General features: G+C 44.9%; 1 protein-coding gene and 1 long non-coding RNA gene across 4 annotated transcripts; one reads left to right on the forward strand and one right to left on the reverse strand.

Moving 5' to 3' along the window:
* Positions 1–618: 618 nt before the first annotated feature.
* LOC106898644 (potassium channel subfamily K member 16-like) lies at positions 619–11883 on the forward strand. Of its 3 annotated transcripts, XM_014959983.1 has the most exons (6): positions 619–923; positions 1005–1344; positions 3252–3372; positions 5400–5566; positions 7133–7301; positions 10788–11882. In XM_014959983.1, exons 2-6 carry the CDS (start codon positions 1150–1152, stop codon positions 11144–11146), a joined length of 1011 nt encoding a protein of 336 aa, XP_014815469.1. In that variant the 5' UTR covers positions 619–923; positions 1005–1149; the 3' UTR covers positions 11147–11882. The 3 variants fall into 3 exon arrangements, with proteins under 3 accessions (XP_014815469.1, XP_014815470.1, XP_014815467.1); XM_014959984.1 differs by having other exon boundaries at positions 619–1344; positions 7136–7301; positions 10788–11883; XM_014959981.1 differs by having other exon boundaries at positions 619–1344.
* Positions 11351–41340, reverse strand: LOC106898645. Its single transcript, XR_001413950.1, has 3 exons — positions 37836–41340; positions 33450–33522; positions 11351–11483 (listed from the first exon to the last, which is right to left on the reverse strand). It is a non-coding gene; the product is annotated as an uncharacterized LOC106898645 (long non-coding RNA).
* Between the last annotated feature and the right edge of the window lie 30602 nt (positions 41341–71942).

Raw genomic sequence — 71942 nt, forward strand, 5'->3', positions numbered from 1 at the left:
ACATTTAAAGGTATAGTTTACGAAAAGTCCAGGGCGCAAACTCAGGGAGGAGTGGTTGCACCTTGGAGGCGGGTAGCCTTTGGGATGGAGGTGTGTTTTGGTATTAAAATGACATTATAATGGCCAAAGTTCACACGAAGGACAGCATTTTGTCAAAATCTGATGGACTCTTGGCCCAGGGCGGTAATTGTGCAGCTTATCAGCTCCATGGTACCCTCCAGCTCCCATCTGCCACACTGTTATCACAGAGGTTGGCCACAGAGTCTTCTCTCTGTCCCACCCTCGTGCAGCTTCATAAGCAATTATCCAGGGAACACTGTGCAATGGCCCTCTATACCAGCGGCAGCTGTACTCCATCCTGGAAGCAAAACTTCCATTTCTAGAAGCAAAACTGTTTTTTTTAATCCATCTAATTGTGCACCCAGTGACACTGCAATGTCCTCTCTTGAATACACTGGACAGGACATGTTGGCAGAAGAACCCGTCCAGGACTGGAACATACATGACCTGCAGCCATTTTTTTCTCTATGTCCAAGGTCTTGCTGTGATCTGCTCTGGCAGTGCCGGGCTGTGTGACTCTGCCCTGCACTGCAAGGGCACAGCAGAGCCGCCCGGCTGCATTGCTCTGGAGCTGCCTCTGAGCACCGGACAAGAAGGGGTTATCGGGGCTCGCCCTGGAGTACAGTTCTCAGAGTTACCAGGAGGCAGAGGAGGAAAATGATGTTTTTACAAGCAAACTCCCCTGTGGGCTCTTTGCAGGCTATCCTCACCTGTCCCCAGAGCCTCTTGATCAGGAGATGGCCACCTGCCAGCTCCTCACATCCTGACCCACTTTTCCTGAGAACTGAGCAAGGCAGAGTTTCACAAACAAGAGGAAATCCCTAAACAGCATGCAGCCCAGAGAGTGGAAAGATTTTCTTGGGGTTTGTTTTTTTTTTTTTGTGGTGGGGGGGGTGGGTTTGTTTGGGTTTTTTTTCCAACTTCCCCATTAATGTATTTGACAGCTCACTGTCCCTGTCAGCGCTGGATCCCAGAGGAAACCGGAGCTGGGAGGGCTCCTTCTGCCTGGGGGAGGCTTCCAAGGAGCACAAGGGATTTACCAATCGCCACCTTTCACTCCCCATCCCCTGTTGTGTCCCACCAAAGGCCATGTGCAGTGGCAAGCTGCAGACGGGCTTGCTGGTGGCCGGCTACTTTGTCTACCTGCTTGTGGGTGCTGCTGTGTTCCAGGTGCTGGAGAGAACCGCCGAGAAGCAGGAGAAAATGGCTGCTGCCCAGATGAAAGAGGCTTTTCTGCAGAACTTCACTCACCTCACGGTGGCGGAGATGGAGCAGTTTATGAAGGTAGGTGCCAGCCCTGCGGAAGCCCTTTGTCCCTCCTGTTTGCCCATCAGATGTTGTTTCCTACTCAAGCCTTGCTGCTCGGGGTAGCTTCCACTGCATTCCTACTCATGTGGTCATTTGGATGATTTTAGCAAACCCCTAGCCTGCTCTCTCTGGTCTGAGCACGCAGGTCATGCTGGTGGTAAATACAGCTTGTGTAGCTTGGCAGAACCTTGCATGTTAGCTATTCACAGTCCCCATCCCCTGGTGTCCTGAATCTTCGGGGTTTTGCCTCCTTTTGGTTTGGCTTTGGGTGGGAGCTGTGCCCATCCACAGTGGGTGGCATGGCAGGAGAAAGAAGGGGGTTTGTAATGGAGGGGTGTGGTGGCTGCTTACAACAGTGTCACAGGTGGCACTGAAATTACCTGTTGGGTGAAAAAAAGAAACTCAAATCACTACAAGGAGGGTGGCATAGTCAGGGTTTACTCTTTAAAGTCGCTGCAGAAGTGAAAGAGATAGCCTGGCCAAGGGCAAGGTGTTTCTGGTCACAGCAGAGGAAGCTGAGGATGTGCAAATAGCCTTGCTGTAAGCATTTCCTCATGGGAAATTAACAGAGCTTTTAGGATAAGGAAAGGAGGGGAAAGCTGGTATGTCTAGTAACGCAGCCAGCAACTCAGCCCCTGGGTCACATATGCATGTACCCTCTTCACTCTGGACTTCTTTTTGTGGGTAAGAGAGGACAAAAAAAAAAAAAAGAGACACTTTTCAAGACAATGAAACTTTGTGCAAGGACTTTGGAATGATTTCTGTTAGCCTTGATTTTCTGGGATACCAGCAAAAAAGATAGTGAGGGAGGAAGCAGGGGGAAGACTTTTCTGGTGCAGTTGATTCCAGTTCATGTTTTGCCTCTGGCAGGGCTCAGCCCTGGGTTTTATCTAGACTGTTTCTGTACAAACCAGCCTGCCTTCCAGATGTCCAGTCCAATGTTCTCTGTTTGCTAAAGGCAGGGACAGCTGGATGGTGTTTGGGTTTTTTTTTTTATTATTATTTTTAACTTTAACCCCCGCCCCGTACTTAAAACCAAGGAAGAAGGGAAGAGGAAGAATCTGAAAATGCATAACATGATAGATGATAGGGTTGGAGGGGCTTGGGAGAAAAATCTAGTCAGATCCCCCGTGGCAGGGCAGTCTCAACCCAAACCAAACCATCTCTGACAGATGTTCATCAAACCCCACCTCAAAGACCGTATTGTAAATAGGTGTGTTCATGCATGCAGTTTGGAGAAGAGTGTATATAGCAGGCTGAATTCTGATTGTGGTCTCTCCAAGAGTAATGCTTTGCAAATCAATGGACCTTCTCTGAATTTCAAATCTTTGAGACTAATCACAATGCAGCCTTAAAATGAAAATCTCTGTTTATGTCACGTGTACCTTGCTCTAACTCATTGATGCCCTCCTGGGAGAGATCAGAGTAACTACTCTGTACACTGCATACAGCTGGGTAATTAGATCATGGATCCACCACTGCCATCTCAAGGGCAAACTCAAACCCAGCAACCAGCCACCCCATCACTTAAGCCAATAGGCCGTCTTAATCTGCCACATCCTGTCATCTATAGGATAATTTTTTCTGAAGTACTTAGCCTAAAAGAATTGAGGTCCTTGATCATGCTAAAAGAAACACGTTCTCCTAACATCCACCAGATTAGTCAGTATAAACAGGACAAAACACTATAAAAACACTCAAAACCCCTGGCTGGCTGCTCCCCAGCCTGGAGGTAAAGGTGTGAATAGTGTCAGGGTATTGCTGAGGACAAGAGAATAGTATTTACAGAAAAGGAGCAGTAGTTGGCTAAACCTGTAGTGTTCTTGCAGCAAGCAGTTGAGAAAAGCAGCCATGTTGATATAAAACTTTGCTTTCCCTTCCAGAACCTGACTGAAGCCATTCAGAATGGAGTATACCCTGTTGGAAATGAATCACAGATTGAAGACAGCAATTGGGATTTCAGTAACTCCTTCTTCTTTGCAGGCACGGTTGTCTCCACAATAGGTAGGTCTAACGCTTTCCGTGTATGTGTGTTCGTGTGTGTGTGGTGTTATTATGTCTGGTTATTAGAACCTGAATGGATAATACTTTCAATTAGAAAAACTCCAGCCCTGCATTGTCATGGATCGTAAGCAGCAACAGACTCGGTCCTGAGACCTCATGGCTGCACAGCTCTTTGTGCGTTATTTTGGCTTGTGAAATACCAGTGACCTTTGACATTATTTCCCGCTCGTTTCTTCTTTTTCAGCTATCTGTTAAAATGTTCCCTCTGCTGCCAGTTGTGGGTGGGAGATAAACTTCACTTTTCTGATCTTATTCTAGGGTCAAATAGGCTTTAAATCCAAGAGTGCTGTAAAGCATAAAAGAATGTTAGGAAATAACTGAATTCTGCTGGGGCATGGACACTGTGTCAATAACTTGTGTTAAGCTTTTAGTGCACATATTGAATTAGTAATATGCTCGGAGGGAAATAGATGGGAAGGAGGCAAAGTAAATGCTGAGACTTCCACACTGCTGCTTCAAGCTGTTCTGACCTTTTCCTGAAGGGCGTGCCCCTGCCTCTCCCTTTTTCTCAAGTATGCATCCCAAAAAGTGCAGGCCTGCCAAATTTAAATATAAAACCCACACTGTTAGCTGCTGCTTCACATTCTTATGCTGTAAAAGTCAAATCTATGATTTTGCAGAGTGAAGCTGGGGCCTTGCTCCCACTACACCCTCAGGACAGCTGCTCTGCTGATCTGTGAGCGTGACATGTCACAAGGGCCCCAGTGGAAGGTGTGTAGATGTTACATGAACCCTTGTGGAGACCTCCTGCTGCAGAAGAAAGAAAGGCTTCTGACCCATCACATGAACAACAAATGTTCCATGACATTCACATATCAATAAAGCTTCCCTAGTTTGTCAGCACTCTGCTACTGGACAATCCATTCCTTGCCACCACCTGTATTACTGTATTTTTTCATTACAGCATTTCTCTGCCAAACAAATCAGTTGCTTCCAGTCAAATTTGTTTCCCTAGTGAGGCAGACAGGCTGTCCCAGGAAAAGTGCAACTTTGCCTGTTTCTTTGCACCTCTGCCACATAGGTCTGTTGTGAAAGTACATCAGATACTTCCACTCATCTTCACCAGGTTTTGTGATGAAAATGGAATATTTCTGCAACAAGAAAGACAGCTCAAGCATGTGGAGGCCTAGTAGTCAATAAATCACTCAGCTGTTTTATTTGTCTTTTCCCCCAAAGAAAACATCGCATTTTCCAAGTAATGGATGCCTTGAGATGAACTGTGCTTGGGAAAGTGCCTTTTCTCAGGGTCACTGATAAAGTAAGGACATACACAAAATACAGGACTCTTGCACTCAGGGATGTACCTCATGGAATCTAAGAGGAACAAAGTCTCCAGTCCATTAAAGGACATGTTTGGAGTTCTACAACCGTTGTTCCACTACTTAGATACATCCTCTTTTAGTTGGACTTTAAGACAGATATCTCCCTGATATAAATAAATGACCCACCAGTAAGATCTGGACTAATTAGCATTGTCTATTCTAATGCACACTTCACTGCCTCTAGGACTGGAGCCAGTATCTGGACATACCAACCATTTAGCCAGTTAGAGGTCACTAACACACAGGCAGATTGGCAAGAAGCTAGAGATGGCTATATGTGATTCTGACAGAGCAAACAGCCTGGGACTCCAGCCTTGATGTCTTCCAGGTCCCCAGACTTCTGGTTTCTGTCTTCCCATGTATTTGTCACAGGACAGAGCACGTTTTCCATAACTGCTTTTAGATTGTGCTTTCATTCCTACTAAGGCTGGATTGGGAGCACACAGTGCTCTCTGCATTTCCCAAAACATGCAGCATGAATCACTTAATCTGCTTACTGCCTTTTTCAGAGAAAAAAGAGTGCATGTGGACTGAGAAGTACTATACGCATCTTTTGGCGTCAAAGGCAGGCCATATTTGTGTAGGTGTGAAAGTGGACTGCTCCAGTTCTCTGGAATATCTCGTCTGAACCATCTTTTTTCATAGGCTATGGCACACTACGTCCTAAAACTGCTGGGGGCCAGATCTTCTGTGTCTTCTTTGCTCTATTTGGAATCCCTCTGAATATTGTTTTTCTGCACCGTGTCGGTAAGATGCTCTCACTGCTGTGTAAAAAGCTGGGGAAATTTCTTCATGAAAAAGGAATGAGAAAGGTACTTGGTTTTACTTACTCAGGCATGTTTATATGGTCATTTCTAGGTTTTTTTCTCAAGATATATGCTGGCATTATCTTCTGTTACTGTTGTTCTAATGCTTTATTAGACATTGTGCTAAGAGAGGGAAAGAGACATTCTTCATTTGCAGAACTAAACAGACAAGGCAACCATAGAGGAGATATTCAGAGAAAGGGATAAATTTTGTTTACCAATCTAAACAGCAGACATCCAGCCCCCTTCAGCAATCGACAGAGTGGGCGCTTCATCCCACTTCCTAGACACTTATCTCTGGAGCTAACACTCTAGGGAAGTACCTGTCACCCTTTATAACCAGTAAAGAGAGAGATCATTAAGCATCTTGAGGCAGCAAAAAGCAGGTGAGTTTCAAAAGCTGTAAAAAGCAGGTGAGCTGTAGGGAGTTTCAATAGATATTGACTCAATGACTAGTGTGTCACCCCTCCTCGTTCATTAAGAAGTCCTTTAATCCCTCTCCTCCCTTGACTTGGACAGAAAGGAAAATTCAGACTGACGTTGTCCATTTGAGCCCAGCTGTTGAAAGATGAGGAGGCACCTGTAAAGGCATAGAGACAGGATGTGTCTTGCCTGGTTATGCCCCAAGTTATTTTCAGTTCTTCCTCTTCTTTCACCACTATTGAGGAAGTCAAAATAGCTTTTCTGTGTCTCCTACTGTAATCCTCTTTCAGGACAAGGTATGAATGCTACAGAAAACCCTGTTCAAATTGCTAAATTTCTCCTCATGTCTGCTGAACTGAAATAGAACTTAAGGCTTGATCGGATATATACTCAAGCACATGCATAATCCATGAAAAATTATCAGACAGTTACCATTGTTTTCCAGACAATCTGGATGTATAAAATTTTATACATAAACTATATGTGTGTCTGGCTGATAAATCTTAATATGTAGCAAGTCTTTTTCTCCAGTGAAGGCTTCTTCATGACTGCTGGGAAGTAGGATGGTTCAAAAGTCACTGTCCGGGCACTTCTTCATCAGGAGGTCATTTGTTAGATGTCTTCTTGTAGTAAAGTATCCACTGGGTAGGAGTCAAGTTTGGCACTGATGCAATGAGAAATAAAGTCAACAGTCAGGACTCTTGAAGATAGTACTGTCAGAAATGCTGTAAATATTTTTTTAAAGTCTGTTCTCCCAGGCAAATTGGAACATTCTTAGGTGCCATACTTGAATACCTAAAAATTAAAAGTGAAGTTGTCTTGTGAGAAGTGGAAACAGTCTGACTCCTGTAAAAGTCATTGGATAGGAATTCCTCCTATACTCATGGTCATTGGAAGTTGATACAACCAGATAAAAGACTACATCTCCCCAGGGCTGCTATGGACTTTCAACATCCATAATACATAGCTTTCTCCTGTTTCAGAGCAAGGCTAGGGAACCTTCAGAGGAAGAGCACTTAGTACAACTCCTTCAGTTCCTGTGGTCCTAGTGGGTATTCCTGGATAGCCACCCATTCTGCATAGCCATCATCATGTATGGCCTGCTAGTGTGTCAAATCATGATTATAATTGAATTGGTTTCTTTTTCAGAAGAAGATCAAATTTCTGACCCTTTTGTTCTTCCTGGCAACGGGGATCCTAGTTTTTCTGTGCTTGCCATCAGTCTTCTTCCAGATAACGGAGGGCTGGTCCTACAGTGAAGGAATTTACTTTGCATTTATCACCCTCAGCACCATTGGCTTTGGAGACTATGTAGTAGGTAAGGTTGATTTCAGAGAGGAGACACAGCAAAGCACTAGATTTATGACTGTAATTACCATGGGTTGACTGTATAGGCCACCAACGTACTGTAGAGAAAAATCTTGTCTGAGTCTTTGACTAGTCTTTGCCTTGTATGTTTTTGGGGGAAATACTCATTTCTCTAGGATTGCATGTGCTGACAAAAGCACAAAGTTGTCTAAATATAATGAAATGTGGTGCTTTGGGGTGAAAAGAAGCCAAGTATTTTGGGGAGGGAAGCAGAAGTGTAGGGGGAGAATTCAAGGAGCCTAGGAATTTGCATATAACAGAAGGGAGCAATTTGTGACAGTCACACAAAATAAGGCATGTATTCCTGCTTTAGCCATCTAAGACTTATGTTTCAAAGTGTAAAGAAATAAGTGGTCATGTTTCAGAAGACGTGGGTTTACACAACAGACTGAGAGATGGAAATCCCACTCATGGGAAAATGGGGAGATCTACTCACTCTATGAGAAGTGGGGCTTAAACATGTATGTCACTGTGAAAGTGGCCTTCTTTAGTCTCCTGTGCATCACTGGAGGCTCTATGGTGCTGGAGTGCATCTTGAAACACTTCCCTGAATCTGCTGACCAAAATACACTCCACATGCAATAAGCTTCCAGACGAACTCCGAAATTATTACAATTAGCCAAATCAGTGTCCACAGAAGAAGCAATCAAACACCGGACTCCATGGAGAATCGAAGATTTCTCCTCAACAACCTGTCCTGCCAGTACCTTTCCAGCCTGGTATTCCCAGTGGGGATATGAGAAGGAAGCTCTGAAGCTAATAGTTGAGAACTAGTGCTATCCCTACAGAGGATCTGGAAGCCTCACATCCCTTTCTGATGGACAGACGTCCACCACATAACAAACCGTAGGCTCTAAAGCCTTGCAGAGATGCAAGAGGGGTCTTGGAGACTGGCTGGAAGCCTTGCTGTGTGTTTGAATGATTTCTTACATCAGGATGAGGACTTCGGCAGAGGGAGCCCACAAGCTTTTCCAGACACTGATGTTCCCTGCTGACCTTAATTTCTCTGAGTCTGCTGAAGAGGCTGGGTGGTGCTTTGAGGATCCAGTTGACATCTTGCTTGTTTGTATGAGTTCAGTGATTGTAATGGTTGTGTTGCCTGGCTGATGGTTAATTCATGCAATGGCAGTGAGTTGATTAGGCCACATTTCCCCAAGTGATCCCAGCCAGCTAACTGCTCCCTCTTGCTACAAAGCACCGGAAAACAGTGTTCCCTGAAATTCCCCTTTTCACATAATCCAGAGAAAGATTCTTTGTCTCCAACAATGGTTAAACCATATTGCCATGAACATGACACAAAACTCAGGCATCAGCAAGGAACCTGTAACACACAACAATGGCCTCTTTGCTCACTGTTTTTTCCACCTGAGGCCAAGCTTTGTCACTGCAGTGGAGGAAATAGGGCAGAGGCATTTCTTACCTAACCATCTGTAGGACTGATAGCACTGGCCTATGTGACACTGAGCATCTCAAACTTCAGTGTGGAATACAGGAGGGTGGAGAGTGGCTCATGCCATTCAGGAGAAAAAGTGAACATCAAACTGGACGTCTTCCCTTGCCCAAATTACAAATGTGTTTTAAAATAATGACAGCAAGTCACAGCGTGAAAATCACTACCTCCACTACCAGCACTTTCCTCCTCTAGCAATATGATTTTACAAATACAGTCAAAAAATAACAATTAGATAGGCCTTCTGGCTCTGTGAATTCATCTTCATTAGGATGACTTAACAGGAGCTGAAAAATTTTTCCCTGCAGTATTTATCTCAATCAGCCTTAAATAACAGTGATAAAATGATGATGAGTTTAATGTCTCACACATTCACAATGAAATAAGTAGAATCAATGACTGCTCTGAGTATTATGCATTTAGAATTGATTACAGATGTCAAATGGATTTGCACTGGCCAGGTGGAACAGAACAGGTTTGAGTTTATTTGCATGTTTGTAATTAAAAATGGGTTTGTTGCTGTTACACTTCAAGCATGAGATAAGCCTGTTTTGGACAGGGAGATATCCTAGGAAAAGGGCAGAGTCTGAATTTAGCTGTTTATAATACATGTACACAGAGGTGATACTTCTTGGGTGAAACTCCCCTTGGGCTGTAAACTGACTTTATGCCCTGCCGAAGTCCAGTTTTGAGTTAACATTACAAAGATATTACTAGTTGTTTTGCTAACCTCATAACACGAACTTCAGACAAGAACACAAGAAAGGCTGGCATCCCCTCTGTCAACTCAACCCCAGCAGAAGAAAAAGAAACAGCTGTTGGACAAACCAGCCCACTCCTGCCCTATTTCCAGAGCTTCTGCATGATGAAGTACAAAAATCCTGCACATTGATCTATGCAGTATAGAGCACTGAAGGACTTGAAAAGAGTTGCCAGCATTTTAGCTTCTTCTGGGCAGCTTCATAGTGGGAAATGATCCACCAGGTTTGTCGTGATCTCACTATCCATGCACATTGCTGTATTATCTACTATGTGGAGTTACCCTTGTCAGTGACTTACAGCACTCAATAAGAAATATCACCAGGTTTTCCTGCAGGTGCCAGAGCCGTATCAGCTGTGATATCAGCCATGACATCAGCCATATCAGCATGACGATAATGTTGTGTAGGACTAAGTGCAGTAAGAGCAAATACTCTCAGTATATAGGTGGTGGGTTGCTGACATCTGAAGAAACAAAAGAAATGACCCATGCAGAAAAGTGGGTGTGCGATACTCACTGATGCTAAGAGGTTTGGACTGCACGAAATAAGCTTCGGCCCAGTAGTTTCTGACACAGAAATTTGTGTTCTTGGCATGTGTCAGTGAGTTCTCATCAGTCACCTCATTTTTTAATGGAGGAAGCTCCTGAACCCATTCAAAAGTAAAGTAAGAAATGCAATCCTCTCTTTTTATAATCAAGGGTGTCTGTAATTTAAAGCAAATATTTATAGAGGTTATAATCACATTTTATAGAAATACACATAATTACAATAACCTAAGTAGCAGTAGTCATATGGTTGCAGTCTCCCACTGTGCTCCGCTTTCTGTGCTTTAGGCATTTGGGAATATTTTCAAGATAATACAATGGAATTTTACGCTACTTCCCACATCATGTAGATAAGGAGGCTGAATTTGGATTGGGGAAAAAAATATCCTACTCTAACTCATCTCAATCTCAATTCCTGCTGCTAATTTGTCTCAACCCCAGTTTATCTTTTTGGGGGCCAGCATGTTTGTGCTAGCATATATCAGTTTATTGCAACAACAGGAGACTTGCCCAGCCTTAACCTAACGCTCAGGAGGTGGGAGCCTCCACTACAATGAAAAGTCACCTTAAAGTACTCAGTGAAAAATACATTGATGAATCCATTAAGCTGGCCCACTTCACACAGGAAAAGCAATTTTAACTTTCTATTTTTCTTCTTCTTTCTCTCCCCTTATCTGCAGGTAAACAGCCTGGTAGGAATTATTTTTCCTACTACCGAACACTGGTGGCCATTTGGATTCTTTTTGGTCTTGCCTGGATTGCTCTCCTATTTAATTTATTGACAACAGTACTTGAAGATACTGAAAAAATAATTGTCAAGGATCTCTATCAAATTGGAAAGGTGAGTAAGGACAATGAAGCAAGCCAACAAACAAGATGCTGGCCTGCTCAACTTATTCCAGAAGAAGAACTACAACCACCATGTGCTGAAGGGGATGCACAGAAAATTGAGTCCTTACCAGCAGATTCTGAACACACAAAAAATGAAAAAAACACTTTTTCTTATAGCAAAACTATTGCCATAACATGTGAGGATTGAATTCGTCACTGGAGAGTCACTAGTGAATTATTCTAAAGAAATTCTCATGGAAATAAAATTCCTCCTACCTTTTTTTCTGAGATACAGCCTTTCTGAACTCAAGACTTGTAGTTACACAAAGCCCAAATATTAATGGTAAGGAATTCGTTCCTTAATTTGTGCTAACAACCTGAGACGTGCACTTGTTTTGCAAAGCTTTTTTAAGGTGCTTCCACAAAAATGCAGAGGAGGGTTATGGTAGGGCTTCCTGGTTCTCTTTGGATTTTGTTGCTTGCAAGAAATCATGTTTCTTCCAGGAACTGATATGCACGAGCTTTTCTGAGGCATTGCGTAGCACCTGTGGAAGAAGAAATAAGGCCATACAACTTAATAGATGCCTGATTTGAGCCATCATCTTGGATAAGCTATTATGATCTGAAAGACATGTTTAAAGGACAAGACCTGGGCTCAGGTCAGAGACACTAAAGGCATCTAATGGACAAGGTTAGAAAAAGGTTAGCGTGTTAGAAATTACTAATTCTACCTCTTCCTGTTTTATGCTAAGATGAATAAATGCCTCTTATCCCTGTGGCTTTGAAAAACCTTTCTGTTATAAAGAACATGTAAACCCATGTTTTTAATTAAAATTTTATAATAATTTTATTCTATAAGCATTTTATAAGAACAGAGACTGGTTTGAACGGAGGAGTCCTCACTGTATCGGAGCCTTGCTGCTATGTTTATATTCCATAGGAGCTATAAAGTCATTTAGAAATTACTCTGTTGTGCTGTGCTAAGGTAGCTTTCCAAGTGTGAGTGTTGTTTAAACAGTGCAGCCTTGCCTTCAACCAGTTAAAATGGGATATCAAATCTCAGCATGGTGTTTCAGATGTACCGCCTGACATACAGGCCATCCAGGGTGAAGACTCTGGCCTTTAAAGGCTCGATCTACACACCAGGTGCCTTGTTTGTGTCAAGAGTGCATGAATACCCTACCCTGAAGTGCTAGCAAAAACAGCTGTGGTAGCTACAGTGATAGAGGTGAAAAAGTCCCATGGGTGTATATGGTTACACTAAAAGTCAGCCTAGTCCAGTATCCTGTCTCTGACCATGCCTACTAGCAAATGTCTCCATAAAGCCTAAGAATGCAGGAGCTCTGCCTTGATCCCACACTCGGTTGCAATCCCTCTTCCAGTAGTTGGTGGCTCAAAGGCTGCCCAAACAGGAGGTGGGGGTCTCTGTACTTCAACGTCCATGAACTTGCCTGAATGCTGAACTCACATCAGCACCCACAAGATCCACCAAAGGCAGTCCATAGGCTTAGCACATGAAGTGCCTCCCTTTGACAGTGCTGAACATATCACTCGACAGGTTTTCATGATATCCTCAAGTTCCTATTTTGCCGGAGACTGAATATTTGTTCTCAGCTCACCCTCTGGTTGTTAGTTACAGAAACACCAGCCCTTGCCAGAGCTTTTCCTGCATGAAAGGGAGAATAAATTACAGCTATAAAGCAATTTTAGGCCATAAAGATTCAATCAGCCTTAAAATTGAATTCTTAAGTATTTCAGTCAAACAAACCCACACTTCTTGCCAAAACAGCTCTGCTGGTTCAAGACCTAGTATGTAGACCTGACCAAATATGTACTTTCTTTCCCTCCCCAAATCATTTTCCAGTGTTGCCCTCAAGGTTGACTTCTCGTCTAATATGTCTTATGCTCAGTAAAGCTTTTGAAACAGCAGGAACAAGAACTGGCAGAAATCAGAGCAAGGTGGAAGGGGTACCATAGGACACAGTGGTCCTTGTGCAAGCCATGACCCTATTGCTATCACAAGATGACACCCTAACCAGGCAGAGAAAGCAGCTGGCTGCTCCCAGGAAGAAATCTCTTCACCTCTCCTGTTCCCCTCTCACCAAGCATTGACTCACATTGTTATTTTCCAGGCATCATTTTTTCTCTTCTGCCTTTTCCTGGCCCTTCCTACAAAGACCATTAACCCCATCCCCAACCCAAGAGAGGTACTGCCAGGGCTGGTTTAGGGAGAGGTGGTCCTGCCTTTGGGGTCCAATGCTCGTTTTGCACAGCCTCTCACAGTTCCTTCCTAGTCAGTTCCTGGTGTTTGGTGCTCTCCAACCCCAAGGTGGCAGGAGGGCCCTCTGGGCCAGCACAACACATGTCTATTTGTTGTCTTTATTGTTGGGGAGAAAGAGCTTCCAAGGAACAGAAAGACTTTGAGGAACAGCTTGAAGTCAACACACCTCTGAAGGGTTTTCTTCAACTCGTTCCCACTGTACCGCTTGCTCCCTGCCATGACAAATAACACAACCTGGCCCTGATACAAGCTAATGTCCCATTGCAACACAGAGGAATCAAGGATGATTGTTTAGATGATATTTCAGGAAGGGCAAAAGAGATGGACTTGGACCGTAAACCCATGACTCATGGACTGTGACCGTAAACAGCAAGCACAGAGCCAGGCAGTTTCTTGCCTTGTACCCACACTGAAACAGCTCTGCGGAGGTCAGCTGGGGGTGCAACTGTGTTCTGTCAGCAAACCACCATGCGACGGACCCTCACTGGCAACATGCACAGTGCTGATGATGGGGTATGCTCCCACCACATGCCCCATGCACCAACCTCCCCTGCACAATGTCTGCTGCACACCGAGGCACACATTCACACCCTCTGACCCACAGGGAAAGGGATTGGTCCAGAAAAAAATCTGTAAAATGGCAGGTTTGGGTGCAGGCTTTAGGGCCAGCATGAGCTGGCCCGTTCTGCAGCAGATGTGAGGGTAGGCAGTGCCTCATGCAGCAGAAGGGGTTGAGATAGAAGCTGCAGATACATGAAAGATAGAACCAGCACCAAAGGCAAGGGAGAAGCCCAGGAAAGCTGCAAACTAGGGTAGCAGAGGGACTTTGTGATATTGTTCCTCATGCCTATGCTGAACAATAAAGCTGTCTCCAGAAGGGCTTAGGCACAGCAACAAATCTCTCCAGGGCTGAAGCAAGCAGGCCCTTCCAGAATTATTATCCTCTGAGCACCATACAACTGCAGTAGATCTTGTCCTCACATCATCCCTGAAAGGGTGAACTGTTGCTTTCTGTGCAGATAGTGGGCCCCAGAGAAAATGAGGTATATCACCTGAGCTCATGCGTGAGACCTTTGGCAAACACCTGGTTAGGTGCTTTCTCAACCAGGACCAGGTGTCTTGGTATTGCTTACTAATAAATTAGACCCAGCTAGTGGTTCTGTATTTGCTGAGGTTAAGAAAAATAATCTTGAATTAAGAGCAAAGATAGAACAGAGCTTCTCCTCCACAGCTGGAGATTTAAAACGGTCCCATTTAATTCATGAGCGTAAGCCAAGCTCTGGCTCTTCTTCTGCACGTTCCCCTTGCCCAAGGGACAGAAACCAGGAATAAAATCCATTCCAAAATCCCTGTTCTGGCAAGCGGTGAAGCAGGAGCAATCCTCTGGAGACCAGGCAAAGGGGTTCTCCATCGGCAGATCTGCACAGCCTGGAGCCTTTCCCGAGAGCTGTTCAAGAGCCCTTGCTGTGACCCAGCCCCACTGCATAGCTCAGGGAAACACAATTTTCACAAAGCAGCCTCCTGTGCAACTGCCAGCTCTCCCACTGCAGCTTGTTTTCAAATGGGAAACATTTCTAAAGCAAGCCAAATACTTTCCCATACATTAAAACAGTTGCTGAAAAACTCCAGGACTATGATCATGAAATATATTGTCTTGGATTAAATGGCAGCAGCGTGTTCCTGCATTTGGTCGGGGCTGCTCCTCATACATCACCCACATCTTTTGCTGCCAGCTAGCAAACAGTGTGCATTTCTGCACTTGAAACCAAGGAAATGCCATGAGGAATTATCTTTCCCTCAGAAAGAAGCCACTCAGAAATTCAACTGCCTCCAGAGAGAATAGGAGAAACTGCACTTTGATCTGTCTTTAATTAGTATATGGGATTGTTTAGGGGTCTTTTGAGGTCTCCTTCAATTAATAGCCAGTTCATTTGGAGAGATTTTTTTTTTTTTTTTTTTTGGAAGCAGAGAGACTACTCAAAGCAGTGGAAAAGCTTGGCTAATGTAACATCATTTAGCCAGTGGGATAATTCTTCTACAGAACTTACCAGAACTATGGGCCACACATGCTATTTTCCACTCTGTCACACTTGGACGTGTGCTTTTTTGCCTAACTTGTGACCAGAATACACTGAATCCAGCTCAGAACTGGTAAAACAAAAATAACTAATCACTCTCCAAAGGTCTGCTACCCATCCCTCATGATCTCACCTGAAGAAACAAAAAAAACCAGATTTTGGTGTCAACCAAGTCCCCTAGTACCATTCTAGCAGTATTCAAAGTACTCTTGAAAATTTCCTGCAAGGTTTTATACCAGCTCTCACACTATAAGGAAAAGGCATCCCTGGCACTCATGGCTGAGGACTGGCTTGCGGAACATTGCTGGTTCCATTGCTAGTAAAGTCAGTATTTAGCTATCCTGGGGCTAAAAAGTTGCGGGGGGGGAAGTAAAAATGCTGCTCTCCACAGAACCTTGTCTATGCTCTTGTATCCCCGTAGCTGGCCTCACTTCCACCTCGGGGTATGAACTCAAACAGCTCCTAATCTGCGTAGAAAATTCAGCATTTTCTATCATGAGGGGTTCTGGACTTGATTAGTGTAATTCTGTATTAGAGGTTTGGAAAGGCTCATTTTGCTCAGTTAAAGTTAGGTCAATTATTGAATCTTATTACCAGTTCAACATGATTTAGGAGACAAGCCTCCTGAATAAAGACTTTGCAAATTTCTTTTTCAATTATTCTGGTTGGAATTATGCGATTGGACAATTATGTGGTTGGAAACCATAGCTGTACTTGTGTGGTGAGATGCTGAAGCATGAAAAATTACAACCCCAGAAAGAGAGGTATGCTGATAAGCAGAACAATAGCAATAACAAGCATGCGCCATTGAAAAATAGAGGTACAACTTACAATTTAAGTTAATGGCTTCCTTGAGAGGGATTAGCCAGAAAGATGCTGATATTCTCAAAGAATAATTGTGACTTAAGGTGAATCCAGCTTCTCAAATTAAAAGATGATTGCACATCATAGCAAGGCATGGAGAAAATAATGTATCAAGACTAGAAAAGAACATAAGTCAGAATTTTTGCTGAAAATCTCCCAGAATTCACAGTTCCATTCATTTAAATGACTGAGGTTACGGTCTTAAATTCAAAATGCCTTTAGAAATTTATTACAAACCAAGGATGAAATGTGAGCAGAGATCTGTCTATTCTCAACTAAAAAAATCCACACATTCATCTCAAAACGTAATACATACTGGCTCACAACAAGGAAGATGCAAGAAGCCCAGTATCAGCACCTTCCAATTGCTAGACAACAATTCTCTCTATTCAAGCCATCTGCCTCTTCACAAAACATGCAGAAGCTATTCAGCATCTCTATTGTGCAAGTCTGTTGTAGCAAAAATACAGGGTCAGGGCATGTATATTACCCAAAAGTAGATACAAATCAATTATAGATTAAATGCCCATCTCTGCAGAACTTAGTTTCCCGATTGCCAGTATAAAATTCCCATACATAAATCTTTTTTAATAGATTTCTTTTCCTTTTTTTCCTTTCCTTCCTTATTTCTTTCTTCCTTACAGCCCTCAAGTTGGTGATGGGATGAAGAATGGATGCAGCAGAGTTCGCTACAGTCCCAGAAATGGTTTGGCAGCTCCTAGAGAAATATGGACTAGCAGCAAGGTCTACAAAGTGCTTAAAAGTTGAGTGTAATAGCAGCAGTGGCAGCACAATTTGGTGATGCCATGTAGCCAAAAATTGCCAGGAGGAAAGCAAAAAGACGAATTCCCAGCAGTAGTTCTAAAAGTCTATTCCCTGCTTGCAGTAGGTCTCTGAGCAAAAGCCTGAATACAAGCTACACAGGCTTTTTGCTCAAATGTGGCTCATTTATAGGGCCAGGGTTAGGAAATGACACGTCCCAGTCAGCCTGCCTTGGCAAACCGACTGGTTAAAGCAGAGCACATCTGCTTAGGATGCAGATCTTAAGGGGGAAGCGCCATTTCTGGAGCATGACTATTTGCATACTGGTATTTGTAGTAATAAATAGTAATAAATCATACCAAAGTGGGCAGGGCTTTCATGTAGCAGCCAGGGTGCAATACAGCAACACTTCTGGGAATTTAAAAGAATGACTGGAAATTTCCATATAAACAGCCTCACTTCAACACAGTTTTTTCAGTTAATAAGTCTCATGGGCAAAAGCCAAGAATGGCAACCTCATGCTAAAAGCCCCAAAGCCCTTCCTTACCTCGTAGATGCCAAAAAGCAGGGAAGTGAGTTACATTGTCACTCCACCACCAGGGCCATCCATCATATATGGTGACAGCATGGCCAGGAGAGGTGGCACAGAGAAGGACATTCAGAGCACTCTTCCCTATGGGATTATGGATAGCAGTTCATTTTTGGGGTCAGCAGGGTAAGACAGCCTGCACTGCAGGTGATCCCCCCTTATGAACATCAGTGATGCTCCAGATATCCATCAGCTGAGACAATAAATCCATTTTCCATCATGTGAAAGCCTATTTCAGTTTTCTGTGACTTTTAAACTTGGTTAGATCACGGCTTGTCTTGTGTCCAGACCTGCCCTGTTCGAGTTTGGGCTTATGTCTACTGACCATGTCACTAACAGAGGGATCCAGAGCAAACATACTAAATGCTGCCCAAGTCAGTAACAGGATTTCAGCAAATATATCCAGACAATTAGGCATGCCCCAGGGTCAAATCACCCTGGCACAGCACGATAGCCAAAAGGTGCTTCTTACAAAATGCAACCATGAGGGTGAGCAGAAAGCCACGTAGAAATAACTGTGCACACACACTGTCACAGCACAGCCTCCAGATGTCAGCATCAACCCAAGCAAGAGAGAGGCACAGCACAAATGGTGCAGAAAAACCCCACTTACAGGCTATGCCTTCCAGGAACACTCTCCCGCAGTTCCTGCTCTCCTGCCTGGGATAGACAGGCAGAGAGGAGGGTTTACAGCTCACCTGGAAAAAATGCTGGGTTCACAAACAAAACCAAAGGATGTAATCCGTAGTAATGCATGCAAGAGTTTTTACATTCACGTTACACTGATGTAGACCACGTGTGCATGTAGGTGCTCATCACCTCTCTCTATCTGTGAGAGATAGATAGAAACATAGATAGATAGACAGAAGACAGATATATATATAACTTTTGGCATTAAGAATAAAAGGCTCTTTGCCAACAGTTTTATGTGAAGGCAAAAGTCAAGCCTGATGACCAGTACCTGATACTGATCTCTTGCAGTACACATCCCTGTTTGCCATACAGCTGATGAGCTCAGAAACACAGCAATCAGCCCTGGATAAAGGATCTGAGAAGGTAAGCACGGGTCAGATGCCACAGTGGTGTGAGGCAGCATACCTTCAAATCCATGTACCAGGGTCAATGTTGACTGATCAGGAAACTGGTTGTCTCCTCTATTCCCCTTGGTTTGTTAAGTCCATTTTATGCCAGTCTTTCAGCAATGTAAATTTGCCTCTTAGGAAAATAAAAAGGCTTTCAAAAATCCCATCTACGCGTCTTCTTCCCCTTAACTCTGCCCTCTCCTTACAGCCCACAAAATTTAAACGCATTCAAAATTTATTGGGATAGGAAAGGCCCCAAACGCTACTCAAAGCAGGCATTTACATTGTCCCTGTCACAGTGTGGAGCTGTGACACAGAATAAAGTCACAAGTACAGCAGCCTGACCCCAAGCATTGAGGCACCAGAGGTATGAGACCCAAGAGAGACAGCTGATCACCCTTCCACAGGCTGCAGAGAGGAGCTCAGGGTGGCAGAGAGCATCCTCCAGCCTAACCTCACACCTGCAGATAGCTGTGGGGAGATTCAGGGGCTGTTAATTTAAACACATACTCTCCCTTAACACCAGATAAAAAAATAATAACAAAGATGTCATATTCCCCAACTCTTGCAGAGCATAGAGGTATTGTTTTTACATTAATAGACCCTCAAGATCCTCCTGCACCCAAGTTTTCATCCTACGTGAAGAGCTGCACATAGCAAAGTTTGAGCAGGGCCAGGAGAGCCTGGAGGGATCATGACACAGAAGATTAATGGATCTCTTCCAGCCATAGGTTGTCAGTTAAGTCCAGCACTACTAATGCAGGATGTTGACCCGAGCACAATGACGAAGCTTTTTTTAAGTCCTCTCTGTAAAAGGCATAATCCTCGTACGCCAATGGATCATATCCTTGAGTTCCCTACGGAGCAGGACAAATGCGGAAAGAAAGGGAAAGGAAATCCCTTATTTCAAAATGGTGCAAACAGACATGTCAGGAGAATTACATCAACATGCAGCACATGTGAAATTTAATACTCCTTCTAATGCATTTAGATGAGGTAAAATGCAAAATCTATACTGCCTCTGGGAATAATTCTGGTAGGAAGCTTTCACCACTAGGAACCAAGGACTTTCTACTTACTCTGGAATTTGAGCCTTTGTTTTCAAAGCCTTCCCAAGAGACTTCAAAATCAAGTTTAATAAGTGTATGTTAATTCATTGAAGATCTGTCTTCCAGAATGAAACACCAGTGCTCTTCCCAGCAATGCCGGTGTAAATCAGGAGTGGCAGGCTTGAAAATCAGTGAACATTCATGGGGTTGCAGACAATCTGCAAAAGAGGACAGCCTGATCCCTTGTGTTACAGAAAGCCAAGATAAAACAAACACATAGCCCTTACCCTTTCCCTAGTGTCAGCTGGCATTGCTGTAAGAGTGCATCCAACTTGCTCAGGTCCTACCATCTTTGACTGTGGCCCATAAGGCTCTCAAAGGTTTATAAATGCAAGCAAGATTTGCTTTGGAGTCCTTGCAGACAGGAGGAGCCTGAGATCTTCTGGCTGATTTCCTCCTCCCCCTTTATCAGAACTATAGATACGTGATTCAGCAAAAGATACAACTCAGATGTGGCTTGAATTCAGACAGATTACTTGATGATTTCCCCCCCACCAGGCTGCAGATGATCAATGTATTATGCATGAAAATAGCTCCAGGCACAGATGGAGTGGGAGTGGAAGGTGTGAGCTGATAATGACAGCAGCCAAGCTCTGCTAAAAAAGACTCTACAACACACCTGCATATTGGGCAGAAAAAGGATACAACATGCATGAGAGACTAGCCATGGTTTAAAGAACTAAACAGTTTACTGCCAAAATGGAGGCTTATTGCAAGGATTTGAGCAGCATGGTTGCCAGACAGAACAGGGGATTAGCCTTGATGATTTAAGGAAGTGTCTTCCCATCTTGTGTTCCTGGATAATCATCGGGAGACGAGTGAAATACTTATTCTGGGTTTTGAAAGCTGAAGACAGGAAATCCAAAGTGGTGACATGGTGCTGCATCACATATTGCCTCCAGCAGGATCCTAGCTCATACTCAGCACAGTGCTGAGAACTTGGCACCAGGTCCAAAGTTGAAACAAACAGGAATTTCTCCATGGACACTTCTAGGGTTTGGATCCAAGCCCTTCAAGACCAGCACACATGGCCTGATCCTGAAGAAACAGTGGCAGTTTGGATGGGCAGCATGTCATTCACTAGGAGCCATGTGGGTATAGACTTCAAGGGGAAAATGAGTCAAGAGAGTTCCAGCACCATCTGCCAAAGGACCTCGCACTGTGACGAATAGCTTAGCAAGTGTGCTATACATAAAGACCCTTGAGGAAGAAGTAATGGTCCAAAGGAAAACCCATGACTTCTCTGGTCAGCCTTGGAACACTCTGGAGATCATTGCAAGACCAGATGCTTAAAATAAGCTCCTTCCCTTCCACAATCAAACCGTGAGAAGCAGATACTTTGTTCCTTACACAGCTTCTTTGAAGAAGCTCCAGCCTTGGGGTACACATCTGACAGCTGGAAAGACACCATTGGCTTTGCCAGACCTGAGCAGAGCTGATCCCTGATGCAATTAAATGTTGGCCTTAAATCGCCAAAGTCTGAGAATGTGCTTGTCTGGTGAACCATCACGCAGAGGCAGCAAAGCCTGACCCCATACAAAAAGATCTTTGTATGAGTCCACTCTTTGCTACCAACCCTGCTCATGGTGCCAGTGACATAATAATAGCTATAGGAAGTCTGTGTCTGAATGATCTAAAATGGGCAATAATCCTTGCATTGCTGAGACATAACAATGTTTTGGGAAGTCAGGCCAGCAAGTGTTGCACAGAGGAGATGAGCATTTTAACATTGTGCAGGGGCAAGGGCCCTATGAAGTGTAAATGTTTTACTGCTCAGAAGGTGATCTGTTCAAATTTCCTCCAAACAGAACTCATGCTCAAATTTGTGCATGGGAATAAGCACTTATGATAACACTTCACAACTTAAGCTTGCAAAGAAACCTCCCATAGAGGGAGCATCACAAGGGATAAGGTTTCAACTCACATATTGCCCATAGCCCAAGGGGTAAAAGCCCGCCTATGGGTGTGGGAACTCACCTAAAACCAAGAGCAAATGTATGATAGAAAGGATGCTTTAGGAGACTGGAGGAGCCCAGCACTCACGATGGTTCATGATGGGACATGTTACATCATGCTCTACTAGCCACCTGTCTGGGTTGTCTCAGCTTCCTTTCCACGTCCCAGCACAGCAAGCCATGTCCACAGGGCTTACTTCACACGTGCTGAGAAACCTTCAAATAGGCTTCCCTATCACTGTGGCCCAAGAGTCTCCCTAAACCGTAGGAGGACCTATCATTAGCTTCATACCCAGCCAAGACTCACCACAGACTAGTAAAAGCCCCGTCATTCCTACTCAAGTTGGCTTTAAGGTTACATTTTGTGGTGCTAGCACCACTGAGACCTGTGCATCAGTCCAGACCTGGACCCAGTCTATCCTGCATGGCTGTCCTTATGCATTTTCAAGGAGCTCAGCAGCAATTTATGGATCAAAGCTGATCAATAATGCCAGAGCCCTTTCACCATATTGCTTTCACTAAATTACTGCATCCTTTAAAAAAAATAAAACTTAGCAGACTGCAGCACAATGCCAGACAGACTGTCACTACCAAATTATGTTTATTTATTCTCTCTTTGGCTCTTGGCTTGCCCTATTACCAGCATATCTTAATGTCTCTCAGTCATCAGCATATTTGCCCTCCCTCCCTTCCCCCTACCCCGAGCTACATGTCTTCTCTCAAGTACAAAGCGGACTGACACGGCAAGTTTTTGAGCTTATTTAACACCAGCTTTATCTGAGGAGAACGAGATTCAGTGACAGCCTCAGAATTAATTACATGAAGGTGAACTCACATCACAGAGCCTGGCACAGTGTCACCGCAAACATTTTAACAGCCAGTCTCCAGCCTTCGGCTGCCTTTGTGCAGCATAAGGCAATTATTTGTACCTCTTGGTGAAACGTGTCAGCCCCCTCAGCGATGCTACAATAGAGCAAACAGGGTTCACCCTTGTTATTTGTGAGCAGGGAGAAGGAAAGGGTGTATGGTGGATCTCGGCCGTGCACGCAGCCCCTGGTGCTGCTGTGCTCAAGCTCTTCGGGGCTCTGAATGCAGTTACTTGGGTACAATCCATGCAGTGAATACTCTCTTGCAGATGAGATGCAGCCAGAATCAGTGATTTGGCCAAAATGGGTCTTGAGGCCAAGGAAGCAAAGTTTTAAGTGCAGATCTCAAACTCCTGCCCATCCTTGCTAAGCCCCACCAGCAGGGAGCAAATAGGAGACTGAACCCTACCCCCATCTCCCTTTTGCCAAGTGTCTCACCCTTTCCTCTCCCTTTTCACCTTCCCTGCATCCCAGGGTATCCCTCGTGGAAACTCTTCATCCTTCACACCCCGGATCCAACTGTTTGCCCTTCCCCTTGTTGCAGCTGTTGCAGCTGACACATTCCTACTAGTCTTTTTTCTTTTTCTTTTACAAAAAGGGACATGTTTGGGGGTTTTCTTTACAGATCTGTATTACAGATTTGCACAGAGCTGAGCTGACACTGGGGTAGCCTGCAAAGTTCATCAGAAGAAGATCACAGGAGAGCAGAGGGTGAAAATCAGCAAAGCTGTTCATTCCTTCCATTGCAACGTGCAGTTTTGCTTCAGTTTACTCAACAGCTACCAGCTCCAGGGCAAAGAAAGAGAGATGGAGGGATGAGGGGTAGCTGGGTACGGTGGACAGCAAAAGGAATTGACTGTATAAATGGGGGACTGGGACACAGGGCAGGGAACAAGCAGTGGAGGAGACATCACTGCCCTTCCTGAAGGAAAAGGGCTGTCTGCACATCCCAAACTCTTCCTCCACAGGGACTAGCTGGGGCTGTGAGGCTCTTTTAAGAAATACTAGAGGCAGATCAGGTTTACCCAGGGGTTTGGGGGCTCCTGGACCTCTTCCAATTGACTGCTGGCTGCGGAGAAACTTGGGGTGGGCTCCCTGCACATGGGGTGACAGGATGAGCCGTCAGCCAGAGGAGCCCATGAGAGCCCTGAGAGAGGAAGTTTTCCAGCTCATCAGCAGGAAAATGGGGCTATTCTTGGTGAACTTGGCCACAGAGCAAAAACAAAGTTCTTCCTCATTAGGGAGGAATTTGACAGACCTTGCCGGGAGTCGGTACCATGGCACGCAAAAGGTCAGGTCTCATTCTGAAAGCCTTTGCTCCCCTTCTGACAGCAGGAAAAATCATTTAAAATATCCCCTAAAGAACTCCTGCTTTCTCCTCCCCTCCCCCCTCCCAAATATGAAAAGGAGGAAATCACTTCAATTCGGGGAATAGCGCTGCACTGGGGATGGCCAATCTCCCTGCCCAGCCCATGGGACCCGGATCCCTTTGCTTCTGACAGCCTTGTTATTAGAAGGCCATGTCTAATTAAGAGGGGAAGGAACAATGGGTACATCTTATTCCCACAACACAATACATTGCAGAGATCACCACGTCTGTGGAGACCCATGCCACGTTAACTGTTGTGGCATGGCTGGTTGCATATGAGACTTGCTTAGTGGAAATTAAGTCCGTTTAGGTATCCCAGTTAGACCTTTAGTGCTGTCATGGCCTGGGTCTGCCTGCACCTGCCGGTCTAAAGTCTCCCAATGTTCTACCTGCCTACAAAAATGTGCCTCACAAGGGTGAAGACAAAAGGAGTCAACTCTGGCAATCATGGCCATGTCAACACGAAGGTTTCTCACCTTCACAACTGGCCACCATCACCCACCTCTGCTTCCTGTAGCTTCAGAAGAATTAGATTAATCCCAATCCCTGGAGGACTGTCTTCATAACCCATAGCACAGCGCATCCAAACCTGTGTGGAAACCATTTTGTGTCCACACTATACGGGAAAATTGACGACTGACTGTTGTCTATTGCAATCTTTTTGTACCAGCTCCGTTTGCTTCTCAAATAATTTGTGAATGTGAAATTCCACTTCTGCGATTGAAGGAAATTATTTCAATAAGATAATTTATTGTTACCCTGAACTCAGCATCTTGACTTGCTAGTTATATGGATTTTCAAACGGACTTGTACCAGTCACACATTATCCAAAACCTAGGACCTGACCTGAAGAAGTTTTGTTTCAGCTCTCATCAACTGCAGAGGTCACAGTTAAGTAAAATCAGTTTAAGCTGGGATTGGAAAACTGTGCTGCTACATTAGCAGAGAGATCAGATGACAGATTTGGCCTGGCCTCATTATCTAGCCATAAAAATGTAAGGGCCTGAAGTATTTGGGGAACGGGAATGCAGAGAGCAGGAGGGATTTCTGGGGAATCTGTATGCAGTATTTGCTGTCTGAAAAAACGAGACTGAAGGACCCCCCACCCAAACTGTCTGATGTGAGTTCTTATCTCCAACGAAAAAATGAAGCCAGGAGAATCGGTCTCTTCCTTTTGCAAACAGTTGGGGGAACAGGGGCTCCTGTGTGTCTACAACATCTCATATTTAATTTTAGCTTCATCTGTTTGGTTAGTGAGGTCACTGGAGCCCGTGTTTTAAGCAAATGTTACCCTGACCTGCCAAAGCTCTGAATTGCCTGTAGCTATACATACCCCAAAGAAACAGAGCTAATGGTGCAAGAGAATGTTATGTTAGCATTTTATGCTAGAGTTCAAATAACTGTGATCCTCATTTATTATCACACTTTTTTAAAAAAAAAAGTGAAACATGAAATGAAAAGTGTAAAATACACTTTGAGCCGTTTTGAGCCAAAAAACATTTGATGAAGCTATTTCCTGGCTGAAGTAGCCCCTGCGCCTTTTCCAGTAATTCTGTATTTAGGATTTTATTTACACAGTTCAAGGATTAAATCACAATTTCCAGTCCTCGGTACAAAAGCAAAGAAAACCCAGCCCTCCTTCCCCCAGAGCTGGGAAGCATTATCCGAATCACTGCAAGGAAACAAATGTCAGGGTACCCAGAGCAACCAGCTCCCATCAATTCCAGCCTCATTCAAACTAAAAAAAAATGAGTTTTGTGGGGGAAAACTTTCTCATGGAGCTGCAGGAATGTTAGCAAATGGTGCTTTTTGTAATGATAGCTTGTTCTGTGAATGTAATAAGCTTCTGATTTGGTCCCCAAGCCCAGCGTTGGAAGCATGCCAGGATGGAGGTGCAGGGGAACGGGCGATATTCATCACTGTTCCAGATGTGAGGTGAAGCTGAGGAGCCTGCAGGAAGCTTGGCCAGTGATAGGGAAGGTGGGCATGGCCCTGGATCTTGCAGGGTGACGCTTGTCCTAACAGGCTTTTTGACTGCTCTGCTGGGAATTGTGAGCACACTGGTGTAAACCTGGCCTCTGCACCTGCTACAGATCCTGCTCAAAGAAAAGGTGTCCCCCAAGGAGAAAAAAGCCCCTTCAGAAGTACGCATCTATCCTTATTTTTAGTCTTTAAGATAAGCCATTCTGGAAAAGGCCCTTTTCTAAATGCTGATATAACCATCTCTTCCCTAGGGATATATTCATATAGCTGCATGTGACCAAATTAGGGAAGCTCAGCAAAAGTTACTGCTAACAAAGTAAGCTATGGTGACTACCCATGTGGAGACTTTTAGCCTCCTGCAAATGCGAAGTAAAATATCCCTGCAGGGTGACTGGAGCTAATATGCTTTACTTTACATTTGCTTTTAGCTCAGAGTTGCACAAGACTTCTTGCTGGAAAAACGCTGCGGAAAAAGCACACATTTTGCTCATATGGGACCAGCAAATGTTAAAAGATTTGGTTCATCTCTCCTTCTGGCTGGTCAGTGAGTTTGAAGTTCACACACCAAGACCAAATTCCTGTGCTTCTACTACCAGAATGCTGAATGTTTCTGCGAGCACTGTTATTCATCTAGAGAAGCCACGGTCACTGCAATAGCAGACTACATTAATCAAGATAGTTCCATAAAACCATCATTTACAGACTTTCATTCACACCTTCTGTTGTTCTTTCAGTATTTGTACGTCTCCTTTCCTAAATTTGTAAGAAAGATCCTCTCCTTCCCAGAATGCAAAGAGAATGGTTGCTGATGCCTTGTCTGGATTATCCCCATGGATCTGGTACCTATTTGCTAATCACTGGCCAAAACTGCAAACAATTTGTGATTTATTTAGTTATTGCAAACTTTTGGTTTTCAAATTAGCCACTAGGTGACACCATAAATGATGGCACCATAAATAGATGGTAAGCAGTCATTCAGGAAAACTCACTGTAAACTGTTTAGAAGCCTCTGCTACGGAAAAGGAGTCATTTAAGCTATCCAGACACACACAGCTTTGTAACTGGGCTCATTCTGCGTAGTTTGAGAATGGGCAGAAAAAATATAGAAGAAAATCTGCTGATAATTCATCTCTGGAGGGTAATTTACTGGGTCTAATCAGAGCAAATATCTCTATGGCTGGAATGCTGAAATAAATTAAATATAAAGCCTTCAAGGTCATAGCTTCCCAAGCCAATAATGCAGCGCTGCTGAAGTCAGGTGGATACATTCTGGGCAAACATGCTGTGCTCCACTGTGAAAAATCTTCATCAGTTGGGTATCATGGGAATATTTGAATCAGCACTCAGGCCTGCCCTGAAAGAAAATGGAGTAAATAGAGGACATAGAGGATTCAATCTTCAAACAAGGGAACTTCAGGAGGATATTGGAGACAGGGACAGTGGGATTGAGTGCACCCGTAGGCAGTTTGCCGACGACACCAAGCTCGGTGGCGCAGTCGACACGCTGGAGGGAAGGGATGCCACCCAGAGGGACCTGGACAGGCTGGAGAGGCGGGCTCGGGCAAATCGCATGAAGTTCAACCAGGCCAAGTGCAAGGTCCTGCACCTGGGATGGGGCAATCCCAGGCACAAATACAGGTTGGGCAGAGAATGGATTGAGAGCAGCCCTGAGGAGAAGGACTTGGGAGTGTTGGTGGATGAGAAGCTCAACATGAGCTTAAGAACCCTGATGAGAGGGTTCTTAACCCCCTCTCAGCCCCGGCTGTCCCAGACAGACAGAGGCTACCACCCTACCAGCTGTGCAGCACTTCTACTTTTCTGCCTTTCAAATCCCAGCACTGAAGAGAGCTGGCTGCAGACACAACAAATACCCGCTTAACATTGAGCAGGTCCTGCTATTTAGGTAGCACCCTGGTGACCATTGATCTGGTAGGGTCAGATGTGAGCAGGAAGCAGTGGAGACCCCAGACACAGGCAAACAGCAGTGCACAGTCAGCACACAAAGGTCTCCTATTGTAGACAAGCAGGTGGACACCCTGGAAGGATCTTGGTGCCTGGTAAAGTCCTGAGCCTTTGAGGTCTGCCTTAGTAGCCCTGGGTATTGTCACCCTGGAATGCCTGAGAGTCTGCCCTGTGCCACAATGTGATGCCCTAGGATTTTGTTGCTACCATGGGTTATTTTTTTCTGATGGCTTTTGATGGCAGTAGAGGATCTTTCCATAGCAGGATTAGAATTTTTTTTTTTAATTTCTTTTTTGATAGATATACATTTCACAGTCACCTTCAACTTCATACTCATTCCTGTGAATCTCACCATTAAAAATTACTGTCTCACCCTAGCTGTTAATTTTAGATCCTGTATATAAATGCGTACACATACACATATATACATACACACACACATACAGAGTGCCATCCACTTTGACTTAGTCTCCTCTGCATATGTTATAATGTGGGATAGAAAGAAATGATCACAGACCTATTCCTCTGCCCTCCATCAGACTCTGCTTTGCTCCATCCAGAATGATCCACACCCTGAGATGAGATGGTTGTTTTGTATCTCGCCCTGTTCATCCCACCGCCTCTCGTCCTTATTTATGTGCATAGCTTTCAAATCCTGGGCTGAGTTTTCCTATGAATTGCTCTCTCTCTTTGAGACTGAAAAACTCACCAGCACTAATGGATGTATCTTCAGCCGAGCCCTGTGCCACAAAATGATATTATTATCGACCCCATTTTCAGAGTCAGGGAATAGAATCGCAGAGATAGGAAGGTCAACGTTGTTAAAAGCATCTACTAATTTGAGAAAGCATGAGGCTTGATTTTTCAGAGTACTTATTTCCATAGCACTTTACTTGGTCACAGTACAGGTCCCCTTTGACTGCATCTGCAGTCATGAGAGCTTCACCCTTGTGTCTGGCAGAAGGAGGTTGCCAGCTGGGGAGTTAAGTGACCAGCAGCACTTAATTAGTACCTGACCAGGGACACACAGCAGAATTCCCATCTGAAGCAGGCAGGGCTGGAAAAGCTCTAAGTAAACAAATCTTCCGATGGAAAATACCACATCTAGCTGCAGTCTAACAGTTTTCAACCTCTGGCCTGTTTGAGGTCAAGCCTACCAGGATGGTGCATAGATTGCTGTAAAGGTGTTCATGCCTCCACCAGAAAAACTTGAGTATGAAAATGAAAGCTGTGAGAAAGACCAAAATTTGCACATATGCCATGAAATAATAAATAAAGAGCAGGCAGGATGCTTTTCGATGAGCTGATAGACTCATCAGCTGAGCTGTCAGCTGGAAAGGAGATATTTAGCTTCCCTTTTTTTTCCAAAACAGGAGTTTCTTTTGCTGATGCCTATCTAGGCTGAGATCCTACAGTTGGGGACACTATCTCTTCCTCTTCTCTGGTCTTTATCTCAGCACTCAGCCAGAAAATCTGTTCATTTAAGCACAATTGTGGTTATCTTCAGTATCTAGACACTCTATAGAAAAGTCCGATGTGTCCTATATGTTCAGAGAAAGAATTAAGAACAAATTGATGGAAAATCCAGAGGATGGGAGGGGGACCTCCCCCCTCTGCTTCCTGTGCTCCTGAAAACCCTACACTTTTAAAAAAGGACAAAATTCCACATTTTCTGCCAAACTTTTCATTGTTTCTTTAAGCTGAGGTAATATTCCACCTTTTTTGGTGTACTTTTCTTTTTTTGCTAATATGAAGCAATAATCCTTCCAGTACAAGTTTGAGCTGGTGCTAGAATGAACTGCCATCTAATCAAATCTATGATCCAGGTTTGTTAAAATAAACCTGGTTTCATCAGGCTCAGTACTAGATAAGGGCATGTGCTTGCACAAATCTGAAATGCCGTTGAAGAATTTTGTTTTCAGGCTTTCCAGCCTGTTGCCATCCTGCCTGAATTTGGTGAGGAAGGAATATAAATGATAGAAAGCAAACTCATTTTAATATTTCCTAAGATTCACAGCTTTCACTTAGAAAAGTTGGGGGGGTTTCAACAAAATCAAAACAAGAAGAATAGATTGCAATGAGTCAAGGAGTGCTTGTTTCTGGACCTCACATTTCCAGCAGAGGTTTCCCTTTGGGGCAATGGTTTTCCTCCATGCAATGCTGAGCCTTTAGGGGCATGTTCCTGCACCTCAGGCATTTTTGCAAGGTGTCAGCCTTGCTTCTCACCTTTATTTGGCTGCACATCCATTCTGTTGGAGATCTCAAGGCAATTTTCAAAGCCCAGCAGAGCCAACAGGAAAATTTCTTATTAATCCGAGGAGCCTTAGATGTAGATGGCAGTTTACGAAGCTGTGGTGTAGGAGAGAGGCACTAAGGGAGATGGGGGAGAGACCTGGTGCAGTTCTCAAGGGTGGCTCTCCAGTGGAAAAAAAAAAAGTGCAGCAAATTAGGACAAGTGGCATATTATCTCCAAAAGCACCTGCTTTGGTATAAACAGACTGCTGACGTAGCTGCATGCACTGGGAACCACCCCACTGCTGCAGATCTTGGAAATTCAGGCTCTGAGTGCTCCCCTGGGCAGAAAATCAAGCTGGTTTCAAAGAGAAACCTCTCCTTCAGGGAGATGTGGTCCCCACCTGGGTTTCATCAACCTCCTCAGCAAAACCTAGCAAATGGCCAGGTTTTGCCCAGTCTGCTCATTCCAGCCACCAGCGCTGGCCTCGTCCCAGTGATGGTAATCTGGTGAAGCAGTGAGTCTGAACATACAATGAAAAACCTGTATTTAAGCAACCTATGAGAAAACCACCTCTTTGACTTTGGCACACATACTGCTCAAGCCACCTGAAAAGAGTAAGGGCTTTGTTCCACCCTCATCGTCATTCGTATCTAGTAAATTGGCAGGGAGTAAGGACTTCATCAGTATTTCCACGCATGCAAAACAACCCCACCCCCCAAAACCAACTCCATAGCTCATTACTCACGTCCCCAGAGAAATCAGAATAAGACACACAGAGTTTACCACCTTCAAGCAGGAAATAGCTGCCTTTCTAATGCTTGCTAATTGCTTCACTTAAAACTAGTTTGATTACTTGGCACTGAGACAGTATTTTAAACCTGAATTATTGCTTGGAACTCTCCTTTCACCTACCAAGAACCCAGGCCATTAAAAAAGTGTAGCAAAGGTCTCCCTGTGAGGCACAGGATTGCCTGTTAACTCTTTTATGAATCATAAGAGATGTTTGGTTTTTGGGACAACATCTTGGCATACATGCTGTGAAAATGAAGGTGTTATTTATTAATAGCACAGCAGACAGAGGCAAGTGCGCACGTGGAGAAATGCAGGCTGCTGAAGCAAGCCACACTATGGAGCTATCAGGCATATTCCTAAAAGCTGTCACCTTGGGGCAGGATCACATTTTCACTTTCTGAAACCAGTAGGCCAAATCCATCACTCAGGTGAAAACAAATTCTTTCTTAACTTGGCTTGACTTTGCCCAATCAAGTGGTAATTACAGGACTGATTTTAGGGGGTGAAGGACATCAGGACAGCAGTTACAGGAGCATGAGCTGTACATACTGACCTGCAGGAGTGGACTAGCTTGGGGCTTGGCTGTGCCAAACATTGTCATTAAAACTGCCTTTGTCACAGCACTTCTTTGGGATCAGAAATTAATTTGCATTTTGTACTTGACAGGAAGTTATTAAGAAATCTCCACAGCTACAGTAAAACTGATGCTTAAATTGCAATCTTTCAAAAAGAATTTGAATCTCAATACGAAGCATCAATAAGCTAGGCAGCACATCTTCATGGCACATCCATGAAAAGTCTGTTCCTGAAGGTCTCCCTTCAGGTGAGACTCAGGTCTGGGTTAAAAAACAGGCTTTGTGCCCATGGATGTATGGGGCAGCACCCGCGCAGAGATCTGCCTACATTTAATGAGAGGAAAATAATGCCATTTTTTCATCTCTGGAAGCCACTTGCAAATCTTTCCATGGGAAGCAGAAAGATGAAATATGCAGATCTAAGCAGAATAAGTACTTAGTGCTATCAGCCCAGTGATGGCTCTGAAGGTATCTTTGCAGCTGATGTTTTTAAGCCTCTGTGTCAGGCAAGAGAAAATGAAGCCATGGGCCAGTTTCTCAGCTGGTCCTGGTGACTAAATATTAGGGATAACAGAGACACCCAGATGGGTTCTTTTGCTTTACTGTGACTGAAATTGAGGGTAGGAATTGAAGATTGGCACCAAATAATCCCTTTTTCTGAGATGATGTCCCTACAAACCCCTGGAAAATGTTTTTGGCAAGACTGCCCTCAGTTCAGCCCAGAGAATGGCAGAGAGAGGGACGTGAGAGGCTAGGCACTGGTGTTCCCCTAGCCTCTTCTCGTTTTGACCCCAACAACGGCCATAGAGTTGGATGAGCTGCCACCATTTGGATCCCAAATACATTTTCTTGCACCTCCCGAACGCCAAGAAATGCAATATGCCTCAGAAAGGTATACTGGGGCAGATCTGGGGAAAAGCATCCTTTAGAAGGGTAATATCACAGAAAAAGAAGCAAGGTAACATTTAGGAAAACATCAAAGATGGGCTCTTTTATTTCAGCAAATGAAATCCAGGCAGAAAGCACAGGCCTGAAGAAATCTCTGTCACTAGACATGCCCTGGATTGGGAAATGTTCTATCATCTTTAGAACTAAATGTTTCTTGATTCATTGAATAAAGATTTTTGCATTGCAGAAAATAAAGAGAAGTTATTATCTCTTAAAAATCCCATGCATCTGAGGAAGTCCAAGACTTCCTGAGAAGCCAACATTTTACAAAGATTTTTGAGCATGAATAATTTTTTGCCCATAAATGCCACCTACTCAGAAACAAAGGAACTAAAGTAGGCTATAATTACTTCCCTACACAATAGATTTCAATTGCTCCTATCAAGAAATATTACATAATTATTATAACTTAGGTCTGTGATTATATATTTACTCAAAGGAGAATCACACATAATAGAAAGCAGTGGGATTTGCAGCTCTTCATCTATTGTGTCAACTCATGCATTTAAATTATTTGATTAGAAAACTAAAGAAAGACCTTGTGTCCTAAACAACACTTTCTCATCAGCTGTCAGGATTGAGGGAAGTGACAAATGATGGGGCATGTATATTTGTATATATAGAGAAGAATTAGAGAAGTGGGAGAATAGAAAGGAGAGGCTATGTTGTGTCCATCGGTCTGTTCATCCATCCATCCATTCCTCCATCCATCCAAGTCTTGGTCATCCTCTCTGCATGCATCTCACAAGAAATTTGCAAGGACCCGATAAATAAGATCATCTCTCCATAGAAGATGAAGACAAAGGTCAGCCTGTGGAAGAGCTCAAGAAAAATCAACTCCTCCTCATTTTCTTCTTCGTGTTATTGCAGACTCACCCTCTCCCCTCATGTCCACTGGATTCCTGGCTATTAGTACAATTTTGCAATGGAGGCAGGGCCCACAGGCACCGGGATGTGGGAGGACGAAGAGGAGGTAAGGCTTCACAGGGGCTTACCACATTTCTCAACAGTTTTGCATATCTGATTTAAACTGACTGTTTCTCATGTTCACAACTCATACCTCAGATAACGCGTGTGTCTTTGATGCTACCAGTACTTCGGATAAGTCCTCCTGCTTCGTAACCTTGGATAACCTGCAGAAAACAAGAGGCGGATGGTTATCAAAATCAGGACAAACTAGTAGCTAGAGAGAGCAGGTCTCTAAGGACAAGATGTAGGACTGCCACTGGGGAAGATGCTGGAAGGTGGTTTTCCCTTTACCACAGACACACAATATCCCTTATTGAGAGAGCTGCAGTTCACATAGTGTCCCTGTTGTGCTCAAAACAGCAACAATTTGCATTTTCTGAAAAGTAAGAAATGGAAAGTAAGAAAAAGAAAATCCTTTCAGGCCTGCAGAATGCCATAGCGATCATAGTAGCATGAGAGAGAGGAAGACACTGATTTAAATCTTGGCCTTGAGGCCAGTCGTCTGTCAGCAGACAGGGTCCCGCAACAGGGCGAGCACGTCCAGCGGCTGCAGGTCAGTCTGTGACCACTCGCTGGTGCAGAGCCAGGGCAACTTCAAAGACAAATGCCACAACAAGCTGATTTTTCATGTGTGTACATTCTTTTATTAGGAATTTTTATATTTCTGCCCAGTAATAGAATCACAGAATCTTCATGGTTGGAAGGGATATTGGAGATCATCGAGTCCAAACACACAAAAAAAACCAAACAAAAAACAAAAACAAACAAAACAACCAACAACAACAAAAAAACCCAAACCAAACAGAAAAAAAACCAAAACACACAAATACCCCCCACACACACCAAAAAAAAAACCACAAAAAAACCAAAAAATCCAAACAAACACAAACCAACAATCTCGGGCACTAGAGCATGCCCAAGAAGAAGAGCAGAAGTAATATCACAGTTTCCCAAAGTGTAACAAATCTGATGTGTCGTACATATTGGGTAGAAGTAATTTAACATGAGCGCTCTTTAATTTCATAGATCTTTATTGCTAATGGTTCCTGGTTAATGATCAGGGGTTTACTGGTTTGCTTTTTTAAAGACAAATCTTTTAAAGTCTGGATGGAGAGGGGTTTTTACAGCTGCACGGGAACAGTGACACTGATACTTGCTGAATTCTGCAGGCGATATTGAAATTCTGCCATCTACGTTAAAAGGATTTTTGAAAGTAATTTTAAAGGGACATGATCAATTTGAAGATCACTTGAAGACCTCATGATATTACAAGTAGTATTTTGGACTACCACACAAAGTCAGTTGTGGGGAGAGAAATTGATGCTCCATGCCAAATGAGCCTCTTTGCTTTGTATTTTGACAATATTTTACACCCAATTTTTAAAAGCTTCCAGGGGGAAGTTGCAACCCCATGAGCTGCCATCACTGATACTGGACGGCCAGGTAAGCCCAAGCACCGGTCACAGGCTCTTGCACTGAATCCAACACTTCCAGCAGCAGCTGAGGGCTGCAACCAGGCTCACAGGCTAACAGGGATATTCTTGACAGCAACCAGAGGCAGAGAAATGCTGGTGCCGAGTTCAAAAAAAGAGGTTTTTTTGCAACTTTTGCATCTTTTGCAACACTCCTCAGCATTAAGAGATCACTTAGAGATGCAAGAAAGCCTCCTGGTTCCAGCTGCTTTTGCTTCCACTGTGATCTCTTAGTTTTTATTACATCTTGGTTAGGAGTGTTCATTGTTCAACGAGCAGACGTCTAATTTACAAGGGGCTGGGGCTGTGCTTAATCCTCAGAGAGCAAAAATGCTTCAGAAAGGGAAAGTTCTCCCCATCAGAGAAACTTCTGGAGTGGAGACAATGACCAGATCACTTGGAAAGGAAAAACCCAGTGCAAGGAAATGCAAATCAGGTTGCAGCCTAGAAAGGGGTTGAGGAAAAGAAACACTTTGCAACTGAAAGTGTATTTTAGAGCAGGGACAGGCAAGTTTTAAACTCCTTTTCACAATCACCTCACCTGTTAGGCTTGGTTGCACATCAGGGGGGTACATTTTCTTTAACCTTCCTTTTCTGGTTAACATACCTGTAGAAGCCTTTCTTATTTTTCTTTACGTCCCTTGCCAAGTTCAGTTCTAGCTGTGCCTTGGCCTTCCTGACCTCATTCCTACACATCTTGGCAGCATCCCTATACTCTTCCCAGGATGCCTGTCCCTTCTTCCATTTCCTGTGTAGCCCCATCTTGCCCCTTAGTTTGACCAGCAGGTCTTGGCTCAACCACGGTGGTCTCTTGCCCTCCTTGCCCATTTTCCTACATGTGGGGATTGAGATCTTTTGTGCTCTATAGAGAGCATCCTTAAAGATCTGCCAGCTTTGTTCCGCTCCCTTGTCCCTGAGGGCTGTTTCCCATGGGGTCCTATTTACTAACTCCTTGAAAAGCTGGAAGTTTGCTTTCTTGAAATTTAGAGTCCTAACTGTGCTTCTGGTGAGCTTCAAACTCCTTAGGACAGTGAACTGCACTAGGGCATGATCACTGCAGCCTAGGCTACCTTCAATTTTGATATCCCTGATGATTTCACTTGCATTTGTGATCAACAGATCCAACAATGCATTTCCTCGAGTAGGGCTGTTAATTTCTTGTCGCAGGAAGTTGTCATCTAGGCACTCTAAGAGCTTCCTGGATTGTCTGCAGCCAGCTGTGTTGCTTTTCCAGCAGATGTCGGGGTGGTTAAAGTCCCCCAGCAGGATGAGAGCCTGTGATCGTGATGCCTCCTCAAGCTGGAGTAAGAAGGCATCATTGACAGGCTCCGCCTGGTCAGGCGGCCTGTAGTAGACTCCTACCACAAGGCTCCCTTTGTTGTCCCAATCCCTAATTCCTACCCATAAACTTTCAACCTGGTCATGGCTACTCTTTAGCAACAACTCTTCACATTCTAGCCACTTCTTTACATAGAGGGCAACACCTCCACCCCTTCTTCCCCTCCTGTCCCTTCTGAACAGCTTGTACCCATTGATGGCCACACTCCAGTCATAGGAGTCATCCCACCAAGTTTCCGTAATTGCTACTATGTCATAGCTTTCCTGTAGCAGGATAGCTTCCAGTTCCTCCTGCTTGTTGCCCATGCTGTGTGCATTAGTGTAGAGACATTTCAGCTGGTCTGCTGGCCACGTCACGTTCTTAGAGGGACACTCCACTGATCCCCCAAGATGCTTTGTGGCTCCAACCCTCCTGTCTCCTATTACCTCAGGGGCTCTTGGTCCATTATTTCTTGCTTCAAGTCCAATGGCAGGCTGGAGGGTGTCCTTAAGCTCGTCTCTAGTGCTCCTGTATTTAACCCCCTCCCCCTTCAAGCCTAGTTTAAAGCCCTTTTGACAAGCCATGCCAACTTATGTGCTAGGATCTTCCTGCCCTTCTGAGACAGATGTTCCCCATCTGTTACTAGCAGACCTTGTGCCATATGAAGTTTGCCAAGGTCGAAAACCCCAAAATTTTGTTTGTGGCACCATTCCCTAAGCCACTTGTTAATCATGAATGACTTTCTATTCCTTTCAGTATTACAACCTGCAACCAAGGGTATTGATGAAAAAATAATCTGTGCCCCTGATCCCTCAACTAGTTTTCCCAGTGCCTTGAAGTCCCTTTTGATTGCTTTTAAACTTCTGGTTTCAACCTCATCATTTCCCACCTGCATAACTAGTAATGGATAGTAATCAGAGGGCTTTACCAGACTAGGCAGCCTTCTAGTGACATCTCTGACCCGGGCCCCTGGGAGGCAGCACACTTCCCTGTGGGAAGGATCTGGCCGACATATGGGGCCCTCTGTTCCCTTCAGAAGGGAATCCCCAATAACAACTACCCTCCTCTTTTTTTTTGGGGTACAAGTACTGATATGAGGGGGGGACTGGTTTGCTTTAGGCAACCCCCCAGCCCCCAGATGATGTTTCTTCTACTTTCTTATTTGCCTCTCCCTCAACATCCAGTGCACCATACTTGTTGTGCAAGGGCAACTGGAAGGGTGAGGGGGGCTGCAAGAGGTTTTCCTTGCCTCTCCTACCGGGCACCTGTGTCCATTCCCCTCTGCTCATTGGGTCACCTCCCTCTCCTGAGGGGATCTGCAGAGCCTTGCACAACAAATCCAACTCTCTTTCACTTTCCCTTATAGACCTTAGTCTTTCCACCTCTTCCTTCAGTTCAGCCACCTCATCCTTCAGTTCAGCCACTAGACTAAGCAGATCATTGATCTGCTCACACCTCACACAGGTGTTGACTCCACAGCCTTCCAGTGCAAGTGCCAGGCTCCAGCACTCGCTGCAGCCCGTTGCCTGGGTGCCTGCATGTTTGTGTGCAGCCTCTGCTAGGGCACGCTCAGTTTTTTTAACAGCCTTCTGCCGAGTTGTAACCATGGTTTTATCTCTTTGCTGCCCGAAGTTGCGCACACTGCTCAGCTCTCGTTATTGAGAAGGCCGGGCCTGCCTGAACTCACCTGTCACGCGCCGCACTCCTGTGAGGCCGCTACCGCCGCTCCGCCGCGCGCCTGAGGGCCTGCTCCGGCCGCGTTTAAATCTCCGCGAGTCCTGGCCACGCCCCCTCCGCTCCTGATTGGTTGTTGCGGGCTTCCGGGTTCCCGCTGGGGCTGGGGCTGTGAGCTGGGGGTCCCTGAGCTCGGAAACCCCTCTGTACAGCGGGATCCAACCCTCTCCCCGGGCTCACCTCGGTTCTTGCCGCTGCCGCCGCTTCGCCGAGCGAACTCCAGAAGTGCCGTAGGGGCGATCTCTTTTCCCTGAGCAGATGGTAGTGATGCAGAGATCTTTGCTGCAGGTTTACAGAGCTGAATGAGATGGGGACGGACGCTAATGCACAGGCCAACACAAACCGGGGGGAACGGAAGGAAGGTGTGGGCAGGAATCCTGGAGCAAGCAGAGGATGCTTGCAGCTGGGTGGCGTGGTCAGAGCTCCCCCTCCTGATAGCTCAGCTCTGGCCCTTCAGGGACATGACCTGGGCTGTTACCCTCTCTGCGGGGATGGGAGCAGTGCCAGGACTTTTGCCAGTGTCTCTCAGCTCTCTAGGAATCACCTGACTTTATATTCAAACTCCTTTTCTGGTCAAATAGCTAGAAAAAAATATAAAGCAATTACATGTAGCTGTAATTAAGTTCAAGGTAGCACTGGTGTTGTTCAATCTTCAGAAAATAGCCTAACATTGCTATCTACCTGATAAGCTGGAATTTCCTTCCAGTCTGACAAGGCAATATGTTACAGCCTTTTAATTGGGGAATGGTAGATTTTCTTTTTCTTTCCCTCACACTGGTGATCCCTGTGTAATTTAATTCAGAAATGCCATTGTGCTAGGCTGGCTGGAAGGGAAAATCTTCACACTTAAAGAACTGATACAGAGAGCCAGTTCCTTATGAATAGCTGAACATATACTGCAGCATCTTGCCATATTAAGACTTTTCTAATTTGGCTTTACATTTCCTAGAAGCCTTTGAACAAAATGTGGGAGTCAGTGGGGCCACAGACCCAGAGGGAGCACCCAGCTTGTCACCATTTATTTTATCCTCTGATTTCATTTGGATTTCAATTAGAGTCATCATGGGAGCAGAGAAACAAACCAAAAAAACCCCACTAAATAGCAAAATCCATAAATACATTCTACAGCCATTGCATTTTGCAATCTAATTACTTTAACATGTAGGGATGGGGGAGGTGGTTATTACTCACAATACCAGAAAGCTTTCATGGAATAACACAGAATTATTAAACTTTTCAGAAAGAATCCAGTTTGCAGTTCCCACTGCATGTTTACCTGGGCAATTTTCCCTTTTCCTGTGGCAGAGAATCACTTTGTATTACACTTTCCCACCTATAAAAGAAGCCCTTGTTCACAGTTTCCCTGAGGTGCTCATAATGTTATTGGTTATGTGCTAAGAAGTTGGGGTTGCTCTGAATTCCTGACTTGTGGCTCTCCAGTTCAAAAAGTAAATACATTTGCTGAGTTAGCTAGGCTTCATGGTGCCCAAAATCCCACAGGGAATGAAATGTCCTGTTGGGGGAAGCTTTGAAACTCTAGTTGCTTCACACTACTTCTCTTGGGCAGGAGAGTATACAAAGCATGCTTCTGTGCCGTATTTACTGGGGTTTTGTGGATCCAGTCCATAAGAGCTGCATTGAACCTTTGCAGAGGGGAGAGGTCTCCCCTTGGAAATGTGCAGGATGCAATGGAAAAAAAAAATAAAATAAAATTCCGTGTTTTCCACTCCTTACTGAGTCCCTTGTGCCCTGCATGCAGGTGGCTGCCTGAAGATGAAGAAAACACTCACGGGTGAAGGGCAAAGCAAGCAAAACAGTAACTTTCCTGGCTCAGATGCAGGTACTAAAAATAAATAAATAAATAGATCCAAGGCCAGTTGGTGCACAGGACGCCTGCGGTACGCGTGCCCCTGCCACCACCACAGCTCAACCGCTGAGTGCTACAGGAACCACTCGCTGTGACGCTGAGAGCAGGGACACGCTGCAGATGTGTCCCCTGACACCACAGCCTGCTCTTCCAGCATGGCGGCTTTCTTCACTGAACACCCACAGGCAAAAGAGCCTTCGAAAAATGCCTGTGGGAAGACACAGCTTCTCAAATTATTTTCTTCATTTCTTCCCGTGCTCATTAGATCCATGTGAGACCTGGTGGACCCTACTCTGGGGTTTGGAGCGGGGGACTGTTAAGGCAGGATGAACCACTTGAGCACCAGTTAATTTAGCTGAGGAAGTGCTGCCTAATTAAAAATTAATAGTAGCAGTTTGAGATAGATTTTTTTTTTTGGATGGAAGGTGTCTGCTGTTCAGCCCAGCTTTCTCCAATGGGAAGAAGTCCCTCCCAAATCAATATTGCCCTGCCCCGAAGCCCTCTCCCCATGAAAAACACATGCAACAACCTCCTGGGGTGGAGAGGACTGGAGAGGATGCTGATTGCCAGAGACTTGGCGAAAGGTGACAGAATCCTAAAGTGCAAAGGCTGGACTGTCTTCTCCTTCCTTGCAGAGCATGCTGTGGCAATAGCTGCAGGGCCTGGTGTGTACAGCTGGCGTGGCATTATCCTGGGAGGAAGGGTGTTACCGATGCCATTTCCATGCCATCCCAGCTGTGGCAAAGCAGTAACATGTCTGACAGCTCACCCTCCCTCCAGGAGTCATGCGTGTGCTCAGGACACACCCCAGCAGCTCATCATTTCTGATCACGGTGGATCACCGGTTATGCTCACACACACAAAGCACACGCAAGCAGGCAGCACGACTGGCACACTATCTCCTCACTTACAATGAAAATTCCTTGCTGCCTTAGGCTCCCTAATCTGAAATTCTACATTGGCCACAGCTGATCGCAGAGCAGGGCGTGGGGTGGCTGCAGAGCAAATCACAGCTCAGCACTCCAGATGTTTGCACTCGCCCCTAACACCCATGTCGTATTGCCATCAGACACATTCCAGAAGTCCTCATTTTCTAGGCATGAAAGCATTTTAACAATAAACAGAAATTCTTCCTATTACATGGTTATATTTGGCTGCTGAAAGCAGACTCTTATTAAGCTAGGCAGAGAGCAATTAATGTTGTGTAGAGAGCAGTCTTCCACTTGGCAAAAATCTGGACTAATATATCCTTCCCACCTCCAGCAGCTGGGACCACAAGTTAAGGCTCCAAGTTTACAAAAGCTTATTAAGACGCTTGCTGTAAGCATGTGAGCAGCTCCACTAAAATTGGAGCCTGGTGAAAATCTGGCTATAATGAGATCTGTGAAGGTTTTAGCACTGAATTTAATGGGGATGGTGTTTTCTCTGTGAGGACCAAAGGGTTTTACTTTCATTTCACTCCTTCCTGCCACTAGCAGCCTGGATGGATATTTCTTCATTGGTGTGCTGGACATTGAAATACTACAGAATTGGATTTCAAACCTGATTGAGCTGGAAGATCTTCACTGACTAAAATCTTCAAAGTTCTTTATTTCTACCTTTTTTCTAAGGGAGTCTTGATGCTCTTCTCGTGGTTTTGCAGCACAACGCAGCTCCTAAAGCAAGAAAAAAACAACACAATGCAACTGAGCCACAAATTGCTTCACAATTACTTTTACTACCTAATTTGGTGCATGAGGCTTGCTCTTTGCATACTGTAATCCTGCGACAAACTCAGGAACAGCCCAAAAGGCCACAGAATTGATGAGATACTCGTAATCATTTCTCTCATGTTGCAGCTGTGACAGAGGCCCTGGAGAATTTGCCCAGCATGATATTTGCAAATGCCTGTTCGCCTCTGTATTTGCTCAACTGCTGCTGAGGATGATGTTCTTCCTACCGCCCTACTCCCATCCAGCAGGCGCAGCTGTACCACCTGGGAAGTGCAATCTGGACCAACTTTCATGGGACTCTCTGTCCAGGCTTGCTGTCTGCCTGCTATTGGTGTGTTTGGGACGTGGAGCAATGATCAGACCACAGCTCAGGCTGTAGTCACTCATGCTCAGCAAGCCAAAGGCTCAGGATGTTACAGGATTTATAGATTTTTGCAGTGAATTATAGTGATCATTGATGAGACAGGGAAGTTACATTAAAACCACTAACTCCACAATGAAAGGGCTTTTATACGCTCTTTTGCAGTGGTAGTTATGGCTGTCAATTTCACACAATTCACTTTCAAGCACAAGAGCAGCACAAACTGGTTTAAGACGATTTCTAAATGATGAATGCTGACTTGAAAGGTTTCCAGTACAACATAATTACTCTGCATTAATGTGCAATACACAATGGTCTGTATCTATCTCAATGGGAATCTCAGTGGAGCTTCGTGGGCTCCGTTCCAAGTACCCTCTGTTGGGAGTCGTGCTGAGTCCCACAGGCTGACAGACAAATAGATCCCACATTCATTCCTGAATTATTTCTGTGCAGAATCAGATACGAGAGATCCAGGGTCATATTCACTGGTGTGTGGCAGCACACAATTGTACTCAGCTGTAGTGAATACAGACCATTTTATTGTCCCTCCATGGCCTGATATATTTTGCTTTGGCTAATATATGCACCCCTTAATCTTTAGTCACGCAGAGACAGACAACTCTAATGAACTCCCTACAGCTTTAGATTAAAATACTTTTTCAATATGTGAGGTCAGGGAGGGGAGACTCAACCACTTCTCCTGAGCAAAGGCCAAATTGAATGAAGAATTAATTTACTTATTTCCAGCTAAACACCACATACTTTGAGATTTCACCTAGCCCTCACAATGATCTGTAATCCTCTATAATGATTGTCCTTCTGCAAAGAGCATCCCAGTACTGTTGTTGGGTGGATAATGAAATACTCAGGTTCAACTTTCACATCCTCCTGATCAGCTTTTGAATATCTCAACATTCAGCAGTTATTGCTTTTTTTAATCAGTGCTAGAGGCCCAGGTACCCTGGCGATAAGCAGAGAGAATAAATGCATTCAGGAAAAAAAAACCCTCTTACTAATCAGCTCTTGTTCCAGAGTTATAACTTCTCTCCAAAGCTGAGAGCTATTAGAAGCAGGGATTTTCACCTGGGCTCATTTCCAATCAGGATGTATTAGTTTTGTATCACCATGCTGCTCTTAGCCCAGGGGTCATGGCACACTGCAACCTCATGGGAAAGAGCTGGTGGGACACTAGACAAACAAGATCAGCCCTTGTTGCAGCCAGCAAGTCCTCCTCCAGTATCTCCAGCCCATGGGATGGAGGGCCGACATCATATTAACAATAGAGGTGACTCTGCTTCCCTGTTTGGTTTTGTGCTGCCAAATGCCTGGGGTGGAGGCAAACGTGAAGGGGCTGTTAAAAGGACTTGGAGGAGTAAAAACAACGGTACAGAGAAGTGCACTGCAGATAGGCAGCTTCAAATGCATGAAGATAAAAATGCCTGGATACATCCCAGGTGGAGCAAGTTATTCTTTGCAGAGTTAAGCCTTGGATCAAAGAAGACCTCAAACCTCCCGCATGGGGTCTCTCCCATGGGAGACAGTCCTCCATGGACTTCTTCAACATGAGTGCTTCCCACACTCTGCAGTTCTTCACGAACAAAACTGGCAATGTAGGCAGGTATACTGATAAAACTGTACTTTAACCAAAAACATGCATCTGAAATCCCAGGACTAACTCACACATCTCTTTTCCCAGAAGTACCAGCTTCTTCCAGCCATTTTGCATCCCACAGAACTCTTTTCCTTAGCTTTTTTCAGAGCGGTGGGACCAATGCTCTTTCATTTTCCTGAAGGGTCTCCATGTCTGCTTTCAGGGTTTTGTTTTAATTGCTCCTTCCTTATCAACCCCATCCTCAAAGGTCATACATAACCCTGCCATCACCAGAAATCTATTTAAACAAACAACACCTGGTGAAAGCCCTTCTCACAGGCACATTATATGTGGGGAGAGGTCAGGACCATATCAAATGTGCAGCTCCCTTGGGGAACAGTTTCCCTTTCCAGGCCAGTTTATAGGAAGTAACTGATATAATTTGAAAAAGCTTATTCTTTCAAAAGTTGATTTTTGAAAAGTTCATTTTTTTCAGGAAAAAATTCCTCAGGCTTGGAGTATTAGCACTGCAAACCACAACAGCTGAGCAGTTATTGACTTTTACACCGGTGAGGTAAGCAGCTGGGAAGGAGAGAGCCCTTCCGTGGCTAAGAGCCTGTCTTCCCACCAGGCTTAATGTCAGAGACAAATACCTTGGGGTTCTGCCCAGTTTCTGATTCCTGGGTGTAGCGCCGAGACCTGCAGCCCTACTGAGGATTTGCAAAAAGTGCAGGCAGGGTTCGTCTAAACCCCTGTTTGCAGAGGACAGGTCTCCTTTCTAGACCTGCTCATGAGCACAGCACAACCAGCGTCAAATCCCACTTCTCAGATGCCTGAGGACCCCGTTAGCGCAGCAGGGTTGTTTGCACAGACCAGCAGGAAGTAGCCTTTGGCCAGTAAGAGGAATTATTACTACTCCCCAAGGAACTTTGCAGTGTGGTTTCTGGCTTGACTCTATTCTTCTTTGTGTTTAAAGTAATCTCCATCGGCACTCGCTTTCCATCCTGCCTCCGAGCACCACAGCTAGCACTTGCAGACATGCTAACGGCCCCTTCAGTGGCTCAGCACGGGTCCCACTGATCCCATCCCACTGAATTTAAAGGAAAGCAGCAAAACACCATGCACACTTTAAAATAAAGTCACTCAGAATAATGCAAAACCATTGGCAGTGCCACTTTTACCAACCCCAGGGCCAGGAAAGAAAAAAGAAAAGAATACCGCTATTCTCTGCTTTATTTGCAGAAGAATCGGTCTAAGTTTGACCCAGGTGAAACCTGGCTAAGTCTTGCAGCTCTTTTTCCAAGCCCAGAAGACAATCACCTTTGGGTGTCTAAATGACATGTCTATCTCCTTGTTATGGTTTGAGAAAACCCATAACAATCTATTGTTGTTTAGACAATTATTCTATCACCTGATGGTCTCTCCCCACCCAGAAAGAGGAATTGGGGAACAAAAAGAAACACAAGGGTTAAAATATAAATAGATTTAATCGACTAAGACTAAATAATTAACAATAATAGTAAAGAACCAGTATTAATCCCGATACTGATATAAGATATACAGAAATTATACTCAGCCCATTCTCTCAGCCGGAAGCTGTGCGCTCCCAGCAGGGACAGCAAATGGCGGACACTGCCAGCACAACGGCTTCAGGAGGAAGGGAAGGCCTCAGGGGTCTGGCACCGGGGTAAGGAGTTGTCTGGACCCGCTGCCATCAAGGGAGAGAGAGCTACACAGCAAACTTTTCTAATTGATATTGAATGTGACGTTCATGGTATGAAATAATCCTGTTGGCCAGCCTGGGTCAAATGCCCAGGCCTTGCTCCTCCTTGTCCCTGCACTTGGCAAGGCTTGAAAACGCTAACCTTGAATCCCACAGAGCCTGGCTGGCTATGAAGTAAATATTTTCACAAATTCAGACACTAGAGTCTTCTAAAAGTGCAATTTTCCCCAGCATTAGAAGAAAAGTTAGTCCTGTGTCTCTCAACCCAGGACACTCCTCTATAACTCTCATCCTATTACCAAAATGACACCCTCTAGTCAGACTCATTTTGGCAGATGAGTCCTTCTGGACACATGAGCATTCAGTAGTCTGGCAGTGGGCTTAAAGACCTCCAGCTCCAGGTTCACGTCCACCTGTGACCTTGCCCAAGGCAGCATGGCAAAGCAGGGCAGGGAAGCAGAGGATCTGGCCCAGACAGCACATGCTCTCCCAAATACTCTCTCAAATACATTTCTGCTGAAGCTGCTCTCAGGAGTTAAAGGCAGCAGAATCCCCACTTTATTTTAAGTTCTGACAATATACCCAAATGCTGAGGTTTTGTCAGATCTCAAAAGAGTTGTCTTTGCTACTGAAAAACAGTTATATTTCTTTTTGCTGGAAGGTAGCTAATGGCCAGCTGCTCTCTTGAGGTAAACAACACAGCCAAGATGGAGTGCTTGACTTTTCCTGTGGGTAAACTCATCAAGGTCAATGCTCTTGCAGTTGACCTCTGCAAATCTATCTCACGGGGTGCTTTAGTTTTACTGTCTCATTTGTGTTTTTACCTCAGGATATTGGATGAGCACTGGTTCCCTTGGGGTTGAAGAAAAGATTTTAAAAATTTAGCAGTAAAGACAAGACCAAACAATCCTCTTCAAGGAGAAAATGTCTCTACAGCGTCTAAAAGAGCTGTTCTTTTACGAGTCAACCAACACAGATGTATATGCTTTTCCCCACTGGTAGAAAATAATGTAAACCAAAGAGAAAAGCTTGCACCGTCTAGGAAATAGTATCACTAGAAAATATCGCTAGGAAAGTGTGTTTGTCTTACAGAAATCTACTAGCACTTTCACAGCAAAACTGTGGAGGAGGAAATATTTATAATGCCAGCAAGTTAACAACATTTTTACAGGAGATATTCTACTCCTGGTAAAAGCCCAAATACAAAAATACAGCTCTGGATTTGGGGCCAATAAAATTAATGTGAAATTGAGAAGAAAAAAGTGCTTGCTGTTTGCAAAATTACATTATGATTTGTTATGAGTAACACAAGGAGAGTAATTGTTTTTAAGAAGCCTGTCTCCAACGCAAGACTGCTTAAAATCGTTTAAGCATTACATCTTAAAAGCATACACAGGGTTGAAAAGTGAACTAAATCACATTTTGCCCTCTGCCATGCACATATAAATACCAAGTGATACAGCTGAAATCAGGGAGCTGTTGTGTGCTTTCCAAAGCAGTTGTGGAGACTTTGGCCCACCAATATTTTAAGACCGACGTGGAAAGGGATGTGGATGTCCAGTCTGTGCCCTGGGTTTTTCAAACACAAGTGGTGAGTTCTGGGAGAGGCTCTAGGGATTTTCTCTACCACCATTAATTACACCTCTCTCTCCTTCCAATGAAACAGACAAACAAAAAGTTTGTCTTTAGATACTAGATACTAGAGTCTTTAACCTACTGGCTCTTGAATTTTCATCAAGAGATTTCCAACTTTAAATAATGTATTGACCTGAGCAAAAGAAGTAATAGTTAAAGGAGAGCACAGAACTCCCAGCAAAGTTTTCCCTTTCCTTGACCTTCCTTGTAGAATAAAACTATCTTTTTTCACAGAGACTTTCAAGCAACATAGTGCTACAAACACAACATGATTCTCTGATGTAGCTAGGGCAGGAAGTTTCATTATCTTCATTTAATATAAGTGAGCATAAAATAACGCCAATCCTTGTGGATATGCATAGCTGCATATCTACCCTCTGACCGTCCATGCTGTCATCTCTTTCTGGAAAAATCCCCTTGGGCTCAGAATCTACATCATCAAGAAATGGCATAAGCCCATTATTTTAGCATGTGTGTAATTTAAGGAATGAGAATACTTTCTTTAATACTGTGTCAGCCGGCTGTTTACTGAAGAAATTGTCTCTTGCTGGAGGTCATTTTCAACTGCCCTGTGAGATCTGCTTTAAGGACACTGCTTAGCACAACCAGAGCAGTGTCAGGAAGGTCTGAAGAAATAGGCTTTCCAAAGATTTATATTTTTTTTTTACAGAGGAAGTTGCTTTAGCCTAGATACCCACTCAGAAAATATATTTTCTTTTCTTAGGTTCTTTGACTTCAGGAGAACAATAAATTCCCAAGAGTTCTTACAAAGATCAATCATGCCTCTTTGTTTCAATGGCATATTTTGAAGTTTTGCCTCCAGAATATTGATAAGAATCAAAGTAACTTTTGATATATGGCGTTACATGCTCAAGGAATAAGATCCCTCTCAAGTTAGACTGTCTGCAGACAACTCAGACCACCCACTTTCAGCTTAAACACAGCCTGTTCAAAGTCTGCAGTGATTCAGATCAGAGCAGTAGCTGTCTGCTCAAACCGTGAGATCTTGGCATTCATCAGACATGTCCAGCGCACATATGATAACACAGCTTAAACTGCCCAGGGCCACTGAAAGGCAGGTGAGGGAGAGCAAGGAAATATCAAAGTTGGAAACAGCCTAATCTTCAACTCGGCACACTACGCATTTTGAATTTCACATGCATTCCACAAAATTCCCCACATCCCCAAAGCTTTAATCCAGTCACTTTGCAACATATGTGTGTTTTATTTAAAAATAAATTATTCAATATTACTTTTCCTTTCTTGTAGCCAGCTGGCAAGATTTTCAGTTAATTCTACAGGATTCTAACCTCCTGTTAGTTACAGTGGTGTCCATTTGTCTACATCTTCAACTAATTTTCTCCAAAGCCTTTTGACAATGCATGCAGTTGACTTTTCAGGCAGTTAACCCAGTTCTCTAGGGACCTCACACTGACACTACCAAAATTTTGGCCATGCATCTCCTAGACTCTTTGCCAATGATGCTTGGAGATGGGCACGTCACCTAAACTGATTCAGTTGCCTCCTCCAGCTAAGAGCTACCACTGAGCTGCTGATTTTAGGGACCTGACTGTGAGGCAAAGATCTGCTGCACAGATAAAGCACTGAACTAATGTGTAAGAGATATTGTAAAGAGAAACAGGGAGCTACAGCAAACATTGCAAAGGGAACAGCAGTGTCAGGGTTGCTAGCTGTCAGAAAACCCCTGGCAAGGAGAACTGAGCAACGTTTGATCAGGAATAGAGAATAAGCCAGAAATCCTTGCTAGACAGGTACATAAGACTATGACAGGCCTCTACCTTGAATATTGTATTTGTTTGCCTTTCACCATCTTCACAAGATGAGAGATGTGGCACAGAGGAGGTTGACCAACAGATTTAGGAATACAGAACTCAACCCTCAAGGTCTGTTAAAAACATAGATACCGTCCTTCCACCAGTGAACTCTGCACTGCAAGTCTACCAGAGAGTTATCACTATATGCCACTTTTGTCCTGCTATTTTTCCCTAGGAATCTGCCGCTAACTATGGTTGGAGGTAAATCAAGGTATACTTTTTTACAACTCCGCTTTTCACCCAACCCAACACAGCTGTTACACTTGCCTGTAACCAGGGTCTGTACCTCCCCAGATAAGAGATCGTTGCTTCACCCACTGTGCGTGCTTGATTGATACCTTTTACTTCTTCAGCTGATAGAGACGTTTTGCTTGTCCTGAAGACCACCAATGAGCTGGGAAGGGCTTTACCACGCAGGTTTGCCTTCTTGCCCGAGTGGGGATTTTCTGCAGGGAAGCAGCCCGGGAAGCTGGAGGTGTTTTTGCCACTTGCACATTTGTCATGTTTGAGAAAGGCAGGGAGAGATCTCAGAGGATTTAGGCACGATGTGAGCACTTGAATTGATGCAGGCACGTGCAGACAAGGCTGCTGGTGTGTCACTGAGAGGACAGGGACTCCTGGGGTGTGCTGGGGGACCAAACAGAGACAGCGATGTATGTGACAGGGTACAGCAGCAGGCCTTTCCCTGCATTTCAGGAGATGCCAAAAATCCTTATGAAGTCACAAGGAGTTATGTGTGGCTTTGGGTAAGACAGTGCCTCCTCCAAAGAAAGGGCATCAAAGTGCCTCCAGACCTGGACCTTGTGCCCTGAACCAGATAGGGCCAGAAAGGCTGATCTGCCTACCTCATACTCTTGCCTCTGCCCATCCTCCAAGAGTTTACGACATTGCTTGGGAGTCTGGGGAACAATGGAAGCAAATGGCTGTTCCCCAATTCCTACTCATGCCCCACCATATGGCCTTGTCTAGTTTTCTAGGCAATGACTCTCCAGCTCTATTGCCTCCCTCCTGATTGCCCTTGCTCTATAGGATCAATAACCATCACAGGCCAATCTCATGGGGTGGACCCAGGACAACATGTACTGTCAGACAAGATTATTTTTCAGTATCCAGCAGGAGACGCCATTTTTCTGGGAAAAGCAGTGCCTTCCCAGAGCAACAATTGTGATCCATCACAACATTTGCCTTGCACTGCTTAACATGGTCAAGTGCAGGCTGGCTGGCAGCCCAGCGCCTGCTGAGTGTCCACCCTGTTCAAAGCCTCCCAGGGAGGACACAGGCTGGAGGATTCATCACATCTTTGTTTGAAGGTCACCATGCGTATCTGCAGCTCACATGATGGGAAGATCCTGTGCCTATAGGCTAAGCTGAGCTGAGATCCTCGAAATGAACATATGGAAGCCCTGCCAGAGTGCAAAAGGGAGGTGAGGAGGGCAGCAGGCAGGAAAAAATCCTGAATTTCCTAACTCCTAGTAGGGAAAGCAAGAGGTTTGAGGTGCCTTTGTGAGGCCAGGTAGAGAAAAGTTGCCAGGGCTCCATCTGTCTGGCAAGACCAGTAAGCTGTGCGTGCACAAACTCACTGAAGTATAGGGATGCATTTATGCATACTATGCATAAGTATAGGGATGTACTTAGGCATCACACACACAGCCATGTGCAGGGGGATGCCACGGAGTCCAACTTGAGAGAGGACGGGGTCACCCTGGGCACAGGACTAGATCTCCCTGCTGCCATAACCTGCTTAAACACCCTCCCTGTGCTTGCAAGGGGAGGTTTGTTTGAGAAATTATTTTTCCCCCCACTTTACACACTTCACCTTTACTGCAAGTCGTCTGCATTTCACATCCTGGCTGCCCAGGGCTGCTTTTTCAACCCAACCACTCGTGGCACACCATGAAAAGCTGTGTACTGTGTATGTACATGTGAGGAGACACATGGTGGTGTGCAGTGATGAAATGGCTGTTTCAGGAGGCCAGCAGCAGCACTGAGAGTTATTGCAGATCTAGCCCATTTATTTTCTACAGCCTTACATACTTTCAATAGCTGCTCAAGCCACATCCTTACCTATAACACAGGCTGCTTTCGGCAGCACTTGGGAAAGGGAGAGGTTGCAAATCAAATGTTGTTTCTGAAGGAGCTCTCTTTGCTCCAGGGTAGCCCAGCTTTCACTTACTTTTAACAAGTTTTCAAGAGGGTTTCCAGCTGTGTGTGTAGGGAACTACAGAATGTGACTTTGAAGGGTTAATGCCTCTGATGGCTGGCACACATGCCAGCACTGAAGACATCCACCCACCCCATTCCAAACCCAGTAAAGCATGACAATCTCCAGCCACAGGACACTGGGGAGTGGACAGGCTTGAGAAGCGGGCCCATGCAAACCTCGTGAAGTTCAACCAGGCCAAGTGCAAGGTCCGGCAGCTGGGTCACAGCAATCCCAGGCACAAATATAGGTTTGGAAGAGAATGGATTGAGAGCCTATAAAAAAGCATGTTTAAGAGAGTAATTAAAGCAGAATAATTGACCGGCCTGAGGCTGCAGGAGGGAACAGAGAGCCCCCCGGTGTACTGTGACAGTGAAGGCAATAGTGGTGTTTGAAGAGGGCTGCAGGGAAAGGGAGGGCTTGGTGCAAAATTACTGCAGTGCATGGGCTGAATTGAGGTGCTTGCTGGAAGCGTAAACTCTTTAATCTTGCCATGCCTGGCTATGAAGGTCCCCGGAGAGGTGAGGTGGCTGTTGTTCAATCAGAGTCATCTATTTGTTCTCAAGTGCAAGGACTCCCTTTTTCTCGCACGTTCCAGCAAGGTCATTGTTCGGTGCTGGTAATGCATGAAAAGTGCAGCAGCTCCCTCAGATTGCTTATTAGTATTCTGTACATTACATGGGCTAAATCTGCCATTTCATTTAGAAGGTTCCTGTTTGCATTTTTCTTCCATATCGTAGACCTCATCAGAAGAAAGAGGTGCTACTGGGAAAGATCCAATAAGCATTTATACATATTTACAGAAAATACTGGACGCAGCTTTCTGCTTAAAATTCTGAATAGTCAATGAGCAGCTCATTCTATGCATTGCAAAAGACAGAAAGGCTAATTTGGAATTTATGCTGTAAATATTTGCAGAAAATTAGGGTTAAAAATCACAGCAGCCAAAAATCCTGCTGTGTGCCAGGGCTGGAGAGAACGGCCCAGAGACATACTGGGTCAGCCAGGGGGACTTGGTGCAGGATCCAGTTCAGCAGGATGCTGGGCTGCAGCTCAAGATGCAAAGCACCACCATCTTACAGTGACAGGGCCATTAGTCCCCTATTTCTTACCATCATTTATTCCAAATGCCTGATGAATCAAGGCACTAATGAGTTAATACACTTAGGCATTAAGTCCAGTGCTGTCCAGAGCAGACCCAAAGCAGGTACTTTCTTTCTGTCATGGCTTCTGTGGGAGGACACATTGTTCCTCAAGGCCCTGCTTCCATAAAACACCATTTGAAGGTAATTCACTTCAATGCAAAAATACACTTTAAGGGGTTGCTGAGTCTGAGCAGATCAGCCTGGACCTACTCTGGGTTACCCCAAAACTGACAGGCTATCCCATTCTCCATCTTTTGTCTGCAACAACTTGCTGCCAGGACAATCAGCCACTGGGCACAAGGACTCAAGCCCAGTCTTGCAAGAGCAGGGGAAACTCACTGAAACCTTTTGGCTCCACGAACCTAAGGCACAGGCACAGCTACCACAGTGGCTGAGAAAACCCACACTGGTTCTTGAAATGCATTATCTAGCCACAAGCTCTTCCTCTTTTTTATTTTTTTTTTAAATAATTAAGGAGGTCCTTTTTGCTGATAGCTATTTCTAGATATAATTCGTTATAAACCTGTCCTATGCCATTGAGGCTGTCAGCCATTTTTGCTTTTAATTGCCTATTCTGACCATTAATGTGTGCCCATGTTCTTATGGAGGCTGTTAAAAGGTAAACTCTTAAAGTTCCCAGGCTCTCATAATAACAAAGAAAATATCGTTCTTCACACCAGCTAGACTGGTGCCACAATTATGCATTGACTGGCTTGGCGTTAACATTATATCACTTCCTGGTATTTGAAATATTCAGTTAAAAAAAAAAAAAAAAAAAAGAAGTAAATAAATAAAAAATCTGGTCCCACCAGAAAACAGAGACTGAGAGAAAGAAGTCCCAGAGCCTCTGAGTGCTCCTTATAAAGAACTCCCTTAAAATCCTCCCATAAAAAAAAAAAAAAAGAAAATAAAGGAAACAGCTAATAATACTTTTCTACATAAATAAGTAGATTGTAACTGGCCTTTCCAGAAGCCTGAGCATGTCAGAGGCCTCTTTGTAAGGCGGAGCACTGATTACATGCTGCTGAGCACTTTCATGATGCTAGCTTTTCATACTACAGCATCTCAAACGCACTTAAAATTAATAAGCCAGGTTGCCTTCTCCCAGGCTGTGCCATCCCAGCAGACATGCCCTGAGATGTATGTACCCCCAGAAGGTATCAAGTAGAAGGATGGTGGAGCTTTCCCAGAGATATTTCTGGGGCTGACAGACTGCACGAGCTCAGGCCCCTGCTGATGTTCACCTCTGCCCTTATACAATAATAAAGGGATTAGACGGTACATCTACCTGCAATGGCAGGAGATGGGATTTGGTGACCCCTGAGGTTGCTCCTGAAGAAGTGAGATAAGCCCTAATGCATACATATCTTTGGGAGAGGAGATTGCTATTAAAGCCTCTTGCAAGTGCTTTAATCCCAGAGGTAGCTCTGCTGGGGCCGTGAGCAGCCCTGGTGCACAGAGCTGATGCTGGGCCAGCCTGGACAGGCTGCTTTGCCAGGCAGTAAAGATGTTTTGACAAGATCCACCTTACAAAAAGATCAGTAACCCCCTGTTCACACACACACACACACACCCCATATTACACATGCAAAAATAACCCTTTTTTTCCAGTTCCCAATGGGAAGATGTCTATTGCTCAGCTCTGGTGGGAGCCAGAACCAGGAGCAAAGCTGACCTATGCAAACCTCTCCTGCTGCCCCATCCAGTTTCATCACCTGGTTTTTGGGGTGCTGGGGACTCCCTAGACTCTTGTGTGAGTTCAACACAGCTAGCATAGCTTAGCAGTACAAGGAGCTCTGCACCTGTGTCCTCTCCTAACAGGACCTGTTTTCTTGGTCTTTAAACCTGTGATGTTCAGCTTTAGGTATCACCCTCTCTGTGGGATCTTGATTCTCTTGGCTGACTGCACAAAAAGGTGGCAAAAAGCACGGCTCCTTCTAAGCACATACAAAATCCCAAAAAGACCAAGTTTCATATCCTAAATAGGAAGCAGAACACTTAAATCAGAAGTTGGAGGCTGGTAACCCCAAGGTGCACCTAAGGGTCCAGGCTCAAGTGCTTGGTTTACAGCTGCGTTTAGAAGGGGGGCGAAATGAAAATGCTCCTGTTCTTTCTTAGCAAGAAATCCTTGGCAGAAATCATTGCAGTTTGCAAGCAGAGACTGATCAAACCCTTGAAGCATGTTGAATTGGTATGTTATTGCTATGAAGAAACTCCAAACGTGAAAGCTGAGAATAGCTCACTTTTAAATGCGAGCACAAACCTTGAAATTAAGCACCATATTGCTTCACTGGGAAAACAGCCGCAAAAGAGCTCTATTTTCTGACAGCCAACATCCCAAATTAAACAGCTTCCACGTGTGTGGAAAAGGCATTGGGTTCATTATTTGCTGTCCCCCAGTGACAATTTCTAGTCCCCTTTGGTAAATGTCATTACGGTTCCAGACAGACATCTGCACCACGGGCAAATTGACTGATAAATGCTTCTGGTCAGGAAATCGAACTGCGAGAGACAGGAGGCTCCTGAAGCTGCAGGCAGCTTTGTGAGGGCAGGAGGTCTGCACAGCCTCTCCCAGAGCCGCATCATCTGTGCAAGAAGGGAGAGACCACTGGATCTTCGCAGGGCACCGGGTGAAACCGAATCCTGTCTGATGTCTAAACACGACCTGGTCCAAAGTCCACTGCGCCAGCAGGGAGAAGCTCCAGGTTTCCTGGTTCCAGCTCTCCTTCCTGTTCACTCCAGGTTTTCTACCACTCTTTCTCGGGTAGCTTTCAGGTCCTTTCCTCACTCTGTCCACAACCTGCTTAGCTCTAGACATAACTCTTCCTTTTTTGTTCTCCACCAAAGTGAAGGTTGTCAATGGGTAACTGTGGAAACAGCAGGTGAGTTGTTCCCATGTTGGTGCAGCTGTGATCATACATGGAGAACTCTGTGTTGATCCCAAATGAATCCTCTTGAAGAAACCAAGGGTCTCACCCACAGTTTGTGGCTCTTCTGGTGGGGCCCAGGACAGGACGTGTACCTCTGCTGAATACCAGCAACAAGACCCAGACCATGCACAGAGGGACACGCTGGATTCACCTGTCTCAGAAACAACATGTCCCTTTTTCCTGTTCATCCCCTGGCACATGACCTTGTTCTTGCACAGCATTGTGCACTATCTCCCAAATAAAAGGTGCTGGACAGGAGATAAGGAGCATACCATTTTGGTTCAGGACAGTTGGCCTTTTGCCTTATATCATGAACTCATATTGGGTTAAACAAACCCTCACTTGGGCCTCCCTCCCTTTCAAACTTTCCGGCACTCAGTGATCTACCTGAACAGTGAGCAAGAAAGAGAATTTACTTCATTCCCCAAACGAAAAAAATCTTGATTATAAAAAACCTAATTGCTAAGCAGTTGGTTGGGATTGCTGATTGATCAGCAGAACCATCGTTACCCAGGGCATTTGGCAGTGACAGCAGACCCTTCCTGAGTTACATGTACTGTCACTGTGGCATGAGAAAAAGCACAAGAAAAGCAGCGGGGCTGACTCTGACCCCACTTTCTCCCCTGGCCAAGGCCTGCTTCCAAATTCCACTTGGAGTAACTAACAGCAAAAGCAGGCACAACATTTTCTGTAGCAAAACTGTCTTTGTGTTGAAAAATTACCCGCTAAACTCTGCTTTCCAGTAAATGCCAAACTCCTTTTCATTCATTCCACCACTACAGCTTTTCTTAGTTTATTATTTATGTCTCCTTTCAGAGTTTCCCACCTGCACCATCTCTATCAACGGGCATGAAATAAAAATCAATAGCAGCTGTCCTGCCAGTTGAACAGGACAGCAGCAGCTCCGGTGTTAGATCCCAGACAGGAACTGATGGACAATCCTGCTGAGAAAACAGGACCACTTTGTGCTTGCTTGGTGGTTAACTCCAGCTTAGTCTTCTGCAAACCTGAAGACTTTGGGGTCTCGATGTGTGGGGAGAGAGGGAACAGCTGATATTTAGGGACATTGGGAGCCAGTAACACACCTGGAAGGCTGCTAGGAGTGTCACAGGTGGCTGGTCCTGACTGTCCCTTTGCCCCAATGTACCAATGGTTCATCCCTTCCCAGCAGAGATCGCTTCTTCCAAACTGCCAGCAACAGGGACTCCTACAGGCAAAACACAGGTGTTTTACTGCCCCCCATACAAGTTCTTCCTCAGCTCCAGGGTTTGGAGCAACCCAGTGCTTGCCAGTGCCAATGCATACTACAGATCAGTCCCCTATGGCATGGGGAGGCTGGATCTCGAGGTACATGGCTAAACCTGCATGACATTCCAGTTCAACTTTGCAGAAGTATTTATACTGTCACTTTGTTTAAAAAAAAAAAATAAAATTATGTACCACCTGGAAAGAATGATCCTAAGTCTTTAAAAGCAATGATAACTGGGGGTGTATATCTTGCAAAGAATGATAAAGAGCAGAAGACAATGTTGGCTCCTATTCCCAATAGAGACACCCAGAGAAGGTATTTGGTACCTCTGGTGCCTCTGGTGCAGCAGCCAACTTATCATCTTCGGGGAAAAGGCAAGGTTTTGGCTCTCTGTGCATTTACATTTTAGCTCATCTGCTCCCCACCAGTTTCACGTCTTCTCCCCTGGTAATGTATTTATAGAGAAACTGAGTGCAGACCAGTTGGTCTGCAGGACAGTTAACTCTCCATGGAGACTAACTGCCCAAAGTGTTTAAGATTATTTGTACGGGTATGGTATTTGCATGGGGTTATGCAGCAGTGTTCACCCCTGCATGCCTCTGCATGGCAGCTCTGAGATGTCTACACATGCGGTGTACACATCTCCAGTGCACAGTAAAGTCCATGTGTACACCCTCCTGGCAGAGGTGCTTGAGTCTGTGCCCAAAGGCTGAGCAAGCTGCTGCAGCATGCCCAGAGGTAGCCTGTTGGACTCACACAGGCTCAAAGACACATCTCCTTGCTGCAGTCCACATCCTTTCCATGTTACGCTATCCAGAAAGGGAGGACATGGCTCTCAGCAGAAACTAAATGGAAGTGCACTGGGTCCTGTCACCTTGGCCAGGTGAACATTGCTCACTCATTTATCATCTCCTTCCAGGGGCACAGGACACCTGCAGAGTCACAGTCTGAGAATACCTAAGGGACACACATATTGAGAGCACTGGGGGACAGGAGGCCACAGCAACAGTACCAAGAGACCACCAAATATCTCAGGAGCCACAGCCAGTGCCAAGCATGAGAATGAATTAATCACAGCAAAACACAAGGAGGCCATGGGACCATTAAGGAGGCGCAAACAACAATTAGCCCCTCTTTGCAGCTATACTTTGCCCCCTTTTCACCAGTTTAATCTCCCTGTGTGCTGTTTGCCTGTGGCACCAGCCTTATGATTTAGCAGAAACGAGCCCAGTCCAGCTCAGATGGGGAACAGCTTGCTGAAACCTGGCACCTCCTGGATCAATTGTATTTATTGCTAAGCACCATTAGGTCCACCTGAAAGCACAGCAGAAGCGGTGTGATTGCTGGTAGCTGCCAGGTTTTCCCCATCTTCATACCTCACACACAGCTGCTGACTTGCACCCCGGAGACAGCAGGTCACAATGTTTGTTGATGCCTGGTGGTGCAAATGGAGTCGAAGGGCACCAGACCTGAGCAGGCTCCAGTGAAAAAGCTGTAGAGCTGGAAAAAGGGGAGAGTGTGTGAGTGACTGGAAGCACCCTGGGCTCAGCTGCAGGGTGGAGACTCTACACCAGCCCAGTGGCACTGGGAGCCCCCTGGGACCATACACAGGCCTACCATGGAGAAATGCAGGGGGAAATGGAGAATAGAAAGGACAGAAGACCTGAGATTGCATTAAATCATGTCAGAATCCAAATTAATCCTCTGTAACAGAGAGGAGCGTTGAGTGCCAAGGTAGCTCATGGCTCCTGAATTGCATCCTTGCCTCTGAAGGAGGTTGCACGTGTCCCTGACTGCTGTGTGTGGAAATCTTTACATTTCTCACTCTGAGTTATAGGGCTGGAAGGAAATGGGGCAGCTCCAGGACCCTCTCCCAGGTCCTACCCCCAGGGATGAAACCAAAGCTGCAAGTGTTGGGCCCAGAAGGGTTCGTATGTGCAAATTCAAGAGCTCTACAAACATCCAAAGGGAAAAATTTCCTTGCTGTCAGACAGAAGCACTGGCATACAGTTGGGCTCAAGCAGGAGCCCACAGACACCTGATGCTGAAGGTACATCCTTCCCCTAGCAGATATTTAGAGCACCAGTAACTGGTATACCAGACATTATCCTCCTCCTCACACTTAACTAGCAAGGAAACATAGGAAAGCCTGGACAAAACCTTGAATTCAAGCATTATGTATTGGTCTGAAAACTATCCACGAGGGCTTGAAAGGCCACGGCCTGACAGGCTGTATCAGCGGCTGGAGAGGAATTCCTCTGTGGGAGGAAAAGAAACCAACACCTCTGAAAAGGGTAAGGAAAGTATCCAGAAAGAACCATGTGCAAAACGTGAGACAGTAACAAAGGCTTTCCAGAGACACATTCATCTGTGGGGGGATTTCACCCCCACATGCTTCTGGTGCTGAAGGTGAGTGCACAAGACTCCTGGGGTGCCTGCAAAAGCAGCATCCCCTCTCCATCTCTAGTTCAGAGAGCTCATCCAGCAATGGCAGGCTCAGGGTTTTACAACTTGTAAGGCATAAGCTTCCCACAAAGAATTTTTGAAAATAATGTAAAAAGCCTCATGTCTTACAAGGCAAATGAATAGTACAGTTGGGATCTGTTCTTTAGTCTTCGTACAACGTACTCCTGCACTTTGCAGACTCACAACAAGGGGAAGACTTACAACAAAAACTCATGACTTCTGCAGAAATCACACCTTCCTAAACTGTGGAGCTCAGCAGGAGCAGAGACAGAAGCAAGAAAGAACAAATAAACAGTGTGCCTTGTGCTCTGCTGCGCCTCGCGTCAAAGCACAGCCCAAGCCCAGCTGCGATGGCACTTGGTGAGTGCTGGCTCAGCAGCGCTCACTCATCCAGCTGCAAAGTTCATTAATTACCCCAGGGCTTTGGTTATATATAGGGGGAGCCCTGGGGTCCCTGCTGAGGTCCCACCTTCAAGGGAAAAGCCATTCTTTTCAGTGGCAGCACCTGGCTGGTACCTGAGAGCTCACAAGCTCCCCAAGCACACATCCAAAGTGGGGTCCCACCTCCTCACCAGCCCCCAGCCGCTGATTGCACCAGCATGGCTCTGGGCACCAGGCTCCTGTCCCCGTCCCTGGAAGAATGAGGTAGAGCCTCACCAGGAGCAGGAGGGATGCTGTAAAATGCTGTGATAAATGCGCAGAGCTCCTGCAGGAGCTTGCTGGTAACAGCTTTGGCCTCAGGCTAAGCAGGACCAGGATTTCATCCCCCGAGGAAATAATTCTGTTTAACTTCTGAACTCCAAGCTAAAGCAGCCCAGGCAGAGATTTGTGGCCCGTGCTGGGACCAGGGGAGGTTTGTGTGCAGGCTCCAGCCAGTCTGCAGAACAATTTTCAGAAAAAACAGTTCATTACAATAAGGTACTTTGTTTCAAACTTCCAGCTTGCTGTGATCCATTGGCCTCCTCACGGCTGTAAGGCTAGGAGTTTTGACATCTCCGTTGCCCAGCAGAAACCCTGTGATTTAACAAGCCAGAAAATACATCCTTCTTTTCCCCTTTAATCCTACAAACTGAGACTTTGCAAGCCAATGGGAGCAGCTACCAGCACTGCTGGGACTCTTGATCTGCCTCTGTCTTGTGCCAGTATTTCTGACCAGTGCACCCACCGGAGACCCAAGCACGGCCAATCTGGCTTGGCAGGAGCTCAGTCATTAAGTTGTATTTGTATAAATACAGGAATAACCCACTTGAAGACTAGGAAATAGCAAGGATCTGCTTCATCAGCTCTCTGCTCCGGGAGTAATGTCAAGCTATCCACAGCAAGTGGAGAGCAGACTGCAACACCACTTCATCTGGGGACATACTTATATCAGTGTTTCCTTGTTCCTCTGCTGGCTAGTTAACTCTTGTGGTTTCTGTAAAAATGACTTGAGCTGCAGAGAAGTGGCTGTGTCCTCAGCAGCTTTAACCATTCCCATGACAGCTGCCCTGAGCACAAACCGCAGCCTGCACCCTGCATCCAGCCCTTCTCAGCAGGAGAGGGTGAAAGAGGTAATAAACCAGTATGTGATGGACATTAGCTCTGTCAATAAGCTCTCAGCCTCACTGATGATAAGAGAAGGAGGAAGACATAGACTGAGGAGAACATCTGTCTTGTCAGGACAATCTTATCAACCTTTGAGGTAAGGATTTACAGCTTTCCCTTGATGGTTTAGGTTTTCTGGCTTTGGGCCCTGCTCCTGAGCTTTCAGTCTGTTTCCAGCTTCTCCAAACCTGAGGTAAGGGGTACGGGGGAAGTTCTTACTCCATCACCCCCAATGTTTACGCTTGGCACATACTCAAGAGCATCTCCCCAACTCCTGGGCAGTGGAGGTCAATGTCGAGCAGGTCATCACGCATCTCAGGAGAGCCCTGAGAAGGCAGCAGGGTGGCCAACAGTTAGGTGGGAGCATAACAGTGACATAGCAAGCTACATTGCACAGCTGGTAAAGAAATTATAAATCAGGAATAAAACACACAGCACACATGAATGCAGACACTGCTGCCAATAATTTCCACTCTTGGCTCAATTAGGATTGCTCTTTTTGCAGCTGCACACATGCAGTCATTACAGAGCATTCTATCTAAACACATTATTTCTTCTTTTTATGTCTGCCAGCTGAATCAAAGTTGTCCACATAAGCAGTGTGCATCATGACACAATCGATGACACTTTCCTGGGGCGCTCTGGATCCCATAAAGCAATAAATTGATTACAGCATGGAAAGACATGCAAGATTCTCATATTTCTTCAATGGAACAGAGACACAAGTGTTGTCCTCATGAAAAGCTACATCTCTTTCTTTCAAAGGAGAAGCACTGCCCTTGAGCAGGAATAAACTGAGTTATGGCTAACGTGACGAACTGGGGTCATCAATAAAAACTACCTTCCCTCTGGGATGACTTTCTGGCAGTTAGATCTGAGCACACACCTTGCACGTTCTTTTCTAGTTAGAGATGTGCCATGCACAAGGTCATGCAACATGGTTGCACGTTTCTGATCCCACAGACCAGACACAGGACGTCAGGGGAGTGGGGGCACAACAGAGGGCAAAACAAGGGGCTGTTTTCTGCCCCCAGCGCCCAAATGTGTGTGAGAAACGCTCGCTCACGAATAGGATGTAAAGAGGACAAAGTCTTCAAAGCAAAGATAAAAATGTATTGAAACAAAATGAACGAATCAGACGAATCAGCTGCCCCCCTCCTCCCCTTCCCCTTTCCTCCCCCAAAAGAGGCACGCCCAGTTACAAAACTTAAGGTATTTATACCTTCCTGTCCCTTTTGCTATTGGTTTGGTACTTTAGGGCTCACATTCTTTCGCGATTGGTTAGCCTATCACAGGCTTAATCCACCCTCTTTCCTCTTAGGGAGTCATTCTCCTAAATTACCCAGTCCTGCCCACATCCCCTCAGCAGCCAACCTCATCAGTATATCATTCCTCTGGGTACCAAATGGCCAAAACCCACAAAATGGCCAAAGCAAAACTCCTGAGTTAATCTCCCACATGTGGGAGGGAGGCTGTAGCACAACAAAACATCAAAGTGGCCACAGCCACTAGAATACAGATCAGCCTAAATCAAGAGGGCATGACTGGGAAAGAGTCTAAACTCAGGATAACAATTACTGATATTTCTTCAGTTTCCAGCCATTTTCAGTACAAGGGTTTCCCAAGACAGATGTGGTTCCTGTGCAGTTAGCAATCCTGGGTAGATCTCTCTTGTATGAATTTGTTTCATGTTCCCTGGAACCCCCATCAGCTTTTTAGCATTTGTATCCACAGTTGGTCAAGAGGCTGTGGTTGTTCTACAGGCAATCGTGGGAAGGTGCACCTCCTTTTGTTTGCTCTGAGTTTCTCCTAGCTTCCTTAGATACTTCTAGTCTTTCTTGTTGCATGAAAATCTTATTCTTCCAGATTGTTTGGATAGCAGCTAGTCTCAAAGTTACTTTTGTATATAAATCACAGATATCATCATATTAGCATCACTATTGAGGCATTCAAAAACAAATCTGAACAGGAGAGCTCATCAATTTAGCTGCTTCATGGCTAAACTTCACCATTATGCATGCCTGCCTTTCCTTAATGATTACAATACAGTAGATTCATTATTATTATTTTTAATTTGGTTATATACAACTGCATGATGTCTTTTAATTGCCTTTTTCTTTCAATTGAGCCACCAAGGGATGTAAGCAAATTATATGGCTTAACAATTCTGCTTGCTGCAGGCAGACTTGTGTGGCCGGTGTACCAAAGACACTGTGAAAACATCACCTTTTACTGGAAGTGTAAACTTAATAAACCCCCCAGAGAGCAATAAAAATGCAGTAGCCAGCAGATTTAACAAGGACGTGCTCAGTGCACAGTGTAATCTTATTATGTGCTTAATGCCTGGTGAAATTACAAGAATTTGATTTAGCAACATCAGATTTCAGTTTCTCAAATTATACCAATTGCTTATAAATTAAGAGTATGCTTTGGGATAATTGCTTTTCATTTGCATTGGCAAAGCCCATATATTATATTTATTCTCACTACACTTTATATTTTCGAAGTGTCATGGAGCATTGCCTTTGAGACTTAACCTGGGGTGATGGAGAGCTTTCCTTCGCATCAACGACACTCATGTTACTTCCCTATTAAATCTGGGTAAACTTTCTACCCTGGTGATCTTTATATGCTTGCAAGGTCTCTTTTATGGTTTCCCAAACCTGATTGAACACAGTAAAAGATAAGTGAGTTTCTGGTGCGGGACTTCGTCTTCCTTGCCGTCAATCTGAGCTGGGACAGCATCATTGGATAGCCTGTGATCTGCAGGTGTGAAGAAATAAGTGCAATAGTGTCCTCACAACCGCACCAACATTATCCTCAGGACATAGAGCCCCCTTTTTGGGCTCTGACACTGCAGTGTGTAAATGAACTGGAGACAATGAGGCAGTGAGTGTTAATTACCACCAAGGAGGGGAGTCATGATGCCAGCAGGGCCACCACTGAACTAGCAGGTAACAGTAATGCTTGCAGGACTGTGAAATGGATCAATGAACAGCTGTTGAACTACATGAGGACATTATGAGCACTTGAGCTTTGGGACAAATCGTTTCATCTCAAGAGAAATGAATGAAATAATTAAATCAAATGGAATGAGCGCAGGGCACAGGAATACCTCCGGAAGAAGACAGGAAATACCTGTGCTGCTGACTTTGGCTTCCATGTCTAAGACATATGTATAATCTTAAATAACCCTCTCTGTGCAAACTACAGTGTACAGTAGCAATACTTGATTTACTGAGGATTATTCAGACTGCCTCATACAGCAGTAATTCCGCAGGCATATTCTGGGCTGGAAAACCTTTACTGGTCCAAAGTCATTAATAGATCAGAATGAGTTGATTAAAAAATTAACAAGGTAACAATTCAATTAAATGTTGTGCCATTGGGCAATAAATGTATCTGAAACTGGCAAACACATTCACAAACTTCTCTTTACTTCCTGCAGAACACGTGCAACCAATGGCTCTCACCCAAGGCTCAGGGGAAAAAAGTAAGCATTTTGTGATGGCCGTGGATATTTGCTGTGAAACACAAATATCATCCTTGTTTTGATGAAGCAGAACTGAACCAGCAAGCCCTTTAGCCTGTGATCAAGGTGTTAGGTGGCCTGTCAGCTGTAGATACCTCAGAGACAGCTACAGAATTTCCCTGACTCCAGACTTATATGGAAATTTAACTAATTCCTTAATGATACCTTGTAAAATGACAATTAAGTCTTCTAGTATTTTCCCAGGCTTGAACTCATATTTGCCAAGGGAACAAAAAACCATGAATACTATCCCAGTAGTTGCTGTGGCAACGGTGCTGCCCAGGGCTTTCCTGCAGTGCTGGGAGCCTTTTCCCAAGGTGAATAAGAGGTTTGGACTCCATTGCTGCAGCCCTGAGCTCCTCCACAGGCACTGCAGGATACCGCTACTGGTGGATCAGCCCATGCCACCCTCACCACCTCCGAGACCCTGCAGAGGCAGGACTCTTCCTCTGTCTGCATGGTCACAAAAAGGGTTCCCCATGGGTATGCAGACCCCCAGTGTTCCCATAAAGCCCTGGAGAGCCTAATCGGAGATGTTCAGAGAAATATCTGCTCTGGAGCTGGTCTTTCAGAGCACAGAAGGGTTTACCCAAGATCAGCAAGAGAGAAACCCAAAATACCACATCACTGCTAAGCGCTTCCTGGCAGCTGAAACCAGGGAGACCTGTTCCCTTTTTCCATTTCTCCAGCTCTGATTCCCAGAAGGATTGTGTTCAGAGCTGTGTTTCTGGCACTATTTTGCATGCACTTTTAATCTGTCCCATCTGCACTTCAAGAGATGCAGTTCAGTTGCCTTTCCCACCATAACGCCTGACACATTTATGTGTGCCGGTACTGCACCACTGTGCTGCACTGTGTTGTTAACCTTCATTAAGATGTTTTAATAATTGAATAAATGATGTGCCAGACATGGAGTTTAATGTGAGAGAGTAACAAAACAGAGGACATTAACTGTGGCTTTGGAATAAATGTCACCGTAAATACCACTAAGCAGGTATCACACAAAAACATCTGCCCTTGACATTAAAAAACATGCTCAGCCACACTGAGAGGGGAATACAATACATAATACATTACATCTTATCTGCATCTCAATACCATTAAATGAGCATGGTTAATGCCTTAATAATCTGCCAGGGAACACTGTGGGCTCTGCATCTGAGCTAATCCATGAAAGAGGAAACGCTCTCATCTTCTGCCCCAAGCAACATGAAATACCATGGGCTGCCCTTGGCAAAAAGGGATTTTTTTGTGCAATGACATAGAGAGGAGCCAGTTCTGTCAATGGCAATACTTCAAAGAGTGACATCAAATTAGGGAAGGAGAATGAACTCACAGAGATGCTTGTTTGTCCCTGTGGAGGGAGGACCGGGGATCTCAGGGGAAGTGAGGGCATGGTGGGGAAGCATATAAGAAATGAGGGGTGGAAAAGGACTGTTCCCCAGGGTATCTCAGTGTATCTCACGGAACTGTCTGCTGCTAAGCAAGTGGCCATCTCCGAAACCCCTGTTTGCACCTGGACACCCAGAACAAGTGGTCCTGTCTCCCATAAATCCATCTATCCACTTTACCCATTTATAGTCTTTGGCCTCAACAGTTTTAGGATGCAGGAAGTGCCCTTCCTGATGTACCCTGTAAAGATATACTTCCTTGTGGTTTTACACCTCCCTGATATCCTCCCAGACACCTGCTGAGCTATACTTTACGAGGGACAGTGCATGGGCAAGAGCTGTACTCCACACTCTGCATGGCTTCTCAGATCTCCATCACACCCCTTTTCCAAACTTTCACTGTGTGGAAGTTTGTAACAGATTTTATAATTTTAATCAGTAAGACTGAACACATCAGAAGCATTCAGAGACTCTTTGCTTACCCAGGTCCAAATCTAGGGAAGGTTGAGTAAAAGGGACACTTTGGGCCAGGGTGGGTTTTTGGGTGCACACAGTGACTAGCAGGACAGGACAGGAAGACATTGAGCCCACCAGAACTCACAGAGCAGGTTGGAGATAAATTTTCCAGCTTTTAATTTATCCATCTCACCCAAGAGTTCAGTGTTTTCCCTTATTTAAATAAGTATTTTTTTCTTGTGCTTATAATTTTTGTGTTGTAATAAAACAGCTTCAAAGATCAAAAGCTCATAGGGGGTCTTTCAGCACCTTCAAGGAATTAAAATGAGAGCTGGTTTAGAGGGGGGCAGCCCTGCTTCCAAGCAGACTTGCATGCACACGTTTCCAACTGTCACCGTAAATACCACTAAGCAGGTATCACACAAAAACATCTGCCCTTGACATTAAAAAACATGCTCAGCCACACTGAGAGGGGAATACAATACATAATACATTACATCTTATCTGCATCTCAATACCATTAAATGAGCATGGTTAATGCCTTAATAATCTGCCAGGGAACACTGTGGGCTCTGCATCTGAGCTAATCCATGAAAGAGGAAACGCTCTCATCTTCTGCCCCAAGCAACATGAAATACCATGGGCTGCCCTTGGCAAAAAGGGATTTTTTTGTGCAATGACATAGAGAGGAGCCAGTTCTGTCAATGGCAATACTTCAAAGAGTGACATCAAATTAGGGAAGGAGAATGAACTCACAGAGATGCTTGTTTGTCCCTGTGGAGGGAGGACCGGGGATCTCAGGGGAAGTGAGGGCATGGTGGGGAAGCATATAAGAAATGAGGGGTGGAAAAGGACTGTTCCCCAGGGTATCTCAGTGTATCTCACGGAACTGTCTGCTGCTAAGCAAGTGGCCATCTCCGAAACCCCTGTTTGCACCTGGACACCCAGAACAAGTGGTCCTGTCTCCCATAAATCCATCTATCCACTTTACCCATTTATAGTCTTTGGCCTCAACAGTTTTAGGATGCAGGAAGTGCCCTTCCTGATGTACCCTGTAAAGATATACTTCCTTGTGGTTTTACACCTCCCTGATATCCTCCCAGACACCTGCTGAGCTATACTTTACGAGGGACAGTGCATGGGCAAGAGCTGTACTCCACACTCTGCATGGCTTCTCAGATCTCCATCACACCCCTTTTCCAAACTTTCACTGTGTGGAAGTTTGTAACAGATTTTATAATTTTAATCAGTAAGACTGAACACATCAGAAGCATTCAGAGACTCTTTGCTTACCCAGGTCCAAATCTAGGGAAGGTTGAGTAAAAGGGACACTTTGGGCCAGGGTGGGTTTTTGGGTGCACACAGTGACTAGCAGGACAGGACAGGAAGACATTGAGCCCACCAGAACTCACAGAGCAGGTTGGAGATAAATTTTCCAGCTTTTAATTTATCCATCTCACCCAAGAGTTCAGTGTTTTCCCTTATTTAAATAAGTATTTTTTTCTTGTGCTTATAATTTTTGTGTTGTAATAAAACAGCTTCAAAGATCAAAAGCTCATAGGGGGTCTTTCAGCACCTTCAAGGAATTAAAATGAGAGCTGGTTTAGAGGGGGGCAGCCCTGCTTCCAAGCAGACTTGCATGCACACGTTTCCAACTGATGCTTTCATTTTGAAAGCAAGCAAGGAAACTAACTTGAAAGCCAGTAATTTTCTCATTTTCTTCTATGGGACAAAATAGTCTAATGAAGAATTTTTTTCGAAGATTTGGGAAGGCAAAATCCAGAGGCAAAATCCAGGTACGATGCTTTCCTCATTTGCATTTGCACCTACTGGCAATCAAACTGGAATTTGCTGGTATCTAACACTTCCCGATCCCAGTCCATTTACTGTAAAAGAAATTCCAGATGTAGGCACTAAACTGGTTCTTTAACTATCCCTGTTGGTAGCAAGGTTTGAGGACCCATTTCTGTTTATTTGCCGATTGCTGGGGCTACTGGTCCTGCAAATTAAATCAGGAAAAGCTAGCAGAAACCAGTTGTAAGATTAAGCTGTAGAGAAAAAAAGGAAAAAAATCAAGGTCTCTTAGGGAGAAAATGCTGGTGCCATTGAAATCCACATCAAAACTTCCACTGCGTTTAATAAGGGCATGTTTGGGCCCCATGCCTAGTTCTGCTGGCAAAGGAGCATTATCAGTAAAATGCTAAAGACCCTCAATGGGGCCTGATTTCAGCAAGAAATTAATATGCACAGCTTACCATTCTAGGTCTAATTTTGGGCACTGCAACATGTGATCCCAATCCAAACTGGGAAAGAGAAATCTAAAAGTACAAAAGCTGTTTCACTCCATGTTCAGAAAGAAGCTGGCATGTTTGAAGAAGAGATTTAGATTGAGCTGTGCTTACCCAAAGGATTTTTCTTCATTTTACAAGCCCTAGCAGATTTTCTGCTGGGACAGAACCACTTCCTGCATAATCCTTGGCCAACATGGGAAGCCACAGCCCTGCAGGTATTTCTGTCACCAGCAGAGATAGGTTTTGGCTCCCATGGGATACACTTTAGTGTGCTTAGGCTGGATTTTATGTCCTCCAATGTCATTCCTTCACCTCCTTATTTATCATTTAGGAACCTCCCCCCCTGCCCTCTTGGCTTTCCCCTACGTCCAGGGAAGGGTCAGCCAGGTTGGGCACGTGTGGCATCACTGGTAGCAGCTGAGGGCTGATGCAGGAGGTGCAGTATGTGCTGCAGGATGTTAGCAGAAGGAAGAGGACTGCTGTCCCCAGCCACGTCTCCTGGCATCCCTCCACCAGGAAAAGCTGGCAAGCTGCTCCAGCAGGCAAGCAGCTCCTGCGTTATCTCTGAGAGGGTCTCCAGTGTCACAGTGGGGCAAAACAGGGCAAACAGACCACTCACCCTGTCTCTGGGGGGTTAAATGTGAAGTTTAGATTAAACAAACCATGTAATGAAATGTCTTACATTCCCATTAATGGAAATCATAGATGCAATCAGGAAGGACAAAGCATGGGGTGACATTTTCCCCCCTGGCACCATCCCTCTCTTTCACACCCACCCTCATGCAGCCCGCACATACACAAACACACAATCTCTCTCCTCCTGGCATGCACCCCTTTGCATTTATAGGTAGGATGTTCCTCCCAAGCTGCAACCTGCCACACCACAGCAGTGTCGGGGCTAGTGAAGTAAAATAGTCCAGCCCGCTTGGGATAGCTAGGGCTTCTAAAAATCATCAACAGCTGGGCATTTTATAACAGACTTAAAGGTTAAAATCCAGGTGAAAACAGGTCCTTCACATTGGCAGTCAGTTCTGCAAGCTACCATCCCCATTGACCATCCCCATTGCCCTCTGTGAGACTTTGCTGCACCCATTTCATCTTGTTCCTCCGTTGGACCAGCCTTCACCTTCTAAAAAGCCTCTCCAAAAAGCTTTGCATTTCTAAGCCTAATAAAATGATTAGACTCTGATCAGAGCAAAGCTTGAGCTGCATTTTTGAAGTAGAGAAGACTAGGCAGAAGAAAGGATAAAACACAAGGAGCTGTAGACCTCCCTTCCCACCGTGCCCGATGGTTGCAGCCTCGCAGGGCATCCCAGCTCCTGCTGTGCCTCGCTCCACCTGAGCAGCAAATAGCTGCCCACGCGTGCACTGGAAAAAAGCAGAATTAAACAAATACCATCTGCCACTGCTGTTGTCAGACCAGAGCCCAGAGAAAATGCGCCCTGCACTGCAAACACCGATAGAGTTGGCGAAACATCAGGAGGGTTAGCAAGACAACGCCATGTTCACGAGCTCTAATCTTGTTATGGCTATGCCAGGCAGTTGAAAAGCTTTTCCTGGGGTGGGAAGGCTGTAGTTCCCCATAAATAAGTCTTTCCAGACATGCACATTTTGGAGCTGCAATTCCTGGTGAAGGTCATTGTCTTTAGGCAATGGCATTTTAGGGAGAAAATCTGAATAAAGTTGATTTAGCCAAGTCTGTGAATGAGCAGGGTCAAAATAACTTATTTAGCCCAAGACAGAAAATAGTAAAATGGTACATTTCCACAGAGGAGTGGGAAAGGTAAAATGGCAACCCCAGCTGCCATTTCCTAACTCCCAAGTGTTTGGAGAAACAGCAGCCTCTCTCTTGCTCAGCATTACAGATACAACACATTCAGGACTTCGATGTGTGAGGTATGACTTCAAGAGCAGTTCAGACATCTAGTAACCACCCAGCCTTATCCCCCTCCCCAGAAGAAATAACCAGATCCTCCAAAGGCAGAGGATCCCAGATAACTCATAGAAGAGGAGCAGCTTTTATTGATGGCTGTTCATCTGGTACCCAGACTCCCAATCAAATTCCCAAGCCAAACCCAGATAATTCAGTTCTGCTGAAAAACAAAAGCCCTTAAAAATCCAGAAGAATCCTCGTGTTTTATAGGGGGATGAGCCCATAAAGACATACTAGCAATGCCAAAGTGCAAAAATTACTCAGATTAGCAGGAAAAAGGGAAGAGTGTCCTGTTCCCATGCACCCATGCTAGTGGGACCTTCACAGCTGTTCCCAAACACGTTTCTGCTCACAGCCCCCTGCATGGCCACAGGTCTCCTTGCAATAGCTCAGAAGCATGAAATGTTCATTCCTCTCCCAATGAGGACACACTAAGAGCATCTAGTGACAGAACTGCCCCTCCGGCACCCGCCGCCATGGTCATGAACCAGATTGGACAGAGCACTTTTCTCAGCCTTCAGCCGCCTCCAGCCAGATCCTGAATCCCCCATTATGGTTGCTGCTTCTGTTCCCTTTCATGGACTGTTTTGCCCAGCTGAGAAGGGAAGATGCGGTATTTGGCTCTGCTGATTTTGAATCAAAGCATTTAGCAGGACTGTTCTCCAGCTCAACTGGACTTCACAGGTTTCCATTTTCACCACAAACACAAACATACCCAAGTGCTAAAACACAGGTACCCATGCCTGCCTTTTTCGAGCTGCCACAGCCAGAGGGGAAGGCAGGACCTGCTGTGGCAAGCAGCTCCTTTTTGTCACCCGGCACTGTGTTTCCTAAGGCTTGGGTGGTGCTGTTACCTATCAGCTGGGGTTACAGGAAGGTGGTTGTTTTCAGGGTACAAGGGCCCTTCTGCTTTCCAGCCAAATAGCTACAGCGAACAAAAACATCGCTCGTAAACCATGTGTTAGCAACATATTCCTGATGTAATCCAACCAGATTTATTGTTGGCAGGTTTCAGCAAAACACAACACGATTTTTTCAAAAGACTGCACCTAATTAGCTGTATTTAAAGTAACCTTCATTAGCCCTTTTTCCACAGCAGAAACTAAAATGTGCATGCCAAGCTAGCAGAATTGGGAGGTTTTTGCTTGATTGTCTTCTGCATCCCAGAGGCTGAATTTTGCTTTTTGTTATGAATGAGTTGATTTTTTTGCAGGCTGTAACAATCGGTTTTGACTTCACATCTTCCCCAAAAGCTCTCCACACAGAAGCTCTCCACCATTTCCTCGGAGAGCTCTTCGCAACATCAACATGCAAATGCTGAGATCACAAACACCATATTCAACCCACATACTCCAATAAAGAGAATACAGAAGAAAAGCATCCCCTGCATCCTGCCTCTTGGTACCTGTCTTGCTACTCGGGGTTAGGCCCTTGTAGGAAAGGACTGTTTTGTTAATTGACCTGCTTGTAATCTGCAGGGATAATCCTTTTCTTGCTAGGGAGCTGTATCTCACCCAAGCACAACCTCTCTCCAGCAAATGCTACATTGCAGCTTGGTAGGAAATGCTACAACTGGGTGCTTTTGTCACTTCACAAGTAGCATCAGCTTGCAGAGATGATTTATTTAGTCCCAGATAACAAACAGGCACCCTACTGCTAACATCTCTAACAACATCTTCACCCTTCAGTAAGTTACCAAGAAAACACTTGTAGATCATCATTTCTATCTAAATCTCATTTGGTAGCTCCATTGCACCCTCTCCTAAAAAGCCCCTGCAGCTCTTTAAAATGCTAATTAATCTGTAAATGGCATTTTTTTTTTACCTCAAACCACCATTTATTCTTTCTTCTTGTTCTCCTATAAATAGGAGAAACCTTTGTTCCCAACAGATAAATGGAAAAGACTTCCTGAGCAGGGTACCTGACAGGCCTACGTGTCTCTTTCTCCCATCCCTTCTCCAGGCTGCAGTTTGTACCAGGATGCTGGCACGCTACCTGGACACTCAGCTCCTGGGCTGAGCAGCCCCATTGCCAGCCAAGCCCTGTCTTTGGCTGCGCTGAAGGGATAGCAAAAGCCCTCATGGTACCGATTTTGATGGCGGTCCCACGGGATGAAAGCATAGCTATGTAATTGCTGTTATTCTGATGCAGTACAGATG

Source organism: Calidris pugnax, unplaced genomic scaffold (genome assembly GCF_001431845.1).
Source record: "Calidris pugnax isolate Ruff unplaced genomic scaffold, ASM143184v1 scaffold435, whole genome shotgun sequence".
NCBI lineage: Eukaryota > Metazoa > Chordata > Aves > Charadriiformes > Scolopacidae > Calidris > Calidris pugnax.

Coding starts and splice junctions, on each gene's coding strand:
- LOC106898644 (XM_014959981.1), top strand. CDS start 1,150: ATGTGCAGTGGCAAGCTGCAGACGGGCTTGCTGGTGGCCGGCTACTTT. Junction 5,567..7,132: donor ATGAAAAAGGAATGAGAAAG/GTACTTGGTTTT, acceptor TTTCTTTTTCAG/AAGAAGATCAAATTTCTGAC. Junction 7,302..10,787: donor CTTTGGAGACTATGTAGTAG/GTAAGGTTGATT, acceptor CCTTATCTGCAG/GTAAACAGCCTGGTAGGAAT.